The following is a 71655-nucleotide window of genomic DNA, read 5'->3' on the forward strand; positions in this document are numbered from 1 at the left end:
GTTGAAGACTCAATATTAGCTTTACTAAATGAATAACCCATTGGTGATTATGGATAATGAAATCATGATTAGGGTTTACAATAAAATATTATTTCATTTTATCAAAGAATAAAACAAAAATAATATAAGAATTTCAAAATCTTAAAGAGAAAACAAGAAATGACTCTAAAGTATGCATGAAAATTATTGTGTTATGAAGAAGTTGTCAACCCCTTAATGGACTAATGCATACTGAAATGTAGTAAGGCACTTTGCTCAGTATTTACTTACAGAGAAAACTTCACGTTGCCTCATTCTTCTCCAGTCCAGAATCTAATAGAATTACGTACTTTATGCATGACAGCATCTGAAGCACTTTGACAATTACCATTAGACTGAAGTCAGTACCTCACCTCAGGCTTTGCCCTGGAGCTCCTCAGGGCCGGCACCCAGCAGCAGCCTTGCCTGAACACCTCAGCCCTGAGCAGAGCCCTCCAGAAGGGAAAAGTAACCTCACCCCGCAGGCCTGGCCTCCTGGAGAAAACATGGACCTTGGGGCACCACGAGGAGGGACGAAGACACCCCGTGAGCAGCAATGCAGGCAGGTGATACCAGACAGTTTTGTAAGAGTAGGCCTCAGAAGAGGCTCTAAAAGGCCTACTCTGTGTAACCTTTAGACAGAATCAACTTTCCTGTCAGTAATTTTCCTTTCAGCTAAAATAACACTACGTTCTGAAGCTAACTACATGTTTTCTAGATAGGGTCTGCTTATGGGACTGATAATAGAGATATAGTCATCAACGATTCTTGCTTGCGCTTAGTCTTAGAGAATCCAAGGTCTCTGTTAAATTCCTTGCTAATTATAAAGAAGGGCCAGAGATAAACAAGACTGTGAACAACAACTTTGTAGTGTCTAAATTAACTTGATTCACAAGCTCTGGCACCAGAGAAGAGATAAATCCAGTAAGAACCAGAGCAGGATCTTCTCCTTGAAGCCACCTGCATGTGTCAACAAGAAGGCCTCAACCACGCTTGCTCAGAATCATAGAATCATAGAATCATAGATGGTTTGGGTTGGAAGGGACCTTAAAGATCATTAGTTCCAATCCCTCTGCCACAGGCAGGGTCACCTTCCACTAGACCAGGTTGCTCAAAGCCCCATCCAACCTGGCCTTGAACACTGCCAGGGAGGGGGCAGCCACAGCTTCTCTGGGCAACCTGTTCCAGTGTCTCACCACCCTCATAGGAGAGAATTTCTTCCTAATATCTGATCTAAATCTACCCTCTTTCAGTTAAAAACTATTCCCCCTCATCCTGTCACTACTTGCCCTTGTAAAAAGTCCCTCTCCAGCTTTCCTGTAGCCCCTTCAGGTACTGGAAGGCTGCTAGAAGGTCTCCCTTGAGCCTTCTCTTCTCCAGGCTGAAGAGCCCCAACTCTCTCAGCCTGTCTTCACAGGAGAGGTGCTCCAGCCCTCTGATCATCTTCGTGGCCTCCTCTGGACTCGCTTCAACAGCTCCATGTCCTTCTCATGTCATGGGCCTCAGAGCTGGACACAGCACTGCAGGTGGGGTCTCACAAGAGCAGAGTAAAGGGGCAGAATCCCCTCCCTCGACCTGCTGGCCACGCTGCTTTTGATGCAGCCCAGGATACAGTTGGCCGAAGCAGGGTCATACAGCAGACAGCATAACTATGGGGGGGTTACGGCCACTAGAGACCCCCAGAGCTCACCCAAGAGCCCTTCCCCAATTTAGTACGCATGTGCAAAGACAATTACATAATGTACTAGCATATGCATAAGTTTCTTGGAATAGGTGGGCTTTTCTTGGAAGTGTATGAATATTCATTTTTCTGTAATGTATATAATGAGCGTGCTTTTGTTCCTAGGTGTGCATGCTAGGAGGAGAGATCCCCAATGCACCCAGCTGCCATAAACCAGTGTCGGCTTTCTAAACTATCATTTGGGTTGGAGAGTTTTCTCGGTTACTGCTTTCTGGTAACACACGCAGAGAGACACAACCCTTCCCGGGGACTGACTGAGTAGAGGCTGCCCTGCGGAGAACATGGCGGAGGGCGGGGCAGGGCGGGAACGCTAGCCCCGCCCCCTCCCGGCCACGCCCCCTCCGGCCGTTCCCCTGGCAACGCCTCGGGCGGTGACGGCCCCCGCCCCACCGCGCTGCGCGGGCTCGAAAGCGGGGAAGGGGCGGGACTTCCGGGCCGGCTCGCCCTCCTCGGAAATGACATCAGAGTGTCAACATGCAAGATGGCGGCGCATCATCGGCAGAACACGGCGGGGCGGCGGAAAGTGCAGGTGAGGGCGCGGCACGGCTCGGTGGGGGCTGCGGGGCGGCGGGGTTCTGGCGCGGCCTGGCCCGGCAGCAGCAGGAGGACGACGGCGGCGGCGAGGCGGAGCGCGTCCCGGGAGAGGGGCGGGGGCGGGGGTGGGGTCAGCGGGCGGGGGCGGCGGGAGGGCGCCGGTACAGGGAGGGCGACCCTCGGGGACGCTGCTGCCCGTCGGGGACGTTGCTGCACCTCGGGGACGCTGCCGCTCGTCCCTGAGGGGCTGAGGCATCGGCTACTTTCAGCTGGGGGAAGGAGAGATTGGGGGTTTCTATGGCAACGCAGTCGCCTTTTTCCCTTTCCCAACAGCAGTGAGGTGAAGGGGAGACACCCCCCGCACCCCTAATGGCGCTTGTCCGCCTCCACTAACGTCCGTGGAGGGGGCGAGTGGCTGCCCTCGGCGCCGCGGCCTGGCCGGCCCAGGGGGCAGAGGTGCTGCTCGCAGCCGAACGGGGTCAGGTTCCCCAGCCCGGAGGAGGCAGAGCTGAACCACCCCGCCCGTCTGCCCTTTCCATCTCTGTCCGGGTTTCTGAAAGGAAGACCGTGGCCTAGTTAGTCTGGTGGGTGTAAGCTTTCTCAGGTCACCTGAGAGGCCATCAGAGCTCGTGGTGTGGGCTCATGTGTAGCTGTGGGTGCACTGTTGTAGCTTTGGTGGAGCCTGGAATTACTGAAATGTGTGTAAAAAGTCAAGACTCTTTAACAGTAAAAGTCATTAAATTGGTTTTATTACAGTCCTCAACTTTTTTTTGTTCTTGTTTGTGATAGTACCAGCTCTTGAAACATTTTTACAGCTTTCACTATGGAAAAGATCTAATGCTTTATCAATGTGCAAAACTGCCTGCCTCTAGCGGCAAGTGCAAATTTCAGCTGTCCACTGTGATCAAAAGAAATATCGATTAAGCCTGAAATAGCATTAGGATCCTTCCAAACAGAGATGGGTTTGGTTTTTGAACACTTCTTTTGCATTTTGTCACACGGAGGAAATGTGCGCTTCTTTATAGCCTTTAGTGTTTTTCATGGTTAAGGTAAGCACTCGATCAATACTGTATATAGAATTCCCGTGCCCCTGCAAAAAAAAGAAAACCCTCTGACATTGTTAAAATACAAAGAATCCAAAATATAATATCCCTTTATTGACTTCGTTGCCTATGCCATAAACAAGTTTTTGCAGGTTGCTTTCCTAAGGAGGGAGATTTTATGATAACTAGATATTTCTTTGATGTAGTCCTATTTCTTTATGAAGTATTATTTCCCGGACAGCAGCATGCATCAGAGTACATTGTTGCCTCTTTTACTACTATATTCATTTTCCAAGCATTACTTAGCTCAAAAGCTTGTATTTACAGGTGGGTTTGTGCTGGTTTATGGTGTATTCTTTTCCGCTTTCATTGTGTTATGTCATTTGTTTCCCTTCATGTACTGTTACACTGATCTGTGTCTCACCCAGTACTCTGTAAGTCTAGATCTGCCGAGAATAACTTTGGTTAGATTATAAGCATGTATAAAGCCTTGAGTAGAAGCTAGGTATTTTCTTGCACTTATTATTTCATGTACTTGATTAGAGACAGGGATTCTAAATGGCTGTTGTAACCATCAGTTGCTGATGGAAAGTTAAAACCACTAATTATTTATTTTGCTTCCCTATGGCTGAACATTTAGAGTGCTGCTACATCAAGCTTTTGAGAGAGTGAGAGAGGGAGAAATTTCTCCCAAACCTGTGAGGCTAGGGGAGGAAGCTTTTTACAAAAAATACCTCTTGGGCATGGTGGAACTTGATTCCTTACGTGGCAGGAGAGCTGGTTGAAGTTTATGGAAATCACAACTATTATTATCTTGGATGCACCTGTTTTACTGGTAAGCAGAACCATCCAAAATAGTCGGGTTTAAGGAGCTTCTGCATATAATTGTATGTTTCTAAGGGTTTAATCAGAATAGATGTTTTAGGCCTCAAAATAAATTCTGTGCATAGAAAAAGGTAAGAAGTTTAATTATTTAAATGTACGTCAGGCATTTGAAATGTCCAATGTCAGGCTATCGGAGTTCCTTGAGCTTAGTAAGTAATGAGGTTGTCTGATTTGGGAAGGGAATGGGGACGCAGAGGTGTGTCAGACACTGGCTGCTCTGTGATGAGAAACAGTTGGCTGTACGCTGTAGCTTTCAGATATATTATTGTGAATTAAGTCAAGGTGAAGCCACTTTTCAGCCGGTCACTTAAAGTCGCTGCCCTTGAGGGGTTGCTTGCGTTGTAACTGCTCTCCCAAACTTGCTGCCTGGCCAGAATAAATTCACCCCCACACTCAAAACCTGTTGACAGAACATGGGAATTTTGCCATAAGTGATTTGGATCAGCATCGTTATTATAAATTTATTGAGAGGATTTTGAGTCTTTTCTGTCTTTATGTCTTGTACAGAATAAGAAGATCTGTTTGCACTTTGTCATATTTATGCAGTAGTACTGAATTATGACAGCAAGTAGAAAGTAGTGAAACAAAAGACCTTTACATTTAGAAAATATTTCAGCTACTGGTTTTGTTAACACTACCATTTATTAAAAGCACACTAGATTTTGTTTGTTGTGACTTACTAGATTTTATATCTATGTTATTTATATATTTTATAGATAATAAATTTATAATTTTTATTTATTTTATCTCTAATACTTAAGCAAACAAATAGCCAACAAGTTGATTCCATTGTAAAAGGATAAAATTAGCTTCTTAATGCCTTCCATTACTTTTATCCTAGGGCCTGGACTGCCTGATAAAAAGTCAAATATCAATATATTTTAATTTAAAAACTTATTTTAAGGAATACATCTGCCCTGCCAAGATACTAAGGCAATAGATTTTTTTTTTTCCTTGGTAGTTGATTCCTGCTTCTCTCAGTTCTTTATGCAAATAATGTCAGATCTTATTGAATCCTTCCAGTGATTTTGAGAAATATCAGTTTTTTAATCACTTACAATAGTGTTTGTGTCTTTGAAATTTTTCTCTGCTTACAGACAAGGAATGAGTGCTGTCAGAGCTTGGCTGTTCACTCTTTCCTCCACCATGATGGTGTGGTGGTGTTTTTAAAAACAGATTCTACCCATCTATTAAGACAAAATCTGTTATAAGATGTAGTGTAACAAGGATACCAAGATTTCAGGTCAGCTGATACACTCGGCCATGGAGGAGACACATCATAGATTCTGTGAGAAATTCACTTGGCCTTATGTGCTGAAATGTATCTGTTGACAGTAGCTTGGTCTCTGGAGCTTTTAGATAGTCATTAAAATGATTAGTTCTGATCCATTTAGGGTGCTGAATCCCATAAATTCTTTATAATGAGGGTCCATCACCTTGTAATGTTTGTGCCCTGCTGCAGTGAAGGATTCTTATTTGTTATGGGAGTTTATAAAAGCTACAGCAGTATAAATGTAAAAGCCCTTGGTCATTATTGAGATATTTCATATCCCACAAATTGTGCCCCTCCCAGACCTTCATGGCAATAAAACAACTGCGATCTATACCCTAGGCAGTATTGGCTTCGTGGTTTGCAACTGACTTTGTGATCAACGCAATGAACAAAGCAGTAACGTGCTCTCAGTCTGCCCTGTTTGAAGGGAATGCCAGTTGGTGCTTAGAGTCACAACTTCCTGGTGACCTTCACAGTCCTCTCTCCAGGCGGAATGCAGCACCTTCTGTGGAGTAATAACGATGTGGATGCTGCAGGTCGGAGCTGAATTTTATCACGGCAATTTCTTCTCGCCCAAAAGCCTGTTGCTTTTACATTGTTTAGATATGTGCGTGTATAAACATACTTAAATATATACTTTACATTTTTGTATTTGTATAGTTACTATATTTACTAATAGTTCTTATATTTCTAAACTCAGTGACACTCAAATTTGAAAAAATAAACAAAAAACCCACTTCCTGACCTTTTTTCCCCAAAATAGTAATATAATGGAGAACCACATGTGGGTTGTCAACAATCTTCCTCTGTTCATCTTTGTGAACTTCTGGGTTTAGTGAGCTTGCCTGCTGTCCACCACTCTTACACAAGTGTCAGGTCTTTTAAATCAAGTTGTTGTTACTTTTATTGATCCGTTTTAAGTTCTGTGTGTTAAGAGAGGGATTTCAACACCCTTTCAACAGATTTTATGGAACCCTTAATTTGTCCCTCTGTGTTAATATATAATTAATGTCTTTGAATACAAGCCTGGATGCTTCTGGTGTTACACCTTTCTAAAAGGTCCCATGTGGTGTACAGCAGATGTCTTGTGAAGTTATTTTTAGTTCAGCCACATACTCTGCGTGTCTTGTTCTAGGTTTTTAATATACAAGGTGTTTATTTCAGTCTGAATGACTGGTTTGCAAGAGTGGACCATTTAACACTTTCTGTTTTGGATGAGAAATTTGTTAATTATTTTCAGTGTAAATAACTGGCAGTTACTAGGATGTCCTTAGGCCTCCAGTGGGAGTTGGAAAGCCCATTTCTGTGCCATAGACATCATTTTCCATTCATATTCTGTTCGTGAAAAGTGATTCGTCATGTCCTTACCTAACTGCTCAAATAGCAGTTTTCATTTGAACTGTTGGTGTGGTGTCCAATAAATTTGCTGACCACAACATAACTTTCATCTTAATTTTCTCCTCTTGTGCTTTTAATATTAGAAATAAAAAAAAAAAAAAGAATTTTAAGGAGCACGTGCTTAATTTGGTTTAGAATCACCTTTATAATTGAAAAATGTCCGTCACAGTTTCTTCCCACGACATGCAGAGAACGATCATTACATATTCTTTATACAATAGGGATTTCTTTTCCTTCTTACTCTTATACCTTAAATTTTTAAGACCGTTTATCAGGAAAGTTATACTATTCCTTCTGTGGATGGAAAATAAAACTTTGTAGAATTGTAAGTCTGAGGAGAGTCAAGAGTAACTGGGTGAATCCCATGAACGGTAGCAGGCACTGCTGGGTAATTTTGTAAATGTCAAGCTTTTTTTGTTGTTTTGCCATCTTTTTTTCCATCAAAGCTGTCATGTATTTACACACACACACACAAAAAAAAAAAGAACAGTAAGAAATAAGATTTTAATCTTTTTTTAAATCAGTTGTTACAGCAGAGTTACTTTCTCAAGTTTCTCACAGGAAGAAAGAAGGATGATGATCTATTTAATGCTGAACTGGTGCTGAGATCTAGCACACGTGCTCTTGTATCTACCACAGACTCATTAACCCTGAAACAATATAATTCTTCTCTTTGTCTCAGTTCTCTTAAAATATAAACCATAGATGCCAAGAGATGTTTGATTAAATTCACGCGTGGAAGTTATTAAAAGGTGTAAAAGGCAAATTAAATTTGACCTTCGGTTGAATATTTCAGTACTGGTGGTAGCTGGAAATGCAAATTCCATTATAGAAAGAAGTGAAGATTATTTTGCTACATCTAATCTCCATGAGCTTTTTTCACTGGTAACTTCTGTATTAAGAACAATATTTAGTTCTTTATTTTAGCAAGAAAATATTTTATCCATTGCATTTTAAAAAATTATGAAATGACTTTAATTCTGTCAAGATTAACATGTGAATATGACTCTCAATTTCCACAGTCCCCTGAAAGTATCAATCTTATACGAAAAGTACCTTATTTACTTGATTAAGCCACCATTTGGTTTTTTTTGCATTTTTAGAAATAGTTATTTATGGCTGTTTTTTACTTGAACTCCTGTGAATTAAAAAAGTAACATTTTGACGGGCAAAAAGCTCCTTAAAATGCTTGCGTGACTAACATAGTTTGACAGGCTCGTTTATGAATGGAATAAAGAGCTCTATATTATACCTGAAAATACAACAAATACGGGGGGTGACTGACAGCAGAGGAACAAATCCACAAATGGAGGATTTGCCAAAAAATGTCCTGCTAGCAGCTTGGAGAAGCAAGCTGAAGGGCCCTCGTTGATCTTGAGTCTGACCCTGTATTTCAGGAGGAGATTGTTCTCCCTAGTGACTAACATCAAATTTGATCTACTGACCTTTAGGTTTTGAGTTCCTTTAATTTGTGTCTTGTCTGCTCACACTTAGTATTTTTAACTGAATATTTTCATTGGCTTTATTCAAAGAGTTTGAAAGCAGAATATGTCTTGTATCACGTTAAACCTTGACTTTGTAACATTAACTAGTCTATGTGGGTCTTCTAGCAATGCAGACATCATGTGGTCAAGCCCAGGTGAGTAGTTGCATATACATTTGCTGTCTACATCACCAAAAAAAACCCAACCTTAAAGTATTTGAAGTGTTTTAATGTAACAATATTATGGGTGGTTGATGGTGTCTTTCTTCTCTCAGTAACGTCTCTGAAGCTGTGTGTAGGCAGAGACTTGAGCATGGATAGCAAGAATGTTATGGATGAGTCTGGAATGGGTGAGAGAAGCTGAGAGTGTTGGAAATTAGGACACAATCTGAAATTGGGAGGAAGAGCTGTGACTCTGGAAGGACTGTGAGTGGCTAACAAAGACTGAGCAAGAAGTGCTTTAGGAGCATTGGGACATAACGTAATAAATGTAGTAAATGGACTTGTGGAATGGTAATGGAGAGTATTAGGGCAGAAGGATTTAGGAGGCTTTTAACTTTGATCCTTCAGTGTTGGTCTATAGAGCTGTTGCAGCTGTTTCTAAAATGGAGAATAGGACTGGATGTGTGCTTTCTAGAAGCATCAGTTTTCTTACTGTGCTGCACTGGGATGGAATAATTCAGTTGAGGTGTTACCCTCATTCAGCAAATGGACCTGTCAGTTCTTGTGGTATAGAATTTGAGATGATGTAAAATGTTTCTTCAGTGATAAGGACCACTGAACATTTTGTTTAACTTGTTGGTTTTATTTTGTGTAACTGAGATCTGATCTGGAAAATATTTTCTTTATACTGCTATAATGCAGTCATTGGATTGAAAAATTACTTTCAGATCTCTAGCCCAAGCCTACTCCTTGAAAGGATTTTGAAAACACTGGTACTTATGTATCCAAATGATTCCTGCTGTTGGCAGATTGGTTATACTAAGCCTACAATTTTATCTTGTTGTTCTGATTATATTTTACAGAATCTGGGAAGGAGCCTAGCTGTCAGCTCCCCCTCCTTTATGTGTGAGGGTTTTCCTCATAGTAATGCATAAACCCTGTGATCAGGAGCGTGAATGGGGTAGCTCTGAAGAAACTGCAATGCCTTATAATCATGTTTACTGAACAGTAATAATGGAGAGGGCTGTAGCCTTTGCAGTGCGTTTCCTTAAATCTCCTTTTAGTGTTTCTGAACAAAACAATAAAATAACCTATGCACACATATCGGTGAAATACAGAAGAAAAGAAGCTGAAGGAATAATTTATCTGAAAGAACTGTAAATATTTGTACTTATTATTATATTAGAAAGTAGGTAGTTTTAAAAAAAAAGGTTCAAAATAATAGCAACACTTGAAATAGCTAGAATTTGTGTCTGCAGCCTTTCAATGCTTTGTAATCCTTAGTGACCATCTCCTCTCCCTTGTGAGTCTGGGAAGTACTGTCATCCCATCTATAGAAACTATGAAACCTACTTAGGAAGCAAGGCACAAACTCAGCCTGTTGTCTAAGATCACCCAGAATATCTGTGCAGAGCAGGGAATTGAACTAAGGATTCTCTGGGTCTAAGCTTGAGTTGTAATGATTAAATAATCCTTTGGGCTTCAGTTCTAGCACTGCTGATATCTTCTCTATGGTTCTTCCCCATTTTTTGGGGGAGGAGGGAATGACTGAGGTGGTGTTGGTAACTCTCAAACTGACAGACTTATTTAATGCTTGTGAAGCTCTTAATATTTTCTCCCTGAGAACCTCACAAAGATGAAATTAGATGTTAGCATTTTATGGCCAAGTCAGTATCTTAATACCATAATTGGATTTGTGTGAATGTATTTTAGGTCTCCTATGTGATTAGAGATGAAGTGGAGAAGTACAACCGAAATGGGGTAAACGCACTTCAGCTGGATCCAGCATTAAATAGGCTCTTCACAGCAGGCCGAGACTCTATTATAAGGATATGGAGTGTCAATCAGCACAAGGTAAGTCAAGAGAGGATTCCTATGGCTAAACCTATTTTTTTCCAAGTTATCATGCTAGTAAGCTGCCTGCAGCTATACATCTGATGCTGTTTTTTAACAGCTGCCAATTTTTATGGTAGGAAAATAATTTTGATATTGCTTATATTGTAACAAAATAGATGGGATTTTACAAACCTACATTTGGGCTTATCCTCCAAAGAACTAGTCACAGCTGAGAGGAAAAAAAAAAGTTAAATATAGAATGATGTCATTTCCAGTGATAAAGGAGACCTAAATACAGTCACTAGGACTGCATGTATTCTTTTAGTTATGAACATACATTTTGATGGATTGTTAACTTTGGTCAATGAGTATTTTGTGTGTTCTGATATTTTGTGAGAATCTTAAGTCATCTTCTCCCCTTTATTGTTATCCTTTGAAGGGAAAAAGGAAACATTGATCAGATTCTGTTGGTCCACTTAATTTCACCATTGTGTTCAATAACTAAATAACGTTTATTAAAAGACTGTGTTGTGTTGAGGAGAGAGAACTAAATTAGTAGTCACAAAATCACAGAATGGTTGAAGTTGGAAGGGAACTATGGAGGTCAGCTGGTCCAGCCCCCTTGCTCAAGCAGGGCCACCTAGAGCTGGTTGCCCAGGACCATTTCCAGACAGCTTTTGAACATCTCCAAGGATAGAGACTCCACAACCTCCCTGGGCAACCTGTGCCAGTTCTTGGTCACCCTCACAGTAGAAGAGTGTTTCCTGATGTTCAGAGGGAACCTCCCATGTTTCAGTTTGTGCCCATGGCCTCTGGTCTTACCACTGGGCACCACTGAAATGAGCCTGTCTCTCCCTTTTTCACGCTCTCCCTCAGGTATCATAGAATCATAGAATGGTTTCAGTTAGAAACAACCTTAAAGATCATCTAGTTCCAACCCCCCTGACACAGGCAGGGACACCTTTCCACTACACCAGGTTGCTCAAAGCCTCATCCAGTCTGCCCTTAAACACTGTATTTATAGACACTGATGAGACTCTCCCCTCCCCACCCCGAGCCTTTTCTTCTCCAACGGTCCCAGCCCTCTCAGCCTTTCCTTATAGGAGAGGAGCTCCAGTCCCTTAATAATTTTCATGGCCCTTCACTGGACTCTTTCCAGTATGTCCATGTCTTTTTTGTACTGGGGAGCCCAGAACTGGACCCAGTGTTTCAGGTGTGGCCTCTCCAGTGCTGAGTAGAGGGGAATGATCACCTCGCTTGACCTGCTGGCCATACTTTGCCTTATGCAGCCCAGGATACCATTCACTTTCTTTGTTGCAAGGGCACACTGATGGCTCCTGTTCATTTTGGTGTCCACCAGGACCCCCAGGTCCTTTTCTGCCAAGCTGCATTCCAGCTGGGTAGCCCTCTGTGTATACTGGTGTACGGGTCCCACTGAACAAAAGACGAGTGTTAGGAACTTGAGCAGATTACTGGAAACCAGGGCTTCCATGTGAAAAGTGCAGAACATAAAACTTCATGAAGTTCATGACTTGGAGAGATCCTGAGAGATCCTTGTATTGTGTTCTGATTGTTCTGTTCCTCTTCACAGCAGAACAAGTCCAATCCCATAAATGAAAAAATAATACTAGCTTGTCAGTCCCTGTTGCTTTTTTTATAAGTTTTTCTGTGATACAAAAGCAAACACTTTTCACTTAAGGAGAAATTATATATGAAATGAAATGTGAGTTTAAAATGCACAGGAATTCCACTGAAAACTAATTTGTGATATCTTACATAGCTGTATAATTCTTTCACAAAAAAATTCTAGACTAGTGACTACAAGCAACTCTACATTAGGCAACTTTTGATCCATTTGAAAGTTGAAGAAGATGTCACAACAGGATCTGACAGTCACAATCTTTTCTGTTTGTGAAGAGATCTTATGAACTTTTTTCTTAATTTGCAGCAAGACCCTTATATAGCATCTATGGAGCATCACACAGATTGGGTGAATGATATTGTACTCTGCTGCAATGGTAAAACATGTAAGTACTTAAATGTTTGAAAAGTACAGTATTCAGAAATTATGTATAAAAGTATGTTATCTACAGCTTCAATTATTTTCCATCTTATCACGTAAAATTAATTTCTGTGATATTGTAAATTTGATAAACAGTATAAAGAAGTGTTTTACTGAAAATCTACATGTGTTTAGATGTGATTCTTTTAATCATTTTGAAAAGAAAGAGTAGTACAAATATGCTCTAAAGTAATATATAAGCCATTAAAATGTACTCTTTATTCTTTCCAATTTAGTGATATCTGCTTCTTCAGATACTACTGTTAAAGTGTGGAATGCACATAAGGGATTTTGCATGTCGACACTAAGGACGCATAAGGTGAAAAACATTGTCTGTAAATACTGTATGTTATCATTGACAGTCTTTTAAATGCATGATATTGTTGATTCATGTTGTTATATTTACTTTATTGTAGGATTATGTGAAAGCTTTAGCATATGCAAAAGATAAAGAACTGGTAGCATCTGCTGGGCTGGACAGACAGATATTCCTCTGGGACGTAAATACTCTAACAGCACTGACTGCCTCAAATAACACCGTGACAAGTAGGTAACCTAGGGAGGGAAGGCAAATGCAATGCATTTTATTGAGTAGCATAATCTGCGAGATCAGTTTAAGACTATAGGTACCAGTTTCTTGTGTGTACATAAAAATGTGCAAGAAATTTTAAGGTGGTTTTAGTATGTACTCAGTCCATTTGTTGCATTATAGCTGAAAATCTAGAGGAGTTTTGGCTAATTCTGAAAGGTGTTCTAATTTTATGGGTTTGGTAGCTTCTAAAACTAAAGGTGCATCTGGTGAGCAGAACTGTCAGTTTTGCATTTGTTCTGTCTGTAAGACTTTAATTCAAGTGTAGCCTTATGCTGGCATGTCTGTGTAGCCTTCAGAACAGAGATGGCTTCTAGTGAGCTGTTTTGGACTGCAGGATAGCGTTGGGATGGCACATGACTGCACATAACTAAGTAGATTTACCTTATTTCCCACAAGTTTTTTTTTCACTGAAAGCAGACTTATTTTATGACCAAACTTTGCTGAATAGTCTAAGTTATGCTATCTTCTGGTTGAACAGGGACTTTTTGAAGGAAAAATTTATTTGCTGGCTCAAAGGAAAATTCAGTTTGGGGGGTAGGAGGGGAAAGGATTTCTTGAACACCGCAACAGTGATACAGAACATGTATGATTCAAGTGAATCATAATTGGAAGATGGGGAGTACTGAGGAGCTGATGCTTGTTTTGAGCCCAAGATCAAACAGAAGTGAAGACATTACCTCTAAGATGACAGAAATAAATTGCATTTCTAGAGTTAGAACAGTAATGCTTCATAAGGGGGAGAAAGGAGAAGCAGGGGAGTTGTTTTTCTTTCTTTCTAGTGCTTCCAACAGTGTTTTGGTTGGGAAGAACACGGTACATGTCCTTAAAGAAGCTGGTTTTCCTCAGTCCTTTCAAACAATATTGATTTTTTCAGAGTGCAAATGAAGATTGTTCTTGTGCATTAATTTCAGTCTGATTACAGAGAAGCAGTGTACACAAGCCAACATTAAAAGGAAGCCTGTTTTTAAAGAGACTCTCAGTCAGTGAAGCCATAATTTAAATTAAGTGGAGAGATTTTGCTTTTGAGAGGTAGTCCCTTCCAGAAGAGGGTGGAGTCGAGCTTTACTTTTGTTCTGGCATAAATTTTGCTTCTATACACTTAAGAATCTCTCTTCCATTCCTGATGTCCAGCTTGTGATGACTCGGTACATTATCCTTTCATAAATTATTGTAGTTGTTGAACAGTGTGCTAACTTTCAAGAGTTTTCAGTCCTGCTTTTTGCCTTCAAAAATTCTCTGGGGACAGTGGCAGACTCACTTTGTTTTGGCTACAAATAATAGATTTAATTTGAAAGTTTACATTTGAATAGCCATAGCTAGTGGTTAAGAGGACTCTGAGGTAAAGCTGCATAATTCTTCCACTGTGACAAAATGTTTATGATACTGGGTCACAAATACTGTGTTAGAAACTTATTTCCAAAATATACCTAAATCATTATATAAAGTTTCACATTTTTGCTCGCAATACAGTTTGTTGCTATTCTCAGCCTTTTTGGCTGAGTTTTGGGGCTTGATGAAATGCCTAATGGTGCTCTCTGAATATATGATTTTCATTTGCTGTGTTTGTGTTTTTCCCAGTGGAGGGATTGGTACTTTTAATCTGTCCAAAAGTAGGTTAGGCTAGATGGTAGCCTAATTCTTCAACTCTGATTGTAGTTGTGGTGCTAAGGAGTTGCCATATGTTTTTCCCAAACACAGAGGTAGCATCCATACTCAAGTAACATTTCAGCACTGCAGTGTAACTTCAGTAACGCATCTCTGCGGAACTAAGAGAAGAGCCTTTAATATGTGATGTAGAATTTCACTGCTACTTGGCTTGGAAAAAAATCTCTGCACTTAAATCCAAATGCTATGTACTATAAGATCACATAGAATTATCATTCTCTAATAAAGTAGTTGAGAAGAGCAACTTGATGGTCCTTGCACTGAATTGTGGTGCCAAAAGGGCACCAGGATGGCAATGACCATACGTCTGAGGGGTTACTTTGTGTTATGCAGCAGTAGATTAAGGTTTGGGATAGGGTTTTCCTAGCAGTATGCTGTCTATAGTCTTTCTTTTTTTTAAAGTAACTCTATATATGGAGTAGAGTGACACTGTTTTTGTAGATCAAAGGGTATTAAAATACCCTAAAGTACCGTTTTTGAGTGAATAAGTATGTTTGTCAAATGACAGCATTAAAATTGAACATGTAAATTTTATTTTGAAATAGCTTCTTCCCTGAGTGGGAACAAAGACTCTATCTACAGCCTTGCCATGAATCAAATGGGAACAGTTATTGTATCAGGGTCCACTGAAAAGGTAAGTAAAAATCTGGTAAGGCTCATTCCACTTCAGTTCAAAGTTTAGTATAAAGAGACAATTTTATTCATTTTCAATGCCATCCCTGTAGCAGCTTTTGTGTTTTTAATAGTGAGGGTAGACACTTTTTTTTAAGTAGAAGTGTAAATGTAGGATACAAATACCTGCCTCAGTCTGAAGATGTGTATATATCCATATAGCTTTAATACACAGAAGAGACAATCAGATCATCTTGTGTAGCCCTCTCTCTATCAGAGATCACTACATTTCACCACAAGAGCTCTGATTTTGGGGCACATTACTCAGGTGTTTATGAAAACTGAAGCAGTTGCCACAGGAAGGAAGTGATGCCAGCAATTTGTATGACCCCTGCAGGAGGTGGGAAATGAAGAGAGCTAATGAAGTTCAAGTTTTCCCAAGAGATAGCCCATGCTTTTTGTTGTAAAGAAAGGTGAAACACCCTAAAGTCCCCTGCGAGTTGTTTTTCTTTACTTAATCTAACCGTGAAAGAATTTTATTTCCAGTCAGTATAAAAATGAAAATAGGATACACCAGCGAAGCATCTGGGAGGACTCTCAGAATTTATTTTTTTTTTTTTTATCCACATCACACTATCCTGTTTCCAGTCACTTCCATTCTTTAATTTCTTAAGAAGACAGAAAAAGCCAGAACAAATGAAATTAAAATCAAGGGAAGAAAATCACATCTGATTATTAGAGGTGCATAACATCTAGTTATGTCTATCTTGTTCTAATGAAGTATGTTTTTGGTGATGGATATCTGTGTGTTTGGAATAAGGGTTGGTTTATTTGGAAAGGCTTAATTTTCTGTAGAGAAAATGCACTCTAGGAAGAATGATGGTAATGCCAGTTATCCAATGTCTGTTTACATAGGTTCTAAGGGTGTGGGATCCGAGAACTTGTGCAAAACTGATGAAACTCAAAGGGCACACGGACAATGTGAAAGCTTTGCTGTTGAACAGAGATGGCACCCAGGTATGTGCTTTAACTTGAGACAAAGGCATTTTACAGAATGCAGAAATGTCATTAGTCTTTTACAATATAATTCTTTTGTGTCATAGATTACAGAAGATAGCAAGTATTTTACAGATATTTAGTGATTAAGGGAGGGAGGCTGGTCAGTGAAAGCTCTGTTTTATTACAGGTCCATCTGGGTAAGGAATTTACCAGGGGTAAATTTATGGGTGGTTTACATAAAATGTCTGGAAATTGACTGGAGTCTTTGTTTATCACTGTCTTAGTGGAAAAATATAATAAGAATTATGAAAGCTCTTTATGGAAAAAATTATTTTTAAAGACTTGCATACCTGCTTGATTTAAGTATGATGGTTGTTGCTCAGTGTCTTTCAGGCAGCTCTGATGGGACTATCCGCCTGTGGTCCCTTGGGCAGCAGAGATGTATAGCCACATATCGAGTCCATGATGAAGGTGTTTGGGCTCTGCAGGTCAATGAAGCCTTCACTCATGTTTATTCAGGAGGAAGAGACAGGAAGATTTATTGTACAGATTTACGAAATCCTGATATCCGTGTGCTTATCTGTGAAGAAAAGGCACCAGTTCTTAAGGTAATTGATTCTAATTCAGAGAATCACAGAATAGTTGAGGATGGAAGTGACCTCTGGAGGTCATCTGGTTCAATACCCCTCTCAAGCAGGGCCACCTAGAGCCAGTTGCCCTGGACCGTGTCCAGGTGGCTTTTGAATATCTCTAACAATGGAGACTTCACAACCTGTCTGGGCAACCTGTTCCAGTGCTCAGTCACCCTCACAGTATAAAAGTGTAATTGTATTGCATGTTGTCTAATGAAATAGTGGCTTGAGGTACAAGTTGATAAAAGAGTATGTATTGGTTAACAAGCGTTTAATACACCACATCTTCGGTATATTGGCTTTGTGTCCTAAATTACTCTGAAACTTAATTGTCTGAAGAAGATAAATGCCTGGCAGCTACCTAAAATATGCAAACTAAGATATTACTGAAATTTAATATGCTTCAAACATGAAAAGTTGTTTTTACCAGACTCTAGGACGGTTTCAGGAAACCAAGCTGGCATTGCCAAGGTTTTAGGCCAAAATTAATGTTTCTTAGCAGCAATATGTAGCGCAGGACTGTGTTAGAATATATCTCATGCTCATGGGAACCAGGAGTAAAATTTATTGCGGGTTTTTTGAACACCTAAACACGATGTTTTCTTAATGGAAGAAAACTGCATGCACAAGTCTGAGTCTTCTGCAGAGACTGCTTCTTTTGCTCTCTGTAACTCCAGATGACATAACCTTGGAACATGCAGGTATATAAGGAGTGTGCGACTGAAACACATACCAGTGTATAAGCAATCTGTCTTTCCCTGTGGGTGAACTCTGTTGGCTTAGTATGTTCAGATAAAATCCTGGACATACTAATGTAGTTTTGAAAAAATCAGAATCTGAGAAATTTCAGTTCAAAATGGAAAATGAAAGCTATGGTCAGCTGTACAAAGATCAGAAGGGGTCTCTAATATCTTAGCTACAGTGATTCATTATTGTGCAAGAAATTTAACAGCAGAGCCAAATGTATAAAGTTCTGCTTTTTAATGAGTACAGAACTTCTTACATTCTTTTTTCACCATGTGAAGTGTTTGAATGTAAAGTAATTCAGAAAATATTGTACTTATCAAACTGTCCATTAGAAAAGATTGCATCATGCTAGAAGCAACTTTAAATACTGGGTGTTTAGACACATTGCATCTACTGTTGTCCATCTCCAGAATTTATTTGTTGAGTATTTGAAACAATTTCTCTGGAGTTTCAAAAATTGCAGCTTAGTTATTTTTCATTTAAACTTTATATTTCTTTAGTAAACTGAAAGTAGTGCTGTTGCTGAGATACATCCAAGTATGGAAGCAGGTCTACACTGAGCAAATATTAATTGAACAAAGGAAAATTAAGTTAAGCGTGCCTGAAAGTATCTGTGGTTTCATTATTTAGATGGAACTTGATAGATCAGCTGATCCTCCTCCAGCACTTTGGGTTGCAACAACTAAATCCTCTGTGAATAAATGGGTAAGTGATATATTTTACACTCTGTGAATTTAATTAAGTAGTCATGGGATTTGCAGTCTTGGTTTGGGAACTGTTGGAACGTTGCTTGCAATTTGACTGTGACTTGCTATTATCTCTAAGCTCTCTTTAAAAAAATCATAAAATGCTAATATTGCAATTGATCAAAAGACATTAAGCTTTGAATTACTTTGCAATCTCTTATGCTGCTTTTCGAAATAAATTATCTTACTCTGCACTGGATGGTTAGCATCTAAATAGCAGCGTGAACTGGAAGTTGTTACTCAGATAAAAGCAAAGTTTATAGATTATTATGTGTCATTATTTTGTTTGTTTCTTTAGACTTTGAAGGGAATTCATAATTTTAGAACATCTGGAGATTATGATAATGATTGTACCAATCCTATACCACCCCTATGTACACAGCCTGACCAAGTTATAAAAGGTAAACAGCTGTCTTCCAGAGTACCTTATAAAAACTGTTATCATTAGCAGAAATGGTAGATCTTTAAGACTGGCTCAAGTTTTTAGGTCCTTGATACTATGATTTCAACCGAAAGAAAGACAATAGCGTTAGTTACAGTTAAAATAGTGTTTAAACCTGAGTGATATCCAAGTTTCAGCTAAAATAGTGAAACCAAAGAACAATCGCATATGTCGTGTTATACAGTTTATTTTAATGTAATATTAGGAAAAAAATCTCTGTAGTGACCTTAATTCTTGTTTGTTTGCTAGGGGGTGCTAGTATTATTCAGTGCCACATTCTTAACGACAAGAGACACATATTAACCAAAGACACAAATAATAATGTGGCATACTGGGATGTCTTGAAGGTGAGTATATAATTTCAGATTAAACATCTACTGTTGGATGATTAATTATTTTGTACCTTTTTTTATATATTTTTTTACGTGTGAGATTTCTGTGGTAGAAAGTAAGTCATCTTTCTGTCCCAAGACATAGTGCAAAGATTGCTTTTTGAAAGGAGAGGGGGCATTTCTGAGCTTTTCTGCATGTTTGCCTGACATGAGGCTGGGTATTGACATCTTCATTCACCTGAAATACAGACCCTTGAATTCTTTCCTGAAAATAGCAAGGCTTGTTTTGATTGGATTATGTTTTGAAGAGGGCTCTTAGAAGCTCATGGGCATGTCTGTCCAATGCAGTATGGAATAGCATAAGAAAGGTTAGCCTGCAAAAGGGAAACCTGTGCTTCAGGTCCTGCTACAGACCCACAGGTCCCTAGCGCATGTGCTGACTAGTATCTGTGGATTATTCTGAGAGCGTGAACTCACTGCTTGTTAGCTGGCAAGATAGCAGGCAGGAGGGCAGGACTGGAAGGAAAGTTAGCAGAAGGAAGCGTGGCTCCCACCTGGTGTTGCTTACTCCTGTGAGAAGAGAGAGACTTTGCATGGCATTTCTTTATCTTGCTTTATCCAATGATTGGTCAGAGGAGAGGGAAAAGAGTGCAGAAAGGACTGGAATCCCAGATCAGTGAGATGGTCAGCAATTTCTTCTCTTGCAAAATCCTGTTTGAAATTCTAAATCTTTTTTTCATCTTGAACTATGTAGTGCTGCAGCCGAGATTCAGTAATGAAGTAAAGCACTTTCAGCTAACTTACTGAGTTGCTGACTGATGTGAGAAAGAAGGGAATTAAGATGGAGAAAGTAGATTTCTACTAAAAATGATCTAGGTGACTTTTGTGGAAATGTGAATAGCTTTTCTTTCTTTCTTTCGGTTTGCAGTTGGTATATATTTACATTGTTAGACCTCAGGACCAAAGTCAAATGCTAATGTTAATTTGTACCTTCATTCAATTCTTTTTCTCTTTTGTCAGTAAGGGTTTCAGAAGCATCTCTTAGATATGTTTAAATACATATTCACTTGAGAGATGCAGTTACTTGCCAGGTCAAAGTGTCATCTTATGTGTAGGATCACTGCACTCTAAAGCTGAGAGTCCTTATTGCGGATGCTGGAAGAAAAGAGGGAGGTTTTCTTACCTGTAGCTACATCCTTCAATCTTTGCTTCCTGTAACTTTTCCTAGATTTTGAGGAAATAAGTCTTGCAAGGTTACAATCCTTAGAGTTTGCTTAAGGAGTGTTTCAGGATGATTCTGCAAGTGGATTACAAGAATTTGGATGTTAACAGACTTACTTGAGGAACTTTAAAAAGAAAAGTATAGAAGAAAACAGATAAACTGAAACAGGTGAAAAGAATCTGCACACAAATTCACTCACTGCTGTTCCCATTGCAGTAGTTGAGCTGAATTTGTTGCTAGATTTGCAACAAATATTGGTGTTTGATGGAGAGTTGTACTGAAATATTGATACTGATGGGGAGAAGAATGACAGAGGATGCTCGAAGACAGCTGTCTACTCAGTGAGAGGGAAAATACGTCCATACCTCTCCACTGGCTTGATGTCACTACCTCAGAAATAAATAATAAATAAAAAATAAAAATTACTTACCACATAAACTGTTGTTCAATTTCTTGAGAAAAATCTGAACCTTTAACTTGTGTGTTTCTGGACTACAGTACTCATGGAGAAATCATAAGTCGTAATCATTCCAAGTGTATATGAAAGTCAAGTTAAAGATTTGAGGTGTTCATACGAATCTATACTCAGAATTTTAAAACTTGTGTATTTCTTTTGGTGTACAGGCATGTAAAGTTGAAGACCTTGGGAAAGTAGATTTTGAAGAAGAAATTAAGAAGAGATTTAAAATGGTCTATGTGCCAAACTGGTTTTCAGTAGACTTGAAAACTGGGGTGAGATACAACTCCTAAATCTGTTGTTCTAATGTCATGTTTCATATATTTTTGTATATTGTTTGTTCATGAAGGTTTTCGTGTGTTATAAGTTTTGAAGAATGATCATAATTTATCTGATGAGTTAGATTTTTTTTTTTTTTTTGAAGCAAACCAGCAATTTTTACCTCAATTCTTAATAATCTGAATAACACCTTTTTTTTTTTTCCTCCCCTCATGGTATGGTCAGTTTAAATCCAGCAATACCAATTATGAATTAATAAAGTTTGGTAAACAAAGTGTGCTATCATGCATTTAGAAATTCTTTGTTTTGTATTCCCAGCGAAGTATGAACAAAATAAATTTATAGAGTTGTTTAATGCAAAACAACTATTGCATTCCTCTTCCTGGTGGTCTTTTTCCAACAGATGTTGACAATTACTTTGGATGAAAGTGACTGCTTTGCAGCCTGGGTTTCAGCAAAGGATGCTGGATTTAGCAGTCCAGATGGTTCTGATCCAAAATGTAAGTTTTAACTAATATTTGTGTTTTATTGAGACAAAGAAGCAGAATAAATTCCCGTATTTATGTTTCAAAGTATTCCAGTGCCGCATATGTCAGTAGCTAGTTGGATTTTAGGGCTTATTTTCTTGAGACTAAATTCTGCAGAGAATTCTTCAATGAGAATGTTTGCTTTTTTTCTGAAACATTTCAATCATGTTCAGGTTTCCTATTTAACTTAGTTTTAAACCTTCAAGAAGCAAAAGGGAAAAAGTAATATTCCTAAACTTGGAACTGTTACCTAATCTAGAGAATGTTACAGCATGTGAGTGATCCAACAGCTTTTGATCTAAAACCAGCTTTTTCTGAAAGATGGTAACAAATAGCTCTTGAGATTGTGATAAGCAGATTTCTGTGCCCATAAATAGTTTGTTTTGGGAACAGAACTACTCAAACTTTTGGGAAAGTTTTCAGCTGTGGATCAAATGTAGAATATTATGATGTCAATGGTTTTTGAGTAACTGAAGTTCTACCTTGCTATGTCTTGACAGTAAACCTTGGAGGGCTTCTGCTACAAGCACTTCTGGAGTATTGGCCTAGAACACATATCAATCCAATGGATGAAGAAGAAAATGAAATAAATCATGGTTAGTGTTTTAATATTTTCCTTTTATAGGATTTGTTCATACATTCTGTTTGTTTATATTTGTTTCTTTAACAGATACAGCTTGACTTGCTGTCTTATAACTGTCTCTGTATGTATTATTATTATTAATGTTTTTTAATGCTTTTAACTTTGCTTTATACCAAAATTTGCTGAGTAGCTTTCCTCTTCTGAGAGTGTCAGCAAAAATCTTAAGAACTCCAGTCTGGAAAAAAAAAAAAGTAGGTGAATAGATGATTCTGAAGCTACAGAAACACGATGCCTTGATGAAAAACAATTACTGGCAAAACTAAGGCTTGACTTGGAAAAGAAACAGTCTAGATAATGACAGCAAAGAGCAATAGTTCAGTTATTCAACATTAGCCAGTGTTCTCTTCATATAATTGCAATTCACTTCTAGGTATTATGAATAATATAAAATAAAAGAAAGATTTATCAGGAAAAAAAATATATTCAATAGATATTAGAATAATACATGGGGCAGGTCTATACAAAACCACCTTAAAGAGTGGTGTTTTAAGGTAATAGTACTAAGTCCAATCAGGCATGAGATAAAAAGCACAGCTATGTAAAATGTGAGATAGTGGCTGAATTTGGCAGAATAAAAGAGACTGTATAACTCCTAAGTCTGTGGATTATTTTGAAATTAATTCAACCCAGATCAGAGTTGACTGAAAAGTCTTATCTTTGTCAATTAAGAAATTACTTTCTATAGATAATGCAATTAAGAATACTGTAAGTTCAGCAATATGTTCCCACTTTGTGATAAAGATTGTGCCAAGAGTTAGCTTCTTCCTTCTTTCAAAAATGATCTCCATGGAGGTTTACAGCACTTGGCAGGCTTTTCTGGATAAAGTTGCTGATTCTCATACTTTTGTGTATTAGCAGTCTACAGCTTGAGAGCCAGACAACATATGAGAAGTATAACTCACAAGCTTTTGTATTGTTAGAACACTGAGGCTGCACTACTTATTTCTGTGAATAATTGTGGATTAGTGGAATGTTTGGAGTATTCACTACAGAATCAGTCTTCATTTTCCCTTTCAAAAGTAACAATTAAGAAACTGACACTAAACAGTGACTTGAGAAGATAAAGTGTCCCTGTGGGACACTGAAATTTGTGTAAAGAGACAAGAACTTAAATATACATCTATATATATATATATATGTACAGTATTGTTCCTCTTAATTGTTAACAGAACTGTTACGAAGAAATCTTTCAAACTGTAGGATTTTTCATTTGCTGTAACTTCAGTATCGTATTTATCCCTTCTCATAGAGAACAGGTTTTCCGTTTTGGTTCCTTTGCTTGATACAAGTTTTGACCTTTCTTTTACTGCATGTGTTGCTGGTCAGAAAGCTAAGGAATTACTCATCTCATGAGACTATGCCATTTAAATTTCTTATGTTGCTCGAATTCAACATCACGTTCAGCTACAGTAATTAGATGCTGCAGTGTAATCAAGATCTTTCTCAAGGGAAAGGAACACATCTAAATACTTCTATATTGTGTTTTAAGATATCTGAATGATGACTAGAAGCTGTGCTCTTCAAGAGGTGCTGATTTTTCTTTAATTGTATCCTAAGCATCTGATATGGAATCAGGTTCTTCAGTGTTTGAAGACCATATTGCTATAACCAGCTAAAAATACATTGAATTTAGAATGCAGTAACTTCAAGGAAATGTGAGTCTGAGCTTTACTTGTAAACTATTTTGACATCCGGCAAATCCATGTAGAAGAGCAAAACTAACATCCTGTACTGTCGGCATAGTAGGGGAAAAATAGTCTTGTCTCAACAGAATCTCTTTAGTTGGTTTCTAATATTGGTATTGTGCAGTTTGACAAATCCTCATAATTCTGTTAAGGAACTAGAGAAAACTAGTAATCAGGTTTGGACTCATGAGCTCTATTGCCCTTTTCATAAAGGCTTTTGAAATAGGCCTTCCACAAACCTGTATTGATCTCATTACTCTCTAGTGTTCCTTTTGTTATACTTGCTATGTGTTAGAAATGGGGGTTTTCTTGGTTTTTATGAAGCTTATAATTTTATTAATTTATGAAATACATTAGCTGTAGGTGGAAAAGATGCTTTTTGTTCTATGTATACCCAATTTTAAGGCCTAGTGCAGTCTCACTGTTGTGTGTATTTTTTTCCAACAGTGAATGGTGAGCAGGAGAACAGAGTCCAGAAAGGCAATGGATACTTTCAAGTGCCACCACATACACCAGTTATTTTTGGTGAGGCTGGAGGACGCACTTTGTTCAGGTATAAAAACTCAAGAGTGTAAATTCAGTGGCTAAACAATCACTTCCTTTGTGCAAGTAGAAAAGTTATCAAAATGTAATACTTGCATCCGTTCTGTACTGTATATTCAAGACAAACCCTTGACAGAGAAAATAAGCAGCTGTTAATGATAATCTTGCATTGTCCAACTGAGTATGTGAGTTTGAACATAACAAGGTGTGGGGTTTTACAACAGTTAAAGAGTTGTATATTGTTCTTGGTTGTATGTCATAGCTTTGAGATCTTTTTGGGTGCCTTCTTCCTGCAAACCAATTAACTGAACTTTGTTTTAGCATGAAATTGTGCTACTTCAGATTCTTGTAGAACTTCTCTTAGGGGTCTGCTGTGCTGGTTTTTGAGCATTCATGACTCAGACAGGAGATCCTACTCACTAGAGAGTTGGCTTCTGCTCCCAAAATTATAGCTGGTGACCCATTAGAAGGTCCTCAGCTCTGGCAGGTAGCAGCACAGGTTCTGTATTGTAATGGATATATACTGATTATCCTTCTATTTCTTTTCAGTCTACGTTGAAAAGCCTAACAGTGATATGTCAGAGACAGTGTAATAATGCTGCAAAACAAATGCCAAGCTTTCAAATACTGTGAAGCATTTAATACTTACTGACATAGTGGATTTTAAATTTGAGGGGTGGGGGATGTTTGATTTGTTGTTTTTGTTTCCCAGGCAGAATAGGCCCAAAGACTATGTAACTTTGAGTCCATGAATTGGTCAGTAAAACAGGGTAACCTTGTTCAGCTTTGAAAACTGATTTTTTTCTGCAGTGTCAAATGTATTTACATTGTAGCTGGGGCTTAATATTTGCATCCATTCTTTACTGGTGGATCTTAAGTCTTATACAGCTTGTTCTCAAGAGAACACTGAAAAGACACCGTTGGAGGGAGCAAGCCGTGCTTATTGGACCTAAAAGGTGTCTTGCAGGACTCTGACAAAATACTTAATTGGAATTTATAAAATTATATGTGGCTTTGTTTCACCATTGTATGTGCTCATTTTTTAAAATCTGTTTATTCTTTCCATTTGGTGAGAGTTTAGCAGATGCTTTACATGGAAAGCTCTTTTTTTCCAAGCAGAAAACAATTGCTTTATACCAGATGCCTTTCTCGTTCTCCTGATGGTTTTGCAGTTTTGTACTTCAACACACAATATATGTAATCCATGAGCAAAGTATGGTTTTAAATTTCTCTATACCATAGCCCATGGTCTCCTGAGACACCTCCTTGTTTGTGCTTTATAGATCTGTCTTCTTCCTGTAACTACTTTTTCTGGTCTTTATAGAAAATACGTGATCACTTCCCCAATAAGTCTGATGATGTGAACCAGCTAACCAAGCTCCCTGCCCATTAAAAGGGCAGGTCCTCTCCTGAAAGCTTTTTAAGGCACATTACAATAATCATTTTCGTTCACAAAGGTTATTTCTGTATGTCTTAGGTTATTATGTCGGGATTCAGGTGGTGAAACTGAATCTATGCTTCTTAATGAAACTGTGCCACAATGGGTAATTGACATCACTGTGGATGTAAGTATCACGTGTATAGATTTTGCTTTTTTGGGTTTTTTTTTGGTTTTTTTTAAGGTGAACTACAATTTTTTTAACTGTACAGAATCTGAAATGACACTTTACATTTTTACTCTGTTTATATCTAAAGTATGTGGTCTCAAGGTCTGTATTCAAGACCCTGTGAGATTCATTACTTTTTAATGTGTCCAGTTAAGGTTATTTTTGCTCATTTTCTTTTGACAGAAAGTCTTAGAGAATTCAAAGCACTGTGCATAATTGGTGTCCCTTTCAAGTGTTGAGCTCAGGAACAGAGAATACTCTTCATATTGCTGCAGTCTTTTGATACTATCTAATCTCCTTTGAAATAAATGATAGTATATTTAACTTTTGAATATAAATTATGTGCATCATCTAAATTGAAGCATCTCAGGAGTGTGAGTAATTTGTAAGTTTGCTGTGGTGTTTATGTTGATTAAGAATCTCTCTTGGTTTTTGATAATTAGGAGCTGCATATACTTAACATACCAGCTGGTGGAAATAGGAGCTGACAACAGTTCATGCTAAATTCACGCTTTTCAAATTTGTTTCCTTCTAGAAAAATATGCCCAAATTCAATAAGATTCCCTTCTACCTCCAACCTCATTCATCATCAGGGGCAAAAACTCTAAAAAAGTAAGTAATGCTTATTTGACTCTCAAAACTACAAAGAACTGCAAGCTCAAAAAAAAAAAACCCAAATCTGTTTGCCAGAGAATCGTATTGTGCTTGATGAATTTGTAGAAGTTTCTAGTCGTTTAAGCAACATCGCTCTGAAGCATTGAATTATATCAGAATATTTCAAAGAACTGTAGATTTCTTTTGGGTTCAGTGGGCAGTTGCTTAAGTTTATGCTAAGAAATGTCCAAGAACTAACTACTGAAATTAGACTTTCTGTCTTTTGTGGTGTTTAATCAGAAAACAGAGGAACATATAGATTGTTATGCTGTTCAGAACCACAGTTTTATATTATGTTTCCTATTTCTAACAGTGATGAATAATGGCTTTTTAAAAGGAAAAGTTACAAAACCTGACAGTAGGGAATGCAAGATAGTCTGCCTGTCACACTAGGTGTGACTGGGAGCTGTGTAGGTTAGAAATCAATGCAGGCCCTCAGATAAGAAGTCAATGTCATAGACAGTATGCTACCATTTATATGCAACAATTTTCAATATTTTCCACAAATGTCTAGTTTGTCTTTAAGTCTTATTGAATTCTTCACATCAGAGACAATTTGTGAAAGAGGAGCTTCATAGGCTTTTTGTGTACTTTGTGGAAAACCTGCTGCTGTTTACTACTTTAGAATGCCCTTCTGTTAATGTAGTAGGGTGAGCAGCATATTCTGGTGTACCCCTTTTATTATTCCATATCCTCTGTCCTTCTCGTACTAATCCGTTTTCTATTGAAAGAATGAGGGTTGTGTACAATACTATTCATCTAAGGTTTGATTTTAATTTGGTCTTTTGAATATCTTACCACTTCTCTGTGTCCCTTTGGCTCTGTGAATCTTTGGATAAATAGCTGATCATGGTATTCTGATAATTTACTATTAAACTTATTATATAAAGAGCTTATCTGTGTACTTGCATAGTTTGCTACAGATTAACATATTGTGAAGATAAGAAATAGAGTTTCTCAAGTTTTTCCCTAACAAACTTTGCTTACCTTATATAGAGACCGACTGTCAGCAAGTGATATGCTTCAGGTGAGAAAAGTGATGGAACATGTGTACGAGAAAATCATAAACTTGGATAATGAGTCTCAGACAACTAGCTCTTCCAATAATGAAAAAGCAGGAGAACAAGAAAAAGAGGAGGACATTGCTGTGCTAGCAGAGGAGAAGATTGAACTTCTGTGCCAGGACCAGGTAAGTTAATTAGGCATTTTAGCCTGTGAATGAAAGCAATGTCTAGCAATGAATCAGTTGTGAATTTCTGAATACTGAGCTTGAAATATGCTATGGATTGTCTGTTACCTTTAAAACTAAGTAAATGTTTTGACGTCATGTTAACTGGCTGCTGCCACAAGTTCAGACAGTTGCAGATAGCTGGATCAAAGAATTTATATAGTATGCCTGTTTAATTTGGTTCTAACCAGTAGCCTTTATAGGATTACTTACTCATACTCAACAAATGGACTTAATACAATTCCATAGAGTTCCATTTCTAGCATTTCTGGAATGTTTTTAATTCTACATTTCTAGCAGCGTTTAAAATTTGTCCAAAATCATGAACTGTCTAGTTAAAGTGTAATAAGTACATGAAGACTGAGGAGGTGGTTGCAGTATGAAGTTGTATGTTACATTGGTAAAATCTTTCAGCAATGCAACAGGTTTACTTGCTAAGTGAAAAATCTGAGCCTTTGCATGGTTGATCTTTCATGCCAGTTCACCCATGGGACTGTTTTGCCCAACCAGACTCTTTTAGCTTTGAATTTCTGACAATCTAGCAGATTTGTAGAATAAAAGATGAATTTTTACTGTTTAGGTTTTGGATCCGAATATGGACCTTCGAACTGTAAAGCACTTCATTTGGAAGAGTGGTGGTGATCTGACGCTTCACTATCGCCAGAAATCAACGTGAAGGGAGTGGTGGACCTAAATGGTTACTTACTTACTTGACCATACTGTACTGGTTCCAAGAGTAGTACTATAGAAGCCCACTGAACCCCTAAGGTAGATGAGACTTCTAATGACTCAGTATGGACGGAAAGTATACATTTAATTGAAGTGACTAATAGATCTGTAATATAGAGGAAAAAAAATCTATATGACTTAAACTAAAGTCTGTCCTAGTCTCAGCCAATGAGATGGGAACACCCTGAGTGGTTCGTGTTGTGTGAGGTGTACAGAGGATGGATGATAATCCAGTGCAGACTTTTGCTTCCTCCTTTTTGCTTTTGTTTTTCCAGAACATAATATCTTCATCTGCTCATGCTTGATGTGAAACTGTTTCGGCCATATTAGTCGCTGTGTTCACAATATAATTCAGAACTGCACACAAGGTATTTTTAGTACATTCCATTCAGAAAGTTCCCACAATGATTTCTCACAGGTTACTCAAACATTTCTACCACTTCAAGAAATTTGGAAAAGAAAAACAACAGAAAATAGCTATTGCGTACTTGAAAGAATCAGCCCATTTAATTGCAAATGAAGGGTTAACATTAGACTTGTATTAATAGTACAACTCAGTTGTTGCTTTAGAGAGCTATTGACATGCAGAACAAGAACACTAGATAAATATTGTGGCAGGGTCAGGCCAATGATGCTGTGCGTCATAATAGAGTGAACATTCTTTGCAGCAACTTACAGAGATTTTTTTTTTTTTTTTTTTTTAAAATATATGTAACTACTTCCTGCACTGTGTCCTAGGTGTTCTAAAGACACACTAGTCTAATTTTTGGTAACTGTGCTCCAAAACTGTGTGACATTTTGTTAAAACTTCAGACCATTCTGAAAATAACTTCCTATGTTTAATGTTAAACTTTAGTAACTTCTCAGCAGATTTCATATTCATGATATAAAAATACTACTTCTTTTCCGAAGTTTTATATGCAGTTGTTCTTTTGTTATAGATTTATGCGGATCTTCTTTTCACTGTTATTTCTAAAACTCTGTGACTGTCGTAGACTCATAGTAGTCTTTTATAGAGTTTAACTTATTGGGGGGAGGGGGTAAAGGCATTTCAACTTTTCGTGAGAAAACGTGGGGCTGTCCCAGAAAACCATTTGTAGCCAGAACAAATTATAAATCCTCATAAAGAAAATGTGTAAAAACAACTCTTGTCTGAAGCAGAAGCACAAGTGCCTTCAAAGGGCAGTACAGGATTCGAGTTTCTTCAGGAGACATATGCTTTTGCCCTTCCTGTATCTTGCTATCAAGATTTAGGTTGAGGCCTAAGAAAAGTCCCAATAAATTATGTTACTGGGATTGTATTGGTCAAACAAAAAGTAAAATATTTTTCATCATATTTTATTTGAAAAAATAGTCAAATCATTACCTTCTGCACTCTTAACCTAGCTAAACAAACTCATTGCTTAAACAAAAAACATGGTTCACAACTAAGCTAGCATGTCTTTTTCCCTGTCAATCTTAAGAGTCAGTTTCAGTTTTTAATCCCCATTTCTGTGTATGCTCAGTTTGACACACTTGTGCTATAACTGCACATTTTTAGTGATATTTGTGAATTAAATGGTTAAACAGAACTGTAACTTTTCTTGATCAATTGTCCTGACTTCTATTTATTAATAGCAAAGGACTGTGCTTGTTCCAGTAGGCACTGTTTGTTGGTTGTTTTCTTTTTTCTGTCTGCCTTGCTGTCCCATTGTATACGTTGGAATTGCTCACAGTAATCTTGTTTGAAATCAGCCAAGGTTGTAATTTTTCTTTTTCTTTTTTTTTTTTTTTCTCCCCTCTAACCATCCTAAAAGTGCAGTTTCAGGAAAGATTGATGGAAGAGTCTGCAATGCCAGAAGGGTAAATGATGTTCCACAGTTGTATAGAATAAAAGGCTTTAGTTAAAATATTTGCAAGTTGTTCTGTGTATTGGATTAATTATGCAAATTTAGAGCTTGGACCATTGCCGCTTAATGGTTGTACTACAAAGGACTTCAGAGACCTTTGAAGCCTCAAGTAATGGAATGGCTGAAGAAATGGCAGTGCCTTAACAAAATCCCTTAAAGACGATGTCGTAATATGGTTGGATATAAGAATTTAGCAGGCGTGCAAGCCTTCAAATGCAAGCTGAGATCCCGGTGAGGTGGAGAATGTGCTTGAGTAACGCTGTTCGCATGGGCAGTGCATGCCTTTGCAGTATGCAGATATTTTGTGCTAACACCAATGCAGTACGTCAGAAAAGACAGCCTTGCTACAGTGTCAGTTGGCCTGACTCGTGCCAGTTGACACTGAGCTTTCTGGATGTGGAAAGGTTATAGCACTCCAAGAGACACATGGGAAGCCAAAACTGGCTTTCGTGATGCTGAAAATGCCAGTACAGAATACTCAAAGCCTTTGCTGTGGGGACCAGCAGCTGGGCTGCTCTTGGAGAAGATGCAGTAATTCAGTGACCAAAGGTGTTCCCAGAGACTCCCAGCATCCATCTTAGATGGAGTGTCAAGTGAGAGGAGGATTTTTGCTGCTCCCTTGTAATTTCTGTTACCTTTTCTGGAATTGCGCTGTCTGTAAGAGTCCTGAAGGCAAGAGCAGGAGAGGCCCCTGCACAGCGTTAAGGAGTTAACGTGGGAGTCGCAGCTCAGTGGGACATTGTGAACAGAGACAGTGACAGTTTGCCAGAATCGTAGGAAAGGCTGCTGGTTTGTAGAAGGCTTTTTTGAATTTCCAGGTTTATAATGGAAAGGAGTTGTAAATGTAGTATTTAGTAGTGTAACCTGTCTCCCAGAAAAACATTTAATTTGTCTGTGGCAGGCAATTTTTTTTTCTCTTCAGGTGGGGTGATGCTGAAAACAGGAGAGCTAGGCTCAGGAGTTGCAGGTGAAGTATCATTTTAGGAAGATAAGAACTACTTGAAGGATTTAGCATTAATTTTTAGACACACTAAAAAAATACTCAGGCCCTAGGCAGGAGATAGATAATAATGTAGTTCTACTACATTGCCAAGTGGTAGGAAAAGAAGGGACTTGGGATTTATTAGTTCGATTGTCCATATTCTATGGGAGAGGGGCAACCACGGGACTGACAGTGTGCTCCTCAGTCAGTCTTGAGCAGAGCAATATGGAGAGCTGCTCAGAGAACAGCTGTCCCGTGGTTCAGATAAAATCATAAAATCGTTTTGGTTGGAAAGGACCTTTAAGAACATAGAGTCCAACCATTAACCTGACACTACCCAGCCCACCACTAAACCATGTCCCTCAGCACCACATCTACTCATCTTTTAAATCCCTCCAGGGATGGTGACTCCACCACTTCCCTGGGCAGTCTGTTCCACTGCTTGATAACCCTTTGGGTGAAGAAATTGTTCCTAATATTCAATTTAAACCTCCCCAGGTACAACTTGAGGCTGTTTCCTCTCATCCTATTGCTTGTTACCTGGGAGAAGAGACTAACACCCTCCTCACTACAACCTCCTTTCAGGTAGTTGCAAGCTGAAGTGTGGGCACCTCTTCAACATGTTGATCTGAGAGTTGCTGACTCGGGGGAGAGAGGGAAGTTGCAGAGGTCAGTTTGCTGAGGTGAATTAGTGTGGAGGTGCCAGGGAAGGGGAGAGAATGCATTTGCCAAAGGTGAAGGCATAGAGCAACAGTTAACAGCATGAATCCAGTTACAGTATTCCAAATTTTGGCCAGGATGTTACACCAAGGTATTACTCTTTCTTTCACAGAGGTCCCATTTGATTCAGGCTTTATCCCTAGAAATGTCTTGAACTTGACATTCAGCATCAAACTTTAAGCACAGGATCTTACACTTGTAGCTGTGCCACTGACTCCCTAATTGGAGCCAGGTGGAGTTTCCACCCAGCTAGATAACAGGACTGTTAAAAGCACATGCGCACTTAAATATCAAGAAAGCGATTGACTAAAATAGTTTCCTGTACTATGAGGCAGAGGTTTTTTTGTAAGCAGCTGTGCAAACACCACGCAGACCAGAGGTACTGATTAGAGACTGGACAGGGGCAAGCCCCATCTGTTTCCAAGGATGTTGTGACAGTGCTCTAGCCATCTTTCTCATGGGACTGTGAATGCTTAATTACTTCTTGTAGCTTAGAAATGTAACTTAAACCAAACAATTGCTTTGTAATTGCTGTTACAGCAGAACCAATGCAAGTTAGTGTTTGCTTAAGGCAAAAAGCAAAGAGGGAGGCTGTGTGGACATTAGTGGCAATGCCCAGGAAATAAGAGATTAGCACAGTCAAATCAAATGCAGCAAGTAACCTGCAGGTGCTTTCACTTAACAGCCAGAGGCAGGGGTGCCTGGTTCTTTCATAGTTGCTTGGAGGTGAAAATATTTGCCCAGTTACGGGGAAAGAGATGGAGAAAGGTAAGGGTGCTGAGGGGAAATCTGCATTAAATGCTTCTCCCTGGGAGGCTGCCCTCTGCTGCTTGCTATTTCTGCTAAATTCATGGTGCAGGAGCACGGGGGTGCTGGAATAATAGTCTCCTGCTTCCCCAGTTAGTGCTGTAATCCTTTGTGCTAGCTGATATTAAATTCTGAACCCCCCAAGTAGCTGGAAATGCACAATTCAAGCTCATCAGTACCCATGTGAGTGGTGTGATCTCTACTCAGTGTTGCAGCCTATCTTCCTGCAGCATTTCTCAGTTACAGCTAAGAGAAATTCAGTCAAGTATGGCAACTTGGGTGAGCAGCCTCAACATAGCCTAGAGTAGCACAACAGATTTGTGCAGACTCAGTAAATGAGCAAGCCTGCTGGGAAAGTTCAAGAGGGAAAACAAAGTCATTTCTGCCTGAATTTGGTATTTCAACAATTTTTTGTATTTAGTGTCTTTAAGGTGAACATTCATTCAGAAATCCAAGTTCAGCTGGAATTAGTTCAGCATCCATACTGATGTTAATGAGATGTGCATGTTTATGTCTAGGATGGTTATTTATTTCCTTATCAGGATTTTTGGGGGTTAGGATCATTCCTAGTACAAGTTTATGCTGGCTGAAGTTCCCATGAATCAAGTAATTTACTTTGGAAGGGAGGGCTTGGTCTGACCCTCTGAAGTTAGCTTTGCTTGGGGCAAGGCTTGATCAAGTTGCTCCAGCCTTTGTTGAGTAAAGTTGGGAGTGTCTGGATGGGTGGAGGTCCCACAGCCTCTCTGAGCACCCATCCTGTGTTTAACCACCACAAGCACCCAGGTGCTCTGGCTCATGAGGGTTAGCAGAGCCATGGCTCTGTGGAGAGGAGCTTTGCTTCATCCTTGCCAGATGCATGTCCTCAGGCTTGACTATTAATATTAGGGAGCATCTTGGGTCTGTAAGCTTATCCTGTTGTGTCTGGCCATACCAAACCACTGTGCAGTGTCCCGCTACACATCCACGGCATCCAAGCTCTGAAGTTAGTACAAGGCACTCTAAGGGAACATCCTCCTCCCTTTGCCCTCCTTGTGATACTGCTGAGATCATCCTTGTGTCTGCAAAAGCAGATCACTGTGGGGCTTATAGATGCCCTCAAAGGTTACAGTAGCAAACAAGGTAATATACAGCTCTCCTACTTACCTGGAAACAGTAGCTGTTTGGGACAGCACCTGATGGATTGTAGTTTGTTGGGGTTTTTTTGTTTCAAATCCCAAAGTGGACCATTCAAGCCCTTTCACTCAAAGGTAACTCTATTCCACAGCCATTCTGCTTGTTTCAGACCAACATAAAATATTACCTTTTCTTATTTCAGAAGTGCCCTGTCCTCACAGGCCTTATGAGGTACATTTCTTTCAGCAGTAGTACGTGGTCATTCCTTTCCTGAATTTTCCTCAAATTAAGGTGGCAGCAGCAGTGAGATAATCACAAATGCTCCAGCTCTGTCTACAGCACACAGTCTGTATCAGTGGGGATGGCTCTCCTGCTGTCTATGCTTGCAGCAACAGCAGGAGGGCAAGGCAGGAGGCCTGTGGCTCCAGGAGAATTGGATCCTCTCTGGATCCAGCTGCTCTCAGGAGCTTCTACCACTCCTTTTAGGTTATATTCTGAAACTAAGAAATTCTATACAGCTTTCTCACCTCTGTACCCATGAGTAAGAGAGTACTTTCTGTTGCAGCAGGGAGGTAGCTTCAGGCATCTCAAAAGGTAGTCTCCAAATTGTCAAGAGAAAAGAATTTGATGAGGAGGTTGAACTCCTCCTGTCATTTAGCATTTAAATGATGCTCCTATTCTCCTATAGGTTAGGAGAATACAACATTATACTGTTAGAAGTTTAACTCTCTGGTTTTCTAAAGGGGTATGTTAGACCATTGTTCATTTGGATGTTAGGAAAGAAGCAGCAAGTCTTCATAAATATAAAACAACTACCCTCCCTCCCCTTCCAAGAGCCAATTAACAGAAAGGCTGGACACAGACTGCCGTAAGTGTTAAGCCATTTATTACTGGGACAGTAGAAATTTAGTATGAGTTTTGACATTCCCTGCTCTTAAATTTAATGGGTGCTTATGGTACAGCATCACTTAAATGAGCTACTACCAGCTTAAAAACAGAGAAGAGTAGAAAGTGTCCTAAATAAACAAAACAAAAAAAACCAAATAGATCACCTAGATGTCTTCAGCCATCAGGCTATGAGACCAAACTTACCACTAGCTTAAATTACGTTTATTTTTAGTGTTTGGCTGTTTACCCTTGTAGCAGTCAGTTGGGGGAAGAAAAGAGGAAATTTATTTTAGCAATATAGGAAAAAAAAATCTGTTCACTACTAACAGACCATTTAGCAGACTAGATTTCAAATATCTTAATTCTGCTGCCTGCAGTTAGGGCTTAATGCATTCTTCTTTAAAGCAGAAGGTATTTTGACCATCCTGTTCAGAGCTACTGTATTTTATGTGAAAACAGTATTTAAGACTAACAGCAGCAATGAAGGAATATAAAGGGCTGATTTTACGTGAGGGTGTACTCAGCTGAAGATCTCTCTTATGTTGGAGCTTTGCCTGCACCCTTTTGCTGAAGCTGAACTGTCACGGGCAAATCCATGTGACCCAGACACCCACCCTGCATTGTTAGGGGATTTCAGCCTAGTCAGTCATTTCCCTTACTGAGCAACACAGGGCACAATGTAGAAACAGCTCAGGGGACAGGGCAGAGAACAGGAAGGTAGACAATACTGTGCTAAATAAGTATACTCTAGTTTATAGGTGAAACACATAACTAACCTTGTACCCCGTTCTCTTAATATATGAAGGATTTTCACCACACTTAACTGTAACAGCTATAGTCAAGTTATTCCTAAGCAGCAGCTTTAAAATTCCATCATGAATCACTGCCCTGTGGGTATAAAAACACCCACATTTCTTTTGTGTTTACTATTACATTCAGAAGCTATTTGAAGAAAATCACAGAAGACAAGTGCAAACAAAACAAAAAAAAGCTACAAAAAGCAATAGCTGTTGCTGCACTAACATGTTCCATCCCCATGTCTTAAATTTAAAATGATTTGTATAAAAATAGAAGCGGGTAAATAGAAAAGCACGAGTAAAGAAAAGCTCTTTCTCTGTCACTACAGAAACCAAGACACATCCAACTCCACTGAAGAGGTTAATCACCTTGAAAACACAGGGGCCTGACTTAAAATCATCTTTGACTTCAATTTGTTTCAAATAACCATCACAATTTCACCCCCCCCTTTTTTTTTTCCCCACTGTGAGACCACCACATGATCCATTGAAGAGCTGAAGTGAATGACAGGACCCACCCACACAACTTTGTCCTATCTACATGCTGCACCTTCAAACCATATGGTCCTTCCTTTCCTGCAGTAGTTCTAGAGAAGGTACGTGAATAACTGTTACAGAGAAGCGACTCCAGAACAAGTAAAGTAAAAGTTTGCAGAGTAGTAAGTAGGAATAAAGATATCTTGGGGTAGGAAATGCTTTGAAAGTCACCAGAACTGTCAACTGGAGGTGTACCATCACAAAAGCTCTCTAGCAAGTCAAAACCATAAATAGGGTATTTTAATGCCATCAAACATACTGAGAAAATCATCATCAAGTGTCATGGTTCAGGCAGGGCACCTTCATAAATACATTCAGGAGCACTTGTAGGCAAACGTGAATTCAGGAACTGACGTTTTGCCAGTCTCCAACTTGTTTCTGCATTAATTTCTCCATTAATTTGGTGATTTTGGAGAATATCCAAAGCTGGAACACAGATCAATCCATTAAACAATGATTGGAAAAGACAATAGGATATGTATTTCATATGATTTCTTTCATAATATTGTCTACACTAACAAAATAGAATACCTGTAATTCTTTCAAGATCAGAAAAATATTCCCAGCTGTAGTATTACAGCATATGACAGTCTGTAAACAAAAGCAGCATCCATTTCACTCATGATCTTGGGCAGCTGCTGCTTCCTTCTGTTCACATGCTGCTTCATCATCTGGTTTCACCGGAGTAGTGGTTAATGAGCTCTCAATACTGTTCAAGAGCAGTTTTGTTTCTTGGTTATCAGGGTCAGTTCCTAGTGTCATTTTTGAAGAAATTTCATTAGGAAGAGCAAAAGAAGGTAAAGATGGGATTGAAGACAGTAGGTCATCCAACTCAGGCTGCTTGACTGAGCCTTCAGAATACGTGGTTACATCTTCAGGGTCCAAAGCTGTGGCATTTTCTGAGAAATGGAAATAGTTTGTAAAAAAACAAAAGCTGTCAGGCCAACAGACAGTGCCTCTGGTTGCCACACGTCTAGAACATCAGCTTGAATGAGGTACCTTGCACAGGCACATAACCAGATTCACAACCGTCAAATACATGGGCTGCATTCTCCCCAAATCCAGAAAATCCAATAGTGCAAGTTGGTTTTTGAGAGACCACAAACCATTTGGTCTGCTGTATTCTTATGCTAGAGCTGTTTTGTTTTGTGTACAACTCTTACCTGCCCCACCTTTTCAATGGGAGAGGCATCCATAATATTAAGATGTATTTTTTTTAAATAGAAGAGTCACTATTAAGATGGCTGCAATTTTGTTTTCACTTCACAACTGTGGAGACAAGCCTGTGGTAGAAAAAACTCATTTACACTGATTTTAGAAATACCTACTTTTAAGGTCAGTTTAATTTGGATTATCAACATTTTCATTTAAAGAAAAAGACACACATTCTATAATCTTATAAAAAAAAGCCTATTAGTTTTCATCCACTTCTACACCTGATTTCTGCTACTTTTTCCATCTCATTTTAACCCATTCCCTTTCTGATTTTTCTTAAAATTGGCTTATTTCCAAAAAGCATGATACTGTTGAGCAGGCATGAGTTGGTGCCATTCCAGAAATTAGGTCAGGGGCATAAAGGAAACTTTGAATACACTTACCAAAATAAGCAGAAGCCTCATTGTTCGACATTAACTTTTCAGTGCCTACTAAAGCATCTGCTGCTGGCATGTTGAAGGAGGGAGATGAAGAGACGTTGGACACTTTTGTTAAGTCAGTGAGTTCAGGAAACGAAATACCAGACATATCTAGAAATCCTGAAGGAGAAAGCAAATATTACAGTACTGTTTTAGATAGAACACAAAATTCTAGATTCAAAAAGACATGTTCTATCCAGACTGAAGTCAGTGAAGTCCCCTCCCCACTAAATGCAAATAAATTCAACCTAAATGTTAGCCAACATCAGTGGAAAAACTCCTGCAGAATGTTAACCTCAGTCAGGCTCCCAGTACCCAAATTCTACAGCTCTGAAATCCAGTGAAGTCAAAAACTTCAAGGAAAACAACCACCAATGCGCATAGTTCTGCATTTAAGTCTAAACTATAATAAGGTCTTAAACAAGTTTTACTTAGATGTCCCGTAAAGAATTGCTGAAAAAAAAAAGCAGGTAAGAAAATATACCTGGATCCATAACTCTCTGGAGAGGGGGAGGAGGAGAAAGTGAGCTTTCTGGTGAATAACCACTCATTTCTTGATCTGTGGAATGATCCAAGTTAATAAATACTTCAGAGTTGTCATTCTGAGAAGGAGGTGCCAATAATGGAGTCTGGAATAACACAGTAAGAAGAAAAAGCATCCTTTTATAGTGAAAGCTTCACCTGAAGACGACCTTCCTATGAAAGCATTCTGCCTTGGTCTCCAAGTACACCAATTCAGAGAGAACTTATGATGCTGAAACTGATAGTCAAGCCACTGATTAGGACATGTTCCAATGTAGCCTTTTAAAGCCAGTACGTTCTTAGAAGAACAGTCCCTACTTAATTCTGGTAGGTGTATTTTATTTCCTAGTGAGAAGGGTATTCTTCTAATGTGATTCTCATTGACTGATACAGCTGTAGTATGCAAGTCTTCAAAACAGGAAGAAAATACCTGGCAAAAATTTGTATCAGCCAACGCTGGTGATCTGTCATCTGCTCAGCATCATCAGCTCTCACTTTCCCTTCACCTAACTCCATTTCACTCAAGCAAAATTGCATGCTGTACTCAAATATTCTGTATTATCAATGTTCCAACAAGTAGAAAATTTTGAAACTCCAGAGAACATGCCAGAGATATGAGCTTATTTCTTACATACCTCTGTGTAACCATTGGTAGATGGTACAGGAGTTCCAGCTTCCGGTAAGGGTGAAGGTGGTTTGCTTTCTGGTTTTTTCTTCGATACTGCAGACTGCGTTGGAATTCTGTGCAGGTAGCCATATCCAATACCACACCCTAAACTGTACAAGAAAAGTAAAACAAAGACTTGGGGGGAAAAAAAAAAAGTATTTGTAACAAAGCTAGTAAGCATTTTAAATTTTGACTCTGTAAAACAAAAAGTTTGAGTCTTTAATCTATAGCAAGAAATACCTACCTCCAAGAATCATTTCACTTACAGTGCTCAAGGAGCACTCTGCAACTGTCATTTAGCTATACACAGCTTAGCTTTCAGTTGATTATTCTTATATCTTTACAAAATATATAATCTGACCTGATGTGAATTTTGTTCTTGCTTTAACTCAATCTTTGACTATGGGAATGTAGCTGGTGAATCTGCTACCGGGGAAGTCAACACAGGTTTTGCCTACTCAAACAGGATTAGATCCAGAACATGCCTAATTCCTAGTTATAAGCTAGCTTTTTTTATGGAAAGATGAACAGTTTTGTGTGGCAAGGGTAAGGAAACATGGCTTAACTTGAAAACAGAAAGCTGTAATCAATAGTAATAATACTCTTAACAGGAGCTCATTTACAGTGAGTATATAACCTGTCTCAGCCAGTGACTGTCGGGGATCAGTACCTTCCTTCTCCACCCCAGGCTCCGTTGGGAGTCACAACTACCTCTCGAATGGAATCTGCTTCAGTGTTATAAACCATCAGCTTCAGTGGCTTCCCCTCATGGGATTCAATCAGTGAAAAGAAATCCTCCGACTAAGAGAAAAAGAAAGTAGTAGTTATTAAACTCAAATGTGTAAGACAAGGAGCTGGAAGCAAGTTAACATTTTATGCAGTTATTTACTTCAACATGATATATTAAAAACCCGGAGACAGACTAAAACTCACGAGTGTAGTTTGATCTTTAGGGGCAACTTTTTTATCAGATTAAAAAAAGATAACGTTTACCTCAACTATAAGTTATCTGTCATAAACATCAACCTCCCAAAATCCCAAAAAACTAACCCCATACATTTGATGTACAGGCAATTAGATTTATAAAAAAACAAACCCTACAACATACACTTGGCAGGCATGAAGACAATCACCACTTGAAGGAACACGCGCCCTACCTCCTGAAGAATCTGATCAGATCCAACAACGTAGTCAGTGTACGGCTGGAGACCAGCTAGAGCTGCAGGAGATGCAGGTTCAACGTCCTGTGAAAGAATAACATGTGTCATCTGCACTCGCAGCAAGATAAACTACCCCAAGATTATAAAGGAAAGCAAACTCCAAAAACAACAGAAGGAAAGAACGTTTTGTTTATGGGCTAAAATAGCAGTCCTTGAACAGTCTACATCTAGGTGTAACATCTTGTAAAACACACTGCATAAGAAAGACCAAGATACTACCAATTCAAAATGAGATATTCTGAAGACACCGAGAATTTGCGTTTATTTTAACAACCAAAAACATAACAAAAGATCATGTCAGTCTTTCCTGTGCTGTTCTACTCTTCCAGCTCCCCTCTTAAGATAATTTTTGGTGCCTTTTGTAACATTAATATCACTTTGATGAAGCTCAGCCAACCCAGAGACACCTATCCAGCCAGAATCTTTTTTGCTTTTGCCATTGATTCTTTAACATAAGACGAAAAAACCTTCTTCCCATCACACACTATTTGGTCTGGTTGAGATAGTGTTATTATTCTTCACAGTGACAGGCAACACTAACAGTTACCCACTACTTCTCCCTATTCAAATAGCTCAGGCAAACTTTCAAGACTGTGTTCCCTTCTTCTGTGTGATTTCAGCATTGTACTTCTACATACAAGTTACTTCTAAACATAACACTTTAAAACAAGGTTGTATGAACACTAACAAGCCACCGAAGAATTCTGTCTCACCAAAACGTGCCACACGTGTTCACTGGCTCCCTGGAAACTGCAGAACCTCACACTGGCTCCAAGAAGACCTTGTCCTCCCCACATGTTACTGGGGATCACCTCCACCTCTCGTATTTTCATTGTTCTGATATTATACACCTCCAGCTTCACTGCTTTTTCAGCATTTGCCTTCAGCAGATCTTTCAACATGTTGTTTTCTTTATTCTGTAGAGCACAGAAAGAGATACATGATTAACATTATTTCTAGTTGCACCTGTAACAGACATCACACCTGTGGCAGAATTTGAATACAAAGAACCCAAACCATCAAAGTTTAAGCCGTGTCTCATGATCAGTCCCAGCAGTTCAATTTTCTTTTATTAGAAAGAAGTCAGTACTGTCAGCTCGTGTCCCTTTATATACGTAATTCCTATTACTCAGTGTCATCACTTTCCTGCTCTTCATAACTGCTATTAAATAACATCAGCAATATGAGATCTCAAGTATGTAGTCATAACAATAAGCAGCAACGTTTTACTTCATGCCTCTGATCCCAGTCCTTATTCAGTAACCCTTCAAAGTCATTGCAAATTGACTGTAAAAGGACAGACTATTTGGGAGCAGCTTAGAGAACCATCATTATTTCGGTCATGTTAAAAGATTGACTAATCTTCCACCAAAATATACCATTATAACAATCACTTCCAGAAAGACACCTCCACTAATGAAAGCAAGACAAACTTAATGAATTCAGGTTGTATGAAGTTAGGATGAAGCTGCCAGCCAAAGCTGCCAGCCAACAAAAAAAACCCAAAGCAAAACTCAACATACAGGAACTCCGTTCCCAGTCTTAAGTATAAGCACACAGGCCATGATTCTTTTTCATGTTGTACCAAATGTTGAAATTAGTTTATTTAAACAAATGTTGAGCTCTTACCATTGACTCACCAGTTCAATATTCACCTTGTGGCAGAAGATATGCATGAATGAGTAATATCATAAACATTGTGTTAATCTATTAAGAAGCTAAGGTGACTAAAGGCATAAATAAGACTTTCCTCAAATTTGGATCCAGCCAGAGAGGAAACTTTGAACACCACCAAGTTTTACTTTACCTTGTTAATGCCATATACAAGGTCCAATATGAAAAGCTTTCTTTACTGTGACAGCTTTGGCTTCTACCTTTCATCACTACAACACCCATATTTCATGCAGGGGAAAACAATAAAATCATTTGAGGCTTACAAGCCTAGTGTGTCCTATCGCAATGATGAAATCAAAGAAAGGTTCCAGTCCTCCTTGTTGAGCTGGGGAGTTTTCTTGAACCTGCAAAACATGCATTTTATTTTTATTATACATTTATTTCTAGTTATGTTAAGTGACAATGTTAATCTTAACACTTGATTCAATATTTACTTTTGAGTTGAACCAGAGATAAGATACCAAATGACAGACCTCGGGAAGCAGTCCACAATTGTGAACTTACTTTTATAGAACTATGAACAACAGGTGTCTAAAAACAGGTCTTGAACCCCATACAAGACACAAGTATTGTAATGCAAAGCACACAGCGTGGCATTATTAAATATTGAGAACTTTGGAGAAGGGCTTAGTTTTCAAAGTGCTGCTTCAGGATTTTCTTCCATGATACTAACAGCCTGAGTACATTGAGAGTCCCCAGTTACGCCACAGCCATTTTTTGCATAAAAACTATTTCCAGTTTGGTTCCCACAATTTACAGCACATTAGCAACACTTAGAAGAGCATGCTACAAACTATTCCATGAAATGCATGGCTAACCACAAGTACTGGTCAAGAAGATTGCCATCACTTACAAAAGATTCATAAGAAATAAGAGTTACATCATCTCAATTTCATTATAACCAAGTTATCGTAAAACAGATGCAATAAAGAAATATACAGAATAGCCATTAAAATGCACTCACAACAGGAAAAAAATCATCAGAAATTACACAGAATTTGATATATGCAGAGTATATGAGAGGGTACCCACTTCACGGTATACTAACAAAGCAATGTAACATTAAGGGAACCACCGCAAACGTGCTAACAGTTCACACTGCTTGTAACTCTACTTTTTGACTGCTCAGCAGTACAGCCCATAACCTGAAATATATTTGACTCCTGAAAGCCACCCCACAATTTAAGTACTAAGTTAGAACCCACACATCATCTAAACTAAAAAGTTCATTGCTAGCAAAGTTAAAACTGCTACATTTTGTATTTGGTCTTGTGTTACCAAACTGCTATTTTTTTTTTTTAAATAAAGTTGTATTGGTATTGGGGCTTTTGCTGGCATCACGGTCTATGTAAGTTATAAAATATACATAAGTAACAGTGTAGTTACTTCAGCAAAAGCTTTTAAAGCAAAAAAAAAAATCATGCTTTATTATTAAACAGTCAAGACTGACCACTGTAACTACAACTGGAACAGGAAATGGTAACTTTCATCACAACCCCAAACTGCATCAAAAGCAAATAGCCAGCCTCTACTGAACCAAGCTGAAGGTTAAAAAATTTACCCTACATCCTACTTCTAAATAATGTGCAAGAAGCCTTACAATGAAACTATCACATAACACAATGTCAAGGATGAAAATGTACACAAAAAGAAGTACACAGAAGTTATTATGGAGCTCGTTACTTTTTTGTTCAGATGTCTAAAAGCCATACAGATTCCCACATGAAGCTGTAAGTTGTAAAAAACGACACCATACCAGAGCTGCATGAATTCCCTGGAGAAAAAAAAAAAAAGGACTTTGTCTCCTGCATACCGTAGGGCACCAAAATCATCCTCCAGTACAGGCAACTGAGCAGTATCCTGCACTTCACATGAACGGAGGAGGCATTTCATGACCGACAGGCATTTCTGATGGGGTTAACTCTGTCAGGGAGACTGACAAAAGCAGATTACCTAACAACACTGGTACCCTAAACACATCTTGGGATGTTGAGAAACACAAACTGCTGCTGAAGTGGAAAGCAGCGCGTGGCAACAACGTGTCCACTCTTATTGCAGGGAGGAAGACGACCAACTAAATGAAACTGGTAACTTACACAACAGCTGTTAACTTATCAGCAATACCTCTGCCTGTCTTCAAGCTCCAAGATACACATTCAAACCAACGTGTGTGCAGACGATTTGCTAGACAGAGGAATTACAACAAATTTGCATCGAGATGCAGCACTGCCAGATGTAGCCCCCCAGGACAACACTGGCTGGAGCCGTAATTAACCCCCAGCCAAGGTGCTGTAAAGATGCGGAGAGAAATTAGTCAAATCATCACGTCAAGGGAGTTTGGAGGGGGGCAGGGAGGGAGGGCTATACTACCTTAAACTATTTAAAATCCCTCGAAAGCAGCACAAAAGGCTCGCCTCGGCTGTCCAGCAGCCAGGACACTGCAAGCCGCGGCTCCGAGCCCGGTGAGGCCGCGCCGGGCGGGTACCCGCTGCCTACCGGGAGCGGCTCGGCCGCTCCTCCCCTGCCGCCGTGGCAGCTCCCTGGAAGGAGCCCACAGGCAGGGGCCACGGAGTCCGCGGCCGTCAGGCCCGCCGCCCCGAGCCCAGCGCCCTCGCCCGTGCCGGAGCCTCCTGAGGGGGGAAGCGGGACCCCGCGCCCCGCTGGACCCCGCCTCAGCGCCCGCCGCCCCTCACGGCCCTCCCGTCCCCGCGAAACCGGCCCGGCGGCGGCCGCCTCACCCCGTGTACATGGAAGCCCTCGGCGCCGCCGTCGGGGACCTCGGAGCTCGAGCCCAGCCCCATGCCCACCGCGGGACGGGACCGGACGGGACGCTCAGGCGGCGGCGGCGGCAACGAGCATCACCCTCCCGCCGCTCCCGCAGCCGAGGGCGTCGCAGGCCTGAGCAAACGAGCGCCGAGCGCAGCACCCCCGCGCGGAGGAGGGGAACGGCCTGTCCGCTCTGCTCCGCTCCCTGGCGGCCTAGCGGGGCGCGTGACGCGGTGACGCTTTTGAGACCGGGGAGGGGCGGGGGGAAGCGGGGCGCTGCCGGGGGGACTCGCAGGGTCTGTGCGGGCGGGGAGCGGGTGGGCGGCTGCGGGGGCAGCGCCGAGGAGAGGCGGAGGGTGCGGGGGCAGCGCTGAGGAGAGGCGGAGGGTGCGGGGGTGGCCGAGCCGCGTCAGGCCCGCAGAGGGTCTGTCACAGCTTTCTTGCCGGGCTGCGGCTCCCCCCGGCCCCTCGGAGGGAGGCAGAGGCCCAGGCGCCGCTCCCGGGGAGGGGAGGCGGGCGGTCGGGTGCCCCTCGCTCTCCCCTCGGCCCACCGTCTCCCTGGAAGTGCCCTGAGCTCCTGCCCTTTGAAGCGAGGGCCGGGATGCAGCCAGCGTGGGCTGAGGGGCAGTTTGGGCCTCGGAGCCTTTTTTTTTGGCAGGAACAGACTTTCACTTATACATTGATTTTTTTTTTCCACGTATTTTCTTCTCAGAAAGGGTTATTAGACATTGGAAGGGGCTGCCCAGGGAGGTGGTGGAGTCACCATCTCTGGATGTGTTTAAGAAAAGACTGGACATGGCACTTAGTGCCATGGTCTAGTTGATGTGGTGTCAGGGCAATGGTTGGACTTGATGATCCCTGAGGTCTCTTCCAGCCTGGTTGATTCTGTGATTCTATGATTCTGTATATTCTTACAAATATCTCTAAAAAACGGTTCACCACTGTTCTCATTCTAACAGCCTTTTAAAAATTATACTCCTGTTAGTATAATCCAGAAAGAGATTATTATTTCTTACCAATACCTGATTTGCCCATTTCACAAGAGAAAGTGTTTCTGTTCTGCTCCTCCCTGCAGGCATTTATTATATATTACACCCACGACAGTGTTTCCACCAGCTGAGACAATTTGCAGCCTTAGAGCTGAAGGAGCAAATCAATGTTGCAGTGTTGCTGTTTTTCAAGACACAAGGAGCCTTGTGTTTAGGTGATTATTAAGAAGTGCTCATATTTACATTCCCCTGAAATTTCATATCTGTTCCACTCTGGTTTACTTAGAATGCGTTCTGATTCTGCCTTCTCGTTAATGGAAAAGTTGTGAAAGTTTTGAGAGTAATAGTAATAATTGAAGCATTATTATATTAATAGTTAAAGTGCCAGTTATATTTCCTGCGTGAGTACTTTCATTCCAGTATAAAAGCATCCATTTTAGTAAAACTCCTTGGTAGTTACTGCTGTCACCTCCAAGACATCGTTTTTCCAAAGGATCAATCCACATAATTTCTGTGGTTCAAGTGCGACGCATAAAGACAGAAGGGGAGAGCAGCTGCTTTCTCCATCCTCTGCCTTTGCTTCCGAGTGAAACTCTTTAATTCCCTGTCACTTCAATAGCTATTTTTGCTTGAAAGCCATACATACTGGCTCATTTCTTCTCCAAAGAAAGACCAGGATGTTCTCAGAAGCCTTTTTAAGTGACTTTTTTCCAGTGTTATCTCTAAGCTGTGATTGTAGATTAGTGCATTGTACTCATTGAGCATATGGTAGAAGTGCACATAAGTATTCAGAAAAAATAAAATTGTGTCAAACATTTTTCTGTGTTTTGTGATACATATTTGAGAACCTTATCACTTAATTATATTTTTTCTTAAATTCCTTTTCTTCAGGATGTCTTTTAAAACAGGTGTGCAATGAAGAACTGCAGTGTTGGCCATGTAATTCTATTTCTGCAAATAATAGAAATAAGAAATTTCTTCAGACATACCAAAAGTGGATGCCAGAGAAGAGTCTGATCCCAATATAAAATGAGTACCTAGGAAATATAAGACCATAGCAAAAAAAAGTCTACAGGAATTATTTGCATTTGTGTTTACCATGGAAGATAGTGAGGAGGTTCCCATCCCCAAACTTTTCTTTGTAGGGAACTCATCAGAGCATCTGTCTTAAATTAAGAAGGTCAGAGAGCCTATGGAACAGACAAAATGAACAATAACAGTTTGTGGGAATAGGTGGGGCTTACCCAGTCTCTTCAAAGGGAGTCAGGAATGAGCTAGCACACCTACAAACAGTTGTATTGAACTGCTGGCTTAAAAGCACATTGGCTGCAGGGGACTGGAAAGTAGCAAATACCTCTTTTTTTTAAAAAAAGGATTCTAGTAAAGATCTGAATAGGAGGTCTGTAAGCCTCTGCCAACAAAGTAATAGAAACTATAATAAGTAATAGTTTTAGTGGGTACCTGAGTGTTATGTTCTTGGGAAGTCAACGTGGCTCTGATAAAGGGGTGTCCTGTCTCACACATCTATTGGAGTTCCTAAAGGCATTAACAAACACACAGAAAGGAGTGATCTGGTTGTTTAGATTTAAAAAAGTCCCTTATCAAAGCTTTATCAAGGGCTTATCAAGGAAACTAAGCAGCAATATCATAAAATAGCTTTATTTAGATGAGCAGTTAAAAGATAAGAAGCAGATGATAGGATTGAATGATCACTGCTTGGAAAGATCATCCAAAGATTTATCCAAAAAAACAGTTAGACCCTGCTTTTCTTTATATTCTAAAAGTCCTGGAAAAAGAGATAAGCAGTGAGTTGACAAAATGGAATTATTCACAACAGCGAAGCTAAAGAGCAATTGCAGAACTGCAGAAGGATCTTAGAAAATAAGGTGGGCAATAAAACCACAGGCAAAATTAAGCATAGATAAACATAAAATGATAAGTGTGGGGGAAAAATCCTGACTAATTCTGCATGTGAAATAGTGGGCTCTGAGCTGTTCGGCAACAGTCTGCAGTAAGATCTAGAGCTTACAATGTGTCATTTCAGAAATCAAAAATAGCCAAAAAGCAAATCCATTATTAAGAACTACCAGGGAAATGGTGGAGACAAAGAGGACGTTGTTGAATTACTGTACAAACTCATAGTTTTCCCACATCTTGTCCTCCCATTTCAAAAAGATAAATAGTAGAAATGGGAAAGCTTGAAAAAGGGCAGCAGCAGCAATGATTAAAGGTATCACTGGTTACCACGTAGGGAATGGGGAATGATGAGTAAACCAGGGTTTTTTCGTTTGGAAGAGAGGCAATTGAAGAGAGAATGTGCTATAAAATCACTTGTGGTGTGGAGAGGGTAGTCAGGAATTGAGTGTTTGCTCACTTTCAATTTAATGACAAGGGAACTGTTGAAACTATGAGGGCACACATTCTAAGTAAGCAAAAGGAGGTGATTTTTCATGTAACAGTTAATTGCGTTCTGCAACTCTCTACCACAGGAGATGGTGACGCCAAGCGTTTATTTGGACCCAACGAGGCAGTGGGCAAACTCACTGAAGAAGAATCAGGGGAGGGCCAATAAGTACGCAGAAACCAATACAACAAAAGATATTTTCTGAGCTGAAGCCATCTGAAGGCTGGGAGAACGTCCGAAGGAAGCACCATTTACACTTGTCCCAATCTTAGTCTTTGCTAGGCACTTTAGAGCTGCTGTTGCAGGTTGGGAGTGGGCTAGATGGAGCTTTGGTTTGACCCAACACAGCTGTTCTTAATGCTCATAGCTCATTCCTCCTTGCTGTTCCACATAGTTTAGAAAGCTATCGTAGCAACATGTCTGCACTGAGAATAGTTTACTGTGGTAGAGCATGCAAATGAAACAAATTACCTAGTTAGACAGTGGCTCGGAGTTAATTTCTACAAATAACTTTTTAGGTGATTGCTAATAACATCTGAATCAACCATCCATCAGCAACATCTCTGTTGGACACATGCAAGGTGCTATCTTACAGTTAGGAACAGCTGGAAAGAGCCATTCTGGTGTGTCATTGTGTTGTCTTTCAGAACTCATGCACGCAAAGTGTGTAAAAATATAGACAAGGGTTTTTTTTACATATTACTCGTCACAAGTTTCAACGGTCAGCAACTCAGCAATACATGAGCCCAGTGTTTCATCCACTTATCCAGGTTAAATTAGGATAACAAACAAGTCTAGGATAAACATATGTATGCTTTAAGTATTTTTGTCTGATTTGCTAAATAAAATAGTGCCAATAATAGTGGTGATGTCACTAGAACTACTAAAAAAATTTCATCTGCCCTGGACCACCCTTTTGCAACACATTTTTGTTTATTTAGAAAATTAATTTAACTAGTGTTTGTTCAACCCTTAAGCAGTGCTTGCACATTCAATTTGTCAACTTATATGAAGCTCAGAGACTTCAATAAATTATTAAACAACAGCATTGCATAGCAGACTTCGTAGTGATCACATTATGGTATGCTCATGAAGAGAAATCAAGTTTTGTTTTCGCGTAGCTGCCTTGAAGATGATTCTGCCCTGCACTAAAGATTTATTTTGACTAGTTGCATGGGTGTTTCTAGAACATCAGCACAAGAGTATTTCAGACACTAGAGGAGAACACTAACTAGTAGCTACTTCTTCTATTAGAGGTAATAAATTTTAGGAATGCAAAGATCCTGAAAGACGCAGAACGCTTGCAGCTCACATGGGAGTGACCCAAGGTTCAGCAGCAGTTGGGACTGAGCTGAGGACCCATACAAGGTAATGGGAGATTTACATTCTATATCAGTGGATAATTGTATATTATTTTTCAGTGGGCCTTTGTGCACAATTCATTTGTGCATAATTCATTTTTAAAAGATATAATTTCTAAAGGAAAAAAAGCTGACTAATTTGCCTTTCCAATCTGGCAAATGCTGAACAATTTTGCTTTCAGTAACACAATCTGAGAAGCTACCTACACGTGTGTTTCAAGGGTTAGGAGGCTTGTTTTATTTGACTGTTTTTGTCATTATAAGACTTTTCAAAATTTAACACATTTAGCACATTTTGGTTTGAATATTTGTTTTTAGATAGTGGCGCTGGTTTAGAGCTGGAAAAAAAAGAAACAGGAAGAATGCAGGCAGTGATGAATTATGTTATGCAGGAATGTTTTTATGGCTAATGGATAAAAATGATGAAGGACTTGACAGAATGCTGAAAATGTCTCCTGGATCTGGAGGGGTAGTGTGTAAATGGTATTTCATCCATAACAAGACAGAAGTTCTTGCTATTTAACAAGTAAAATGAGATCATCAGACTTTTAGCCACATACAAAAAAAATATAAATATGCAAAAGCTAATGTATACTGTACCTAAGAATATAATTATTTAGATGAAATTCCTGTTTACTATAAAAACGGGGAAAATTAATTGGGGTTTTTTTAGTGGATATTTCTACATTAATCCAAAACTCTTTTTCTGATGAGGAAGAATGTTTATTTTTTCTCTACAGTGGGAAAATAAAATCATGGTTGGGGGTAAAACTGTTTTCATCAGGTCTACTTACATTGGGTTGTAACTTTGGAATTACTTTGATGTAATTATATGCCAGAGGCAAGCAGTCTGGAATTAAAACGCTTTCTGAACAGGTCTTACAGACTACTCCACTAAGAGGCAAATCCTGACCTACTGAGAAAGAGTTACAAGGGGTTTAAGAAGAGTTTCACGCCTCTTCTTCCTGTATTTCTGTCCATGATTCTTCTTCCCTCATGAATTGTATATACAGGAAACAGTCTACATTTAAAATAGTTTCTGAAAATATACGAAGAGGACTGTCCGGTCAGATCTGTCACATTGTACAAAGGTTACCTGCCTGCACATTAATGTAGTCAAAACTGACTATTACTTAACTTGAGGATGAAAATTGTTGTCAAGCTTTTGGTAAATGCTTTTTGAAACCTTACTTTTTAAATTTTATACTGTTAATTGTGTACTAAGTGAAAATACGATTGTATTATTGTCAGTAAATGGCTAAGAGTTATATTCTAGACATTCTCCAAAATACTTTACCAACAAAGGATTTTCTTTTTATAATAAAGTCAGTACATGATAAAAAATAGCTAATTGGTAATGCAGAGTTAAAAAAAATGACAACTGGCAGGTCATTAGAAATATATTCAGATTGTTATAAGCCACTAGAAATAATACAGTGTTATGCCATTTTCTCACAATGATATCTACATGAGGTCTTTGCTTTTGCAGATATTGAATTTTGAAAGAAATGTCATTTATCATTCATGGTAATGGAACTAAAACAATGGAATACGGAACTGACAGATTCTGCGGGGTAGTGTAAACTTTAAATACTTATTTTCCAAAGCTCATTGTATGCTTAGCAATTACAACTTGCTTTCAATATCAGTCTTTTCTAAAGGTTCCTATGTAAATGAAAGTTGATATGTGAAATGTGTGCTGACTATTCTAAAATATGTTTAGATACGTAGATATAGTATACAAAGCTGCAGCTGAGTTAGTCATAGGTTCCTTTTTTTCAATCAGTGGAGAAAAACAGGCTCTTCTCGGCTGTAGCTCTTATAATTAAGGATTTCTCATCCCCATTGTACAAGTAATTGTTTAGTATGGCAGAAGAACTGTGTAGTGTGAATATAGATCTTTGGCTTCTTTCAGAACTGTTTTCTGTAGACCTCATCAGAAATTATAAAGGAGTAAACATTCTAATTCAAAATTTCAAAGGAGTGAATGTTTTCAAATATTTACTCCGAACTCAGTAAGCTCCAGAAGCAAGCTTGCAATTCAGAGGAAATTCTGTGAATTAATTTAATTAGTTAAAAAAATCAAGAATGATGAAAAATGTTAATGGAAGATTAGTTATTTGCTCATTATCAATACAAAATATTTTTATAATAATATGCCTATAATAAGTTTAAGATAATCAAAGAAGTTGACCCTAAACAAGCAGTAATATTTTGGTCAAAATGATTGGGAATAGGAACTAAGCATTACTGAGGACAGATTACAGAAATTCATTGTTCAAAAATAAGAGAAAGAGCATCTAGTAGATCAAACCTGTTAAACTGCTGGTGGTAAAGCCTCAGCTTAAAATCAGCTCCCAAGAGAAGGGGTAGGTAAGCCTTCACTTCAGATACTTTGAGGGATCTCCAAGGACACTAGATACCAATGTGTGAGCAATTAAATTTAGTCCTGAATGATTATGTATCTAACAAGATTATCCATTTCACTGGCAAATATTAATAAATCTGTCAAGATCTTCAGTCATAATAAATCTGTCAAGATCTTCAGTCATATTTCTTTATATCTCTTTTAAGACATGCACAGGATGCTCATGAACAGGAATTCTGAAAGAAGTTGTCTCCATAACAATGATGAGACAGAATTTTCATATGTACATCATACATTAAAAATTTAAATGAGCATCATCTTTTTAACAGTATCACCTCTACAGAACTTGTAAAGAATTTAATCTTGCAGCCCTGGAGAAGCATAAATAAAGATATTTCCACACATAAAAGCTGACAGGCGAGGCAAGTGTTCAGCTGTATACAGTTTTGTTGATTTTAGTGAACTGTCTTAGTGTATTTCAAGCTCCTTCTTGTATTCACAAGAGAGAATTCCCATTTAATGTAAATAACATATTGATGTTCACCAGTAAAGAAAGTTTTTGCGTTTCCAAAGCTCTGGGGTGCAACTGAATTTGGTATAGCAGTATAGCATAACGTGTCTTTAATAGACTTATTTTTCTTATTACTGAGACTTGCAGTAACTAAGCAATTTATTCCTTTGTCTCTGTTACTGTACCAGTGTGCCAGTGCTATCACAACTGCTCAGGTTGGTAGGTGAAGGTATTTCCTGTACAAACAGAGTTCTTGGAAATGTTCCAGCATTTAAGCTGTGCTGCTTGATGAAGGAGCAGGCTAACTGTGCTGATGGCAGTCAAGCAGTAATGCAGTCATCAGCAAATTGAAATAACTTAAATAGTGTTTGGATTAAGTTACCTCAAAGCTTCAGAAGTGAATGGGTCTCCCATGGAATCACAGAATGGTTGAGGTTGGAAAGGACTTCTGGACATCACCTTGTCCAACCCCAGTGCTCAAGCAGGTCCGCCTGGAGCCCATTGCCCAGGACCATGGCTAGATGTAGGCCCTATGTCAGATTTTTCAAAACATTACAATGGGTGAATTCTGAAATCATATTTCTGTCATTTGAGTGGAATAGGAGCAAAAAAGGAACACAAAAAGGAAATACAGCCACATTAGCCATTTTTGTACTTATTTCTCTATTCAATAAAATGTATCAAACTGAAAAATATTTTAAAATTCATGTATAATATAGTAAATCATCAGAAGAGAGTATCACATTGCAAATGTAAAAATCAGGTCACACTTACAACAAAGAAAATTGCTCAGGTATGGTTTTCTACTCGCCGTAAAAGCTAGTTCTTAAAGCTCATAAAATATTGGTTTGGAAAAACTCCCGTTTACATTTGTGAATGCTTGATTCTCAGGGCCATTAACTGGCAGAAAATAGCATTGAATTAGATATGAATTCCACCTACGCTTTTACTGAGAACTAATGATATGCAACATATTACAAGCTTCAGTGTCTAACAAGCACATGCAGCTTCATTTAAATAGAACTGCTATTAACATTTTCCAGGATTACACTGATTTTCGAAGAGTGGCCATCTTATTATTATTTGCATTTGACTTCCTCCATTGTTTCCTCTAGTTTTCTATTCATAATAGAAGTGATGTCAGGCCTGTCACTTCAGATAATTAATGATGCACAAGAAAAATCAGTAAAGAATATCCTTTGCTGATTATTCATAATTACTTGGATACTGCAATAGCTGTGCTAACGGGGAAATCTATCTTTGATTTAATTATAAAAGTAGATTGAAATTGCCTTGGAAAAAATTGATCTGCTCTGTTTCTGTCTTCTATGATAGAACTCAGCAGAGAGAAAATAAGAGGCTCCTGATACTTATTAAAATTTTTATCATCTAAATACTTCATTTTAATTACTACTTATTTTCTCAGAGAATACTGAAGTTGGCTTATTTTAATTTGGGTGATTAATTGTCAAGATCCAATAACTGTTTTCCCAGTCTACACACCAGCACACTATTTTTACATGAAGTGCTAATAATGAAATCGCTGGTGTGATAGGTTGGCATCACTAAAGTTTTTCCAGAAAAAGTCATAGAGAAGGAGTGAAGTAATGGAATGATGAAAATTAGAGATCTGTATCCACCAAATACAGTCTTTGTAGGACACAAAATTATCCACTCTACACACACGTATAAAAACAGAAAGAATATTTGCTTTTTGTGGGTAATTGTATGCCAAAGTGGTGACACTGATGCACCCATTACAGTGTGACACCAAACGATGGGTTTGGACCTCTCTCTTCCTAGAAAGTCAAAATGTCCCACCTGCTTTTTGGTATGGTAATTATCAGTTCTTTTATTATGTATTCTGGTCATATTTAAAAGAACTGTATTTGGAATGTTTTTTAATGCCAGTTCATATGTAGGGCTTTTTATTTGTGCATCTCCTTTTATTATTACAAATTCTTATCTTGTAGATGATGGCAGATCTCGTGTTCAGGAAACAAAAATAAAACAAGCAATAGTTTTACCGGAACATTGTGGAAAAATCACCAGGTATATAACATTAAATAACCTTGAAGATTGTGTGTTTGTTCAGATTTCTGCTCTAAGTTTTAAAAAACTAACTAATGAAAATGTGAAAACTCTGTTTTCTTAATTTCACCTACAAAATTTTCCCCTTCTCAGTAAAATCCAGGATTTCTCAGGACTTTCTGTAGTGTCACATATAGAATATAAACAGATCTGAAGTTTTCTGGAAAAGCTGTCTACTTCAAGAAGCTGGAAATGTTTGCAGCATCTGAATTCTTTTTGGCTCTGTGGCTCTGCCATTATTTCTCTTAAAAACCTTATGCTCTTCCCAGGAGATAGGCAGTATTGCTGTATGTTATTAATTATGGCCCCCAAAACAAAACAAAAAAATTCTGCACGATGTAAGTCAATGTTTAAATTTTGCCAGATTTGAAAGCATCTGAGTTATTGTAAGGTAGAGATAAAATGTACTTTATTGCTTTGTAGTTTTTAGGTAACTTTTCAGCCCTGGAAAGACTAGTTGAATTGCTGAGAAGTGGTAACCTTGATAAAACTACATTTTTCTTTGAAATGGTGAAGAAACATGCTTGGTTTTGCAACCTGGATATAATTACTGCAAAGGACTCTACTGCTGGTAAGGCATGGGAAGGAATATTTGTGGATTTTGGATTTTCAGAGCAGTGCTGCAGAACGTCTGTGCAGCTTACGTGACTGCTTTAAGGCTCAGTTTATTAGATGTTATTTCTTCAAGTGCACGGAAATTAAACTACTGTTTTCAGATTTGCTTATAAGTTAGAGCTTATAGTAAAAATACAAACTTCTTGATAGGTCAAGACTTCTTTTGGAAGGTACTGGAGCATGAAGATGGGGAAAGCTATATGCATAGTGAAACATGGTACTCCGAATAGAAGTATATTGATTCGAATATATCAACTGCAGATACTTAACACAAGAGCTTTGATTGTAAATAGTCCTCCATCTGCAAACACTAGGAGACAAATCTTGGCTTAAATTATTTCAGTGAGCCAGGATTCTGCCCAAGATGTTTTTCTATAATACAATCAGTAAGAGAATTCAAATAAGTCCTGTAACATACTGTAAAAAGCACCTGTTTATTTTGGGGATCTCAAAACATTTTCTATACATTTATGTTATACACATGACCTCTATATTCTACAAATGTGGGGGTTTACCCATTTTCCTGTTGTATATACAAGTCCAGGTAGTTCTTAGTCTACTTTTTTGGCTTTAGATCTTTTTGGCATTTGGCTTTAAAATGAGAGATTATAATTATAGGGTTTCACATCTAATATGTATCTGTAAATGATATATCAAAATACAACTAAACAAAACTAATTTGGACTATACAATCAATCCGATAGTGAGAAGACTTCTTTTCCTTTTACTGCGTAATGGAAAATACACAAGCCCAAACTGTTTGTAACTGGAATCTGTTTAACTTACGTCTTTAGCGATTTCTTTACGACTTGATTGCTCAGAGTAGGTCTTTACAGGCGTAGCAACTGGGATGTGTTAAATATGTGAAGACGCAATAGAGAGTACATGGCATGGATCTTTCAGCCTGCGTTGGACTGTCTTTGCAGCACTGAATGAAAAACTTAAAAAAATATTCATTATGTAGATGTGCATTTTTTTTTTACTTAACATGAATGTCTAACTACATGATACAAATTCAAGCCCCTTACGAACTTGCTGTGCTGAAATGGGAAGGTCCTGCTCTTCCTCCTGCCTTGCTTCTTGCCACATGGTCCCACCTGCTTCTTTGCACAGGCTCTGAAAATCATCCAGTTCTGTACCTGCCTGATCCAGCTTTCTAAAATGACAGAGAAATAACAGCAGAAATAAGAATATATTTTCCCTGGGTTAGTGAATCAAGTCGTTTTCCCGTGTGAGAGGAAAAGTTCCAGAGCTCAAGGCAAGTGAGAACCTTGTTGCCAGGAATAGAGCAATAACAAGTCACTTTTTTTTTTGTGGCAACGAGCTGTTAGAGAAACTCAGCCGAATATGTAACATTACTCTTGGCACAGCTGATGGAGCTTGCCTGATCATCAGTTTTGGGCTATGTAAGTGCCCGTAACTGGAGAGCATGTGAGCCAATACCCTCATGCTGTATGCTACTCTAATAAATTATCCTTGCCAGCTGCTTGAAGGGCTTCCTTCCAGACCACAGCTGTTAAAGGAAATGCTCTTCTTTATCAGTATCGCTCTTCACTGTTTTATTTGTCATCATCCCCGTAGTCCGGGTGTATCTTTGTGAATCGTGTTAAACCAGATGGCACGACCCATCTATTCTCTTGCTCACTGTTTCACAAAGGGAGCACTGTGCATTTGGTAGAGCTCAAGGTTTTGCTAGGATTTCAGAGTGAGAGTGAGAGCATCAACTTTGACATTTAAGGAAGAAGCATGGAGAAATGTAGGCACCTGTGTCCCAGAGGGAGATTTGAATTGGCAGGTTTCCAGCAACACGTACCAGTGACAAAGTTTAAATTCATTCAGTACCTAAACAAAAGTGCTTCATTAATTGCAGAAGCACTCTTTATCTAAGCATATAAGCAGAAATTAGGTACTTAAGGAGTCCTGATTCAATGCAAGAGTTGTGATACTTGGGGAAAAGTAAACAAAGTCATTCTCCTTCAGAGCTAACTTCCTCCTTCCTTGGCAGAGTTTACATGGTTGGTGCCTGATTTGTCTCTTTTTTTTAAAATGGTTGATTTTGCATTAATCTGTGCATCAGAACTGGCAAGCACACTTGTACTTCAACTTCACAACTGTGAAGCTATAAATGAAAGGATGGCATATGTATGAGAAAACTGTACTTCCATCAATATATTATAAAAGAAGTTAAACATCTATCTGAAGAAATTAATGCAGTTATTGTTTATAAGTTTTTATACAGATGTATGCTTACTGCAAATATTTCAAAATTCTCTTTTTCTGAAAAGACTGTTCTTTTCAATGGTGCTTTATGTAGGTAAATATGGAAACTTCATATTGAGGAGATTGATCACCCTCTCCTCTTTTCAAATAGGCACATGGGACAATCTAATCAAGCTCTGAGATAATTTAACAAAGCTAGAAAGAACAGTGACTAGGGCCAGAAGGCTATCAACAATATGATTCAGATTTCTCTAAATCTACTTGGACCTTGGCTCTTCATGTGCCACATGACCATAACTTTTCTGACAGACTGTTTATACCTTATGGAAGTGATTTTTCTGCTCTGGTGAACTTAGCCGTTCCTTCCATTGTTTGGGTTAAAACTACATTCCTGAGCAATTCTTTGTCTCTATCAAATCCAAGACTTCCACTTGTAGGGGTGTCTGTAAGGTAGGTTGGCTGCTCTCCTGAGGTTTTCCTGTGCATTTTCATTTCATTGTCAAGTACTGTACCCTTTTGTAAGAGTCCTTTTTCAATGCTTAAACCAAGTTCTTATGCTCTGCAAAAGACTAATTTGATTCACCGCTTTCAATGAGTTATCCTGTTATTCTCCAGGGAGAGAACAATGTACCACTGTTGCCTCAATTCCTTTAAAGCTCACAATGTTCCCTTACCTTCAGTCACTGCAAGCATTTGAAGAACAGCATGAACCTTTTAGAAGCTGGCAGTACTGGTAGCAGCACTGTGCTTTGTGCTTGAGGACCTTGGCATAGCCTTTAGCACCAAAACAAGCATTTCGAGTTCCTGTTCAAGATGTGAAAGCCACCTTCTCTTTCCTTTCCATTCCTGTCTTTCTGCATCAGCACATGTTCAGTGAAAAGCTGTCAGGCCTGTTACGCCAGACAAGTAGATGTTCAGCATCATATCCTGAAGTTGTACAGTTCAGCTCAAGCCTCTGTTCTCCTGCAGTCCTTTTCCTTGAATTTCTCAGGGCAGGAAGGAGATCCCAGTTAGAACCTGCTTCTGCTGCAGGTGAACATCTTACCTGGAAATATCAAAACCCATCTAAAAATAGTTCAAGGTCAAAGTTCCTATTAGCTATTAGCTATTTGCTAGTATTAAAGAATAGAGGAGGCTGGGAAACCACTGAGGACCTTCTTCTGGTTTGAGGGTATCCAATGAGTCCAAGAGCCCTGCCCTTTCTTACAGATCTTCTTGTACTCGTTTCAGGCCAGACTTGCCATCCCAGGCTCTGCTGTCCCTGTTTAATGGAGCTGGTGTTGGTTGTCCTTGTGGATGAGAGCACACCTGCAACTTCTCAGCAAGAGAAATTCTGATTCTCAGTCAAAATTTGCTTTGCTGTGCATCTACACATGTTCTTCAACTGCGATCATCTCAGATGCTTTTGTTGATTTGTCTGAAATACCAGGCACTGCAAACACAGTTAACTAAAGCTAAACTAGGTGGGCATCTCCACCAACCAGCTGTGAACACTTAGCCACCACCACAAGTAGAGGCACTCAGCCTTTTTCTGCTCTTTATGTTGAATTTCCTGAAACTGGCTGAAGTTCTGTTCTTTGAGATACGTTTTTGTATGTATATTCCTACATCACTTGCTTTGAGGCCATAAGTATTTTTCCAGAAATTCTGATGTTGAGAGAAACAGATGTTGTAAAGCGTGTCCCTTTCTTTTTACACCGGCATGAATGACATGATAAAGAATAAAGGAGGGAAAATAGAGAAGGGTGCCTTATACGTATCCTGTGTGCAGACTACTGAGATAAAAATTTGTCAGTCTTGAGTGCATGAATATAGATAGAGGAAAAGCACAAATGTACATATTGACAACACACTTAGAGATAGAATATTAATATCTAACCATTCTTCTTTTAAAGTCTTCTCATTTTAAAAATGAAGGAAAATGTGGCACTTCTGAAAACTTCCATGCTTGCAAGACCTGGAGTAGGATGAAATTAGCTATAGAACAGGTATGCAAATAGTAGCAGTTGAAGGTGATTAATTTCTAGTCTGGGAAACAGTGTGATTTATGAGATATTTAGTAAAATAAATGCATAACCACTCTGTTTACATATGGGGTAGTTAAAATTTATAGAGAAATATGCATTTTGCTTTATATTAGTCACTATTTGAGAAACTAGGAAATACCATATTTAATGTTACATTAATTTAGATGAGAAGAGGGAAGCGGCGCAACAGGGTGTAAGAACATCAGAAAAATTATTAAAGGGTTTTTGTCCTTGTTTGCAAGAGGGCCCAAATCAGCTAACGATGTTACAGAAATACTGTTTAATGGCTATTACAGGCATACACAATGCAGAAAAAGCTCTCAGCGTACTTGTAGAAATGGCAAAGAATTAGGTAAAAAATTCTTTAGCTCTTTTTGTACACATTCCTTCCTGTTATAAATTGCTAATAGACTCCTGCTTTGTTTTTTTACCTTTTTTTTTCTCCACAATGAATAGAATTTTCTTCTTAACTTTAAACTAAAAGCTTTTAAATTAAATTAATAAGCATATTAAAATACTTACATTTGAATGTGTTTACTATTTTCCATGTTGAGCAAGGACTAAAAGAGACAGAATGTGTGCTATTTATCTTACACTTTTTCCTCTCTACTTAAGGTCAAAGTGAACTTTTCCAATAAACACACTGGGTGAGATTCTGATGTCATTAATACTAAACTTTTCCATTGATTTTGGTGGAGTTAGGAGTACCGGTATTTATAAAGCTTCATAGACTGATTTTTCTAAAGCATACAGTTTATTTGCTTGTAGAAAATCACACCCATAACTCTTAAGAGTTATGAAAACTGTGGATTTCAGTAAACTGCTTTCTAGTGCAACAGTTACTTAAAAAACTGAAACAAGAGATTGAATTATGTCCTGAATGTTCTGCAGAATCTGGAGGCAAGATCAAGCTACTATACTGTTAAAAGTAAATGACTAGGACATTATTTCTCAAGACTTACTCTTTCAGTTCTGTGTTGTGTGTAATTAATTTGAATTATTAATGTTTTGCTCCTTTCCCAAGATTTTCAATGTAGTCAAATCAATATTGGGAAATAGCAGTTATAAACTACAGCCAGCTGGACTCTCTGGTCCTGATCCAGCAAAATATTTAATTACATGCTTCCCCTGCATGAATATGTATACTTAACGATTTTAATAGGGTTGTATGAATGCTCAAAACTAATCATCAATCATTAATTATATTAAAGTGGGTAACATGTTTTGTTACCTAAAGGAGTCCTTTGACCTTGATGTGATTAGCAGTGTTTTGAATAATTAAGAGTTGAATCATCTGAATTCTTCATACTGCACTGAGGAAACATGTGGCCACATTGACAGCACCCAGCTGTCAAAGGTTATTCCTGGAAATTGTATCTTTGCCTGTAACAGGGGAGATGATGGTTTTCCTTTTGTAACTGCTGTGCTCAATGTTCAGACAAGCTGAAAAGCTTTTACAGGTGTTTTAATTATAAGAACTTTGATTCATGTATTCCATCTAGTTTGTCAATAATGTGTTGCCCTAATATAAAGATTTCATATACACATTCCTCTATATTATGAGATCTCAGGAACCTGTCCATAGGAATTCAGGTGCGAGATAAAAACGCAGTTATATGTTCAGTGGATTTTAATGCTATATTGGGTGTTTACTATAAATGACAGTACTGAGGTTTATTTCACAATCTGTTAACAACCCGTTTAGTTTTGCATTAGCTTTTTGTAATACGACAGTGCAAGATATGGTATGATCACTAACGTATGAAGGGAGATTGCTGTAATTCATGTGATTTATGTTTTCTTAGAATAAAAGCATTCAAATTATTTTGACAATGACCCAAGCCCATGTGATACTTAAAACAGACTGCCAAGGCCAGAATTCAACTAAAACACTTAGCAAAAGTAAACTGGACGTTGTCAGATGCTGAAAAGTCAGAAAAAAGTGGCGTGTTAGTTGTTGTTATTCATGTCCAGTTCATTGATCCTTGTGTACTGGGTGACTCTCCAAATAAAACATGTACTGAAGTGGTACCGTGTAGTCCTCAGGACCTGTGCCAGCATCTGGGCTCTGAAAAGCACAGTGACGTGACAGGCTCCTTTCCCATGAGTGCAATGGCTGCGAGCGTGTTAGCCATCATTGCCCAGCCCTGGGTAGTGGGAGCCCACCAAGTGTTCGGCACTGTACTTACAAACTGGATAAGGATCCAAGGTGCATAAGACCTTGTTACCTAGCAAAATTTTTTCCTTGAAGCTCTCTTTTTGAGGGTTTCCTAACACAACGTACATGTTAATCCAATTAAAATGTCCAGATAGATAGAAAAAAATTGTACTGCAGGTCACATGTTCATTACCTTAATGTTTTCTGGGATTTTCTATTTTAACTCTAAATCTATTGTGATTTCATCTCCAAAGTGCTGTTTTAATCTCAGATTAACCTCAAGAAGCTATACAGGTGGTAAACGACTATTTTTTCTGCATCTCTTGAAGATTTCAAACTTACTTTCATTTACCTAAAGGATAAGAGATATGTGGAGGTGATAGACGTTTGTCATGATCTAAGTAAGTCATGCAAAAAACTTGGAATTATATCATGAGAAAAACAGTTTTTAATTTATTATTAACTGTCTTTTTTTTTAACTATGTTTTAACACTCTTTCCAAGTTATCCAAAGATTCAAGAAGATTTTAGGAAAGGCACAAGCAGCAATCAAATCCTAAAAGTAAGATCTTAATACAAAATGTCTAGCTATTGGAGATGTCAGTAAACACTATAAATAAAAAAAAAATGAGTAAATATGCATTTTAGACTGTTTAATTAACATAAAATTAAAGTTTTCACTTTTTGAAGAATCACATAGGAAGACAACTGTTTAAGAAAAGAATAAGATGGCTCAGACATGAGCACTAAGTCTGTGTGTGTTCAGCAAGGGAGAGCTTTAGGTTCACCAACAGGGGACATTGCATTTATCATAGCTGTATGGTAAAGGTGATTTAATTTAAAAGACAGTGAATAGCAGACCCTCTCTCTTGCAGCCACTTATATTATTTGCTCAGACTGAAAGAACCCTCAAGTGACAGTAAATTGGATTTAACAATTTTAAACATCCTTTACCTGCCTGGATGGTGCAGAAAGGTTTTAAATAAAACCAGTAAGACTATCATATGCAGTAGTCTGTTTTAAGGGCATTAAAAGACCTGCCATCTCCAGCAGCCTCCAGGACCCGGGATTTCTCCTGCCCAGCTGCTGGAGCCCAGTTTGATGTGCCCTTGGTGGGAACACTGGGCCCTCGTACCTGCTATATGATCTCCTACTTGCCAGCTAGTCCAGCTTGCTTGTCCTGCACAGCCCCTTTGAATACCCCAAATCCTCAAGTTCATCTTCTTTTTCCCTTTTTATTAGTAGCACTGTCTAGGTTAGCTCTTTCCAAAGCTCAGCCTGTAGTTCCTTAATGGCCCATATGTTACAGTCTGGAGACTTTTGGTCTTCATCATCATCTTAGTTATCCCTTGTCTACCAGGTTTGTGTCTCTGTGTTTTGTTTATCCCTTTCCCTTTTACTTGTTATCCCCTCTGAACTAAAAATGTCCTTGATTTTATAACTGTAACGAAGCAGGCACTCTCACGTTCCACGTATCCTCAACAGTCTATATATCAAACTTCTTCAAAAGTCACTTCCAGAGTAGAGATTATGTGTGCATTATAATTTGCCGGCACCTCAGCTGCCTAATAATTTATCAGGTGGCATTTTTCATGTGTGTGTATATCACAGTGTATACTAACTCTAGTGTTACTCACTCACTTGCCCATTTTTATCATTAAAGTGAATATACTTGCATTACCTCATATCGTTTTGCATTTCCAGTGTTGAAATGTGAAGTTTTCTCACTTACTGGTTTTATGTTTCCTTCTTCCTAAGAATTTCTTTTGAGTCGGTTATATTTTAGCTGCACCTTCAAAGATATGCTTCCGGATACAGAGATAAATGGTGTGGTCTGACAAATTACCCGTTTCATATCAAGCTTACCTTTTTACGTCTCGATAGTACTTATACTGAAATAAAGGCTTCATCCTGTAGCAATAAAAAGAGGAGGAAAGAGTGAAGTCATTTGTCCCTTTATTCTCATTTATTGATGATTAAGGCCACTGTAGTATATTTATTAAGAACTGTACATTAGATCAAGGTTTTGTCAGTGCTTCAGGATAGTGTATCCATAGGCTTTTTGATTTATATAACAGCAAGGTTTCCGCTCATGTTGTCCTAACTCGTTGCCAAATGATGCTAAGCTAGGAATATTTATGGGCTTATTAGTATGTCAATCAACTCAAACTCAGGTATGAAAGAGAAGAAATATAGAGAAAAAATAATGAAAAATTAAATACTCTGTGTACAGTGGAAGGAATCTTCTCTAGTCCTACTTAATATGTTTAAAACCAGCTCTGTTGAGAAGAGGAGCATGTGCTTTACATTAGCACATACTTAACAATGTGCTTAATACTGTCCTGAATGGAGATGTTATATTGAATTGCTGCTATACAGATGAAAGGGAACCTTGGCATTTGCACTGGAGAAATAAAACTGAGGCTTTCATTTCTAGAGACATAGTCAATAAATAAAGATATATGTAGGGCTGAACTGTGTCATGCCAAAGATCCATCTAGCCAATAGCCTAGTGACAATGGCTGATAGCAGATGCTTAGGAAAGGCGTGTAAGAGCAGAGCAGACATAAATCTGCACAGTAAACATACACAGTAAACCCTCCTGATGTCTGGAAGTCAGTTTGTGCTTTAGGGCCTCCCTGAAAGATGACTCTGTCCTCATCTCTGTGCTCAGTAGCTCACAAGTCCACCCAAATCTCCTTATTTTCTTGTACAGTCCTAGAATCTTTCCCCATCATCCATCCTATCCCTCACAACCTCCCTTATCCTTCCCATCACTCCTAAAATAATCTACTCACCCAGGAAATGCTGCTGTCATCAAAATATTTAATTCCGATGCTCTGACAACAAGGACAAAAAGGCTCTATACTAATTAACTGAACAGTGCTAGATCACTAATTAACTAAACAGTACTAGAGCACCAATTAACTGAACAGTGCTAGAGCGCCAACTCAGACATTGTCCTGCTTTTTCTGTGCAGTTAAATGTTAGCACAGTCTAGTGTAACACTGGTTTGCACCAGCCCATGCATGGTTCGGAAAGTTAGTATGGACATGAGACCGTGCTCCATAGGCAGTGTGGATGAGAGCTCTCTGGTTTAGAGTTTAAAAGAGTTTTGCCATATGGACACAAACAGGGCCACTTGAGTTGGCTTTGTGGTGTGAAAGATGTCCCATTTTGTTCACTGGTAAAGACTTGGAGGGCAGAAATTCATTTTTTCCTACACTTGTGAGAAACCCTGAGATGGCTCTGGCTTGAGATGGTCCTTCAAATAGGAAGAGTCCTGGACTCCGATTCCAGGACCCTTCATGCTGTGAAACAAATTTCGTAGCTCCTGGAGGGTTATGGGCCTCTGAGATTTAGCAGTAGGTGAGACGTTGTGTTTTGGATGGCAGCTCTAGACTTTGGCATCTCAAGCTAAGCTTCACAATTGGAGCTCCATGGTAATGCTGCGATACCAAAAACTAATCAGCCTTCTCATTGACATTAACACCAATCTCCATGTTTTTTCATTTCCTTCCCTTACACTTAAAGTCCTAACTCATAAATTCAAGTTTTTTCACCCTGGCAAGTGCTCGTACATGGAACAGCTTCCCAGTCCCAACACTTGAACTCCTCTCTCTACATTCACATATGTCCCGTAGGTCCACCTCTTCCACTAATGATATATGTAGAGTCCAGAGCAAAAAACAGACAGTCCCTCAAGAGCTCTACGCTAAAACAATGCCTGAAGTGCAGGAATTCTGAAAACAGCTGTAATTCATCATCCTCAGTGTAATTTATTTCTCCTTTGGGCATTACAACACAGCCCAACATCAAAGCCACTCAGCTGCAAAATGAGTATGATACCATGTGCATTGCTGTAGAGTATAGATTACAAACAATTACTCAAGCTAAATGGCATGGTGTCCAAAAGGAGAATAAACAAACAACAATGTTCTTCCACAAAATTGTATGTAGGGAACACATAAAGTCTTTGGAAAAATAAATTAGCAATAGAAAAAGAGTGAGTTTGCTAGGTCTAACAAGGATGATGAATGTAGTGAAAGTGAGTGAAGAGTCTGTTTGGTTAGGAGGCCACTTTCTGACCTCTTAGCCAAAACTAACTGGAAGCTAAAAATGATCTATGATGTAAAGGGTAAAAAGTGTTCAGTGACTTAAAGAAGGTCTCAGTGCTGAAATATCACACTGAACTTTTTATGGCTTCCAGTAAAATAAAAAGGATTTGTTAAAGAAGACTGTTGGGATGATATGGGAAAGGTCCTGGTCCTACCATATCCATTCCATGGACAGTGGATCCCATTAGCATACCTGAGTGGACGACCCTTGCTATCTTCTTCAGTTCATTTCCTTAACTCTTCCTTTTTTACTTGACAACTAGTCTCTGGCTGCAGTTCAAGTTCAAGGTGAGCTTCACTTCCCACCCATTGATGGCCTGTGTGTCCCAAGGTGGTTTCCCTGATCATGAAAAGAAGTCTCTGAGTTTGCACCAGCTACAGGTATTTCTTGTTTTCTTCCTCACCAGATATGCAAAGCAGGGCTGTATTTTACATTTAACTGAAGAACTTATGCATCTACTATGCTCCCGAATAGATGCCTTAAACCATTAAAGGGATATAAATCATGATGCTCCACAAGCATAAGATGATTAGGGGACTGCTGTTAATGGGGATATAAAAAAAGCAAAACACACTTCCCTCTAGAAGAAAGTTATCCATTACAAAGACTTCTACATTTTCTTCTGAAGTGCTACATCAAGGCCACTGTCAAAGATGAGATGCAGGTCTTGGCAATACTACATGGTGCCTCCCCTGCCTACTGCCTGTCTCAAGCTGCTGGAAAGCAGCTTGGCAGAAAAGGATGTGGGCGTCCTGGTGGGCACTAAGTCGAACATGAGCCAGCAGTGTGCCCTTGCCACAAAGAAGGCAAATAGTATCCTGGGCTCCATAAGGCAAAGCATGCAAGCAGGTTGAGGGAGGTGATCATTCCCCTCTACTCAGCACTGGAGAGGCCACACCTGGAGTACTGGTTCCAGTTCTGGGCTCCCCAGGACCAGACAGACATGAACATACTGGAGAGAGTCCAGCAAATGGCCACAAAGATGATGAAGGGACTGGAGCACCTCTCCCATGAGGAAAGGCTGAGAGATCTGGGACTGATCAGCCTGAAGAACAGAAGGGTCATGGAGGATCTCATCAATGTGTATAAATACCTGAAGGGAGGGTGCAAAGAGGATGGAGTCAGGCTCTTATCAGTGATGCGCAGTGACAGGTTCAGAGGCCATGGGCACAAACTGAAACATAGATGGTTCCCCCTGAACATCAGGAAACACTTCTCTACTGTAAGGGTGACCAAACACTGGCAGAGGTTGCCCAGGGAGGTTGTGGAGTCTTTATTTTTGGAGATATTCAAAAGCCATCTGGAAATGGTCCTGGGCAACTGGCTCTAGGTAGCCCTGCTTAGTAGAGGAGTTGGATCAGATGACCTCCAAACCTCCAACCTCAACCATTCTGTGATTATGGGATTTTTTCCATTCCTCAGGGATAGCCCAGGTTTCTTCCAGCAGCAGCGGCCCCCTTGGCCATGCCCAGCTCCCTACCTCCTCTCCTGTCGCTGAGAGCCAGCATTTTGGGGCAGGCAGAGGAAAAGTCATTCAGCACAGAGGAGGGAGCAGAACAGGATCCTAAAAAAGGATCAACATGTCCAGCCAAGGCTGAACCACCCTCAGTGGTTACGCTTCTCCCTGTTTGCTATTGCTCTTTTTATCTGGTTGACAAAGATCAGTTCATGTTATGTGGGGTAGCAGACAGCTGGACTGACAGATAAATTTCTTACAAGGGAATACAACATGTGCATCAACAATTGTTGGTCTGAAGCGTTGGCTTCTTGAGCCTGGCTTTGCACTGCTTTGTTTTTGACTTGGTCTGAGAGCACTCCAAATTTAATGGGTTTTTTTTCTGCTTTATGGCCCTGTGGGAACTATGCAGTGTGGAGGTGTTTGTGTAACCTTGGGCTCTACCTTGAACAGTTCACCGCTCCCCCTTTTTTTCCACATCACAGAGAATATTTTTGATCAGTTTAATGAGTTATGAGTATAGATAAATTGCATTAATCACAAATTTAGACACAGATTCTTATTAGATATTTTGGTATAAAAAGAATTTTTCTTGGAAAAATGCTACCACTTCATTAAAGATGCTTCTGTTTCTGTTTCTTAGTTGCCTGGGTAAGTTGCAATTGAAGTATTTGAGCTGGGAAAGGGTGAACCTCTCAACCTCTAAGTGGTGCAGATTAAAGCATATCATTTTTTTCTCTGCAGTTACTGTACTAGGGCAAAATGTAATGTGGACACAATTATTCTGGCTGGAAGGGTTTTTCTCTATTGCGGGAACAAGATCTCCATGAGAAAGATCTGGTAGTTCTCTGAGGGAGGAGAGGGGAAACCGACACCCCAAAAGAAAGGGGATTTAGGTTGGTGCACGACCACCTGGCAGTTAGGGTGGGGTTGTAGGGAGTACAGGAAACAAGTCAATTTGTATGAGAGCTTTGCATCTTGAAGACTGTTTATGGTCTTTTTCAACCATGGAGGCTTTAAAGGCAGTCTCCAGGATGGAGAGCAATCATAGTGTCACCACGTGCAAGTCTCAATCACTTGAGCTTGCAGACTTGCTTAGCTGGCTGCCCTGCACAGCACAGGTTTGTCGCTGGCAGTAACCCGCGATGACTGATGCTCTTTAGGAATCCACTTGACAAACTGCACTCCTTTTTTTTGTGTGGTTAGGGGCAATCTCTGGAAGTCCCCTAAGGGATGCTCTTCAGAAGGATGTGCTGACGGGGTGAGTAATCGGAGGCCATGAGGCCCAGCCAAACAGGTGGAAGTGGCAGGTAATACTGGTGTCTTATACTTGAAAAAAGCCTTATACCTGGAAAAACAGTGAGAAGATGACAGCTTCCACTGTCCAAAGCCACAGACACCGTTTCTGCAGAGGCGTGGCATGGCTTGGGTGTAAAATATGTTGTCGTTTGATCCAGGTATCTCTTCAGATTGGCTACGCTGACTCCCCAGGGTACTACTCTCAAATCTGCAGCGGAGCCCTTATCAGCACCAAATGGGTCATGACTGCAGCCCATTGCCTCAGCACGTGGGTAGGATAAAAAGCATTAAAACTCTTGCTCTGCTCCTCATTCTTGCTGCAGGCGGGAGCCAGACCCTTCTCACCCTCTGAGCTCCCCGCTGGTGCCGTTCCTTGCACAGCTGGACATCTCACTGCACACTTCATCACGGAAACTGGAAAGCTCTCTTTGCTTTAGCCTTGATTTTACGCATTAATTGCTGGCTTCCTGGGAGTGGAAATCAAGCTGATTGCTGATTTGCATAAGAGGAGGTACATTTGCATGAATGTGAGCATTTCAAATGGGTTTGCGTCCTGATAAACCTGCACAGAGATGGAAAGATTGAACAAAAGGCATGTTTTGTAGCTCATGGGCCATGTTGTACAATTTGCTCTGCAGCATGTCTAACACGCAGCACCTAAACCATGCAGCGTGACACCAACAAGCGAATACTCCTCTTCAATTACTCGTGCCTTTAGTGAATGTACTTACAATAAAGTGTAACAAGCTGATCCTTCCCACTCTGTTTCAGATAAATGCAGAGATGCAAAATGAACGTTCTCGTCACAAGACCGTGCTCAGCACTGTATTAGCTGATGCTGCACCTTCACTTGCTTTGCCAGCAAACTGCAGGCAGCGTTTGCCTAATTCGTAAGACCGTTTAGCTACAGTCCATAGAAGATCCTCCAGTGGAAGGTGCTTTAGAATTGATTACATTGGTGGAAGGTCTCAGTGGTGCAGGATTTACAGTGCAAAGCTAGAGGTGGGGAGTAATTTTTACATTAATTATTCTTTGATTTGTTTTCAGGCCACCAGGAGCAACCTACCGAGTGGCTCTGGGTGAGCACAGTCTCCTGGAGGTTGATGGCACCGAGTACTATATTGGTGTGGATAGAGTCTTCATCCATAATGGCTGGAATCCCAGTGACATTGCCAATGGGTAATTATTTTGAAAATCATCAGATGGTTGAATGGTACTCAGCACCCTGTCCTGCTAGCGTTTATGTGTACCTTCAGTCCAGTTCCCAGTGAGGCTGTATTTGTGGGAAGCACTGGAAGATGATGCACTGGAGTTTTCCAAATGACCTCCTCTCTTGGAGGTGTTGCATGGTGTCTGTGTGGGTGACCTCAGTCCTGTTTTGCCCAAGATGGGGAAAGATAGGCCTCACAGACGGATCCAGGGTGTACAGCAGATTCAGGGGCTTGCCAGCAGTCACACCACTGTTTGCAACTGATGAAGGGAAGCCAACAAGGAAATGCCAAGGGACTGTCTTAGATCCCCCCTCAGAGGCATGCCTGTCCACCCAGGGCCCACTGACATTCACTCTGAGGTTGTGTGCCTCCGAAGGAGTAGCAGATTTTTGGGGGGTGTTAGCCCTGTATCAGTCTGTACCGTGGCTTCTTCCCTCCTTAATTGCTCATATTTTCCTGTTGCCTATGATAGCTGTAAGGATTAATTAATGATGTAAGGCTCCAGGGAGACCTTATAGCAGCCTTCCAGTACCTGAAGGGGCTACAGGAAAGCGGGAGAGGGACTTTTTACAAGGGCAAGTAGTGATAGGACGAGGGGAACGGTTTTAAACTGAAAGAGGGGAGATTTAGATTAGATATTAGGAAGAAATTCTTTCCTGTGAGGGTGGTGAGACACTGGCACAGGTTGCCCAGAGAAGCTGTGGCTGACCCCTCCCTGGCAGTGTTCAAGGCCAGGTTGGATGGGGCTTGGAGCAAGCTAGTCTAGTGGAAGGTGTCCCTGCCCATAGCAGGGAGGTTGGAACTAGATGGTCATTAAGGTCCCTTCCAACCCAAACTATTCTATGATTCTGTGATTCATTCTGTGTTTGCAAGGTGCTTGTCTATCATCATGCCAGAGGCTAGAGACTTGTAGAAGTGATGAAATGTGAGTGAGGATGTCTGGTTTATGACTAATTCAGGATTTTCGGTAAAGAGTCTTTTACCTGTATCCCATTTCAGCTATGACATTGCCCTGCTGCTCCTCAATTCTCCTGCCTATGACAATGGGCTCGTTGAGCTGGGAGTGCTTCCACCTGAAGGAGAAATTTTGCCCAATAACTATCCCTGCTATATTACTGGATGGGGGTGGTTAGTGGTAAGTAAGGGAGAAGAAGGAGTGTTGAGTGTCCCTCCTGTTTTTAGAGGGACCACCATGCATGCAAGGCTGCATGAGGCAGGGTGTAGGCTTCCTTCCTTGACCACTGGAGCTCCTGAACCAAAATCTCACCCTTTCTCTGCTATCACGGACAGACTGCAGGAGGTGATACTGCTGGTGGTCGACCATGAGATCTGCTCCCAGGATGACTGGTGGGGATCTCAAGCCAAAGTCACTATGATCTGTGCAGGTGGAGACAGCGTGAGGTCTGGATGCAGTGTAAGATCTGTTATTATCAGAGGATTTTCAAGCTCCCCTCTTTCTCTTTCCTTCCTGCCTGACCTTGCTGTTCCTTCAGTTGGGACCCGGTTTTGCCATTTCTCCATCTGCAATAGCTCTCCTGCAAATCCTCACCCCTTTGCTACTTTCTGCTGAAGATCCTCTAAACCAGACTACTCCACATTCCTCCATCTCCACACAGAGCAGCCAGCAGAGAGAAAACCTCCAAATCCTTCAGGTGCATCTCTCCCCTCTGATTTTGGAGGGGAGAGTTGCCCTTTCTTCCAGCAGTGTGTCCCGTTACCAGATCCTAGGGACTAGATTGAGACTTTGGCAGTCCCCTCTGCTCTCATCCAAAGGATGAAGCTGCAGGGAAGTCTTACCACTCCTCCAATGTTGCTGTCATGTTGCACCCCATGCC

General features: G+C 39.5%; 2 protein-coding genes across 4 annotated transcripts; one reads left to right on the forward strand and one right to left on the reverse strand.

The window, feature by feature from the left end:
• The first annotated feature begins 2240 nt into the window (after nucleotides 1–2240).
• Nucleotides 2241–30646, forward strand: WDR48 (WD repeat domain 48). 2 transcript variants are annotated; one of them, XM_068404638.1, is made up of 19 exons: nucleotides 2241–2288; nucleotides 10251–10391; nucleotides 12322–12400; nucleotides 12672–12754; nucleotides 12852–12981; nucleotides 15238–15326; nucleotides 16220–16321; nucleotides 16687–16911; nucleotides 18313–18387; nucleotides 18727–18829; nucleotides 19120–19217; nucleotides 21049–21156; nucleotides 21564–21660; nucleotides 22188–22283; nucleotides 24463–24568; nucleotides 26036–26123; nucleotides 26701–26777; nucleotides 27816–28008; nucleotides 28628–30646. In XM_068404638.1, exons 1-19 carry the CDS (start codon nucleotides 2241–2243, stop codon nucleotides 28721–28723), a joined length of 2034 nt encoding a protein of 677 aa, XP_068260739.1. In that variant the 3' UTR covers nucleotides 28724–30646. The 2 variants fall into 2 exon arrangements, with proteins under 2 accessions (XP_068260739.1, XP_068260740.1); XM_068404639.1 differs by lacking the exons at nucleotides 2241–2288; nucleotides 10251–10391; nucleotides 12322–12400; nucleotides 12852–12981 and having other exon boundaries at nucleotides 12692–12754.
• A 4523-nt stretch (nucleotides 30647–35169) lies between these two features.
• On the reverse strand, nucleotides 35170–45104 carry GORASP1 (golgi reassembly stacking protein 1). 2 transcript variants are annotated; one of them, XM_068404928.1, is made up of 9 exons: nucleotides 44965–45104; nucleotides 42490–42570; nucleotides 41266–41469; nucleotides 40490–40576; nucleotides 40003–40133; nucleotides 39301–39442; nucleotides 38628–38772; nucleotides 38108–38263; nucleotides 35170–37408 (listed from the first exon to the last, which is right to left on the reverse strand). In XM_068404928.1, the coding sequence occupies exons 1-9, from the start codon at nucleotides 45025–45027 to the stop codon at nucleotides 37125–37127; spliced, it is 1293 nt and encodes a 430-aa protein (XP_068261029.1). In that variant the 5' UTR covers nucleotides 45028–45104; the 3' UTR covers nucleotides 35170–37124. The 2 variants fall into 2 exon arrangements, with proteins under 2 accessions (XP_068261029.1, XP_068261030.1); XM_068404929.1 differs by lacking the exon at nucleotides 44965–45104 and having other exon boundaries at nucleotides 42360–42558.
• Nucleotides 45105–71655: the final 26551 nt, after the last annotated feature.

Source organism: Nyctibius grandis, chromosome 7 (assembly GCF_013368605.1).
Source record: "Nyctibius grandis isolate bNycGra1 chromosome 7, bNycGra1.pri, whole genome shotgun sequence".
Lineage (NCBI taxonomy): Eukaryota > Metazoa > Chordata > Aves > Nyctibiiformes > Nyctibiidae > Nyctibius > Nyctibius grandis.

What these genes read in the sequence shown, in the direction of transcription:
- WDR48 (XM_068404638.1), top strand. Translation starts at nt 2,241, where the DNA reads ATGGCGGCGCATCATCGGCAGAACACGGCGGGGCGGCGGAAAGTGCAG. An exon ending in CTGCTGCAATGGTAAAACAT is followed by an intron (nt 12,401 to 12,671) that starts GTAAGTACTTAA and finishes TTTCCAATTTAG; the next exon opens with TGATATCTGCTTCTTCAGAT. An exon ending in TATCAGGGTCCACTGAAAAG is followed by an intron (nt 15,327 to 16,219) that starts GTAAGTAAAAAT and finishes CTGTTTACATAG; the next exon opens with GTTCTAAGGGTGTGGGATCC.
- GORASP1 (XM_068404928.1), bottom strand. Translation starts at nt 45,027, where the DNA reads ATGGGGCTGGGCTCGAGCTCCGAGGTCCCCGACGGCGGCGCCGAGGGC. An exon ending in AACACGTGTGGCACGTTTTG is followed by an intron (nt 40,577 to 41,265) that starts GTGAGACAGAAT and finishes ATTCTTTCACAG; the next exon opens with GACGTTGAACCTGCATCTCC. An exon ending in CCAGAGAGTTATGGATCCAG is followed by an intron (nt 38,264 to 38,627) that starts GTATATTTTCTT and finishes TTTCTCCTTCAG; the next exon opens with GATTTCTAGATATGTCTGGT.